Genomic DNA, 72089 nt, shown 5'->3' on the forward strand with positions numbered 1-72089 from the left:
TTGGTTGGAAAAACCTTAGTAAACCGACCCAACCCGACCTGTGAACAGCCCTACCATTCCACAAGAATGGAGATGAGATTCAAATTCTTCTCAACCAAACGATTGGAATCAAAATGGACCATTCCAATTTTGACTTCAGGCCCCATGAAACAAACGGATCCAAATTAAGGGTCCGTTTGGTTCGTGGTCGAAATCGGAATCGGAATCCTTTGGAATCAGAATCGGAATGGTCCATTCCCATAGCCTATTTGGTTCAAATAGGAATAGGAATGAGAATTAAAATCAGCAAGAATGAGATCTCATTCCCAAGAAAAATGCAGGGAATGGCTATTCCCTCAAATGGGGGAGTGCCATTCCAGCAGGAATGAGAATGGAATTTTGATTCCGCCCAACCAAACAGTTGAATTCGGAATAGCCCATTCCGATTCTGATTCCATTCCCCTATTCCCACGAACCAAACGAAGCCTAATAAATCCTTATATTACAACTTAGGGAATGCAAAGAAAAAAAAAATACAAACTTATAAATCAGAATCTTACCTCATGAGGTCTAAGCATGCATGATAGGTTATATCAAAATATAAAAAAGGGTCTCAGACATTGATAGAATGAGTAAAAGACTCATCTCATGGTCATGGTCGTTGTTGGTATAAGGTAATTCACGATAGCACGGAACATAAACAATTTTAGTGGGCCACCTACATATTTCCTTTTCTTAAAACAAATAATTAGAATGATTATTATAATATTGGATGCTAAAAACTATTTAAAATGATTATAATAAATACGGTCCCAACTCGACAATTCGAATGAGTTGTCAATTTTTTACTTTTTTTTTTAACATACCACCAAATTAGTAGCAAAACTAAATAAATAAATAAGTAAATAAAAATAATAGATCACCATCACTGTTATCTATCTCCTTCCTCACATCTCCAAAGTTTATTTGTTATTTTATTAATTTATATTATCCAAAATAGCACCTTCGCATTAATCAAATTATGCGCTAAAACCCATCATTGACATACGCGCAGCTGTCATATTATTATTAATAATAGGGAAAATGTCTAATTAGTATAAGTCCTTTGGTCTTAGTGCAACTTTGACCCCCTAAACTTTATAATGTGACAATTCAGTACTCAAATTTTAAAAATATGTTAATTTAGCATCTGTCGTTGAGTGTCATCTAATTCTCTTTATCAATCATTTAAATATTGACAAAAAAATGAACAGTTTCAAATCATTGCCTATTCTATTCAATAAAATTGGAATCACATCTCAATGGGCATTCTGGTGGATCCCAACTTTCTTGAATAGAAGAGGTAAGGATTTGAGACTATTTATTTTTACAACATTTGAATAATTGATAAAAAAAATTAAATGACAATCGAAGAACATTTATATCTTTTCAAATACCACTTAACAACTAGTTGATAGACTGGTTATGATTAACCAAAGGTATTGGATTGGCACATTTTTAAAATTCGAAAATTAAAGTGGCACTAGGCCCAAATACAGGGTACTAATCAGAAATTTTCCCTTAATAATAATAACACTAATAATTCAACTTTTATAAATCAAAATTTAAATAAAAGAATCCAGTCGTGATTGATTGATATTGGTCTTCAACGGCGCCCTTTGAAAAAGTATGTACATGTGCATTAGAGGAGAGCTTTTGCTTTTCTTTAAACAAACATAAACTAGTTAAACAGATATTAGAAAAGGGAAGTACATGATTTTGCTAGCATAGGGGGTGGGCCAGAGGTCTCACACTTGGTTAGTCTGCTCTTCTGCCTTTCACCGGGTCAACCGGATATCGGTCCACAGGTTTGTGGTTTACTTTAAATTTGACTCAATAGTGGTTTAGCAGCCGTCCTCTTTAATTATCTGCTTTGATGGTTGGTTCGAGTGGTCGTCCTTTCGCTTTCAGTAATTCAATTAAAAGGGGTGCATGGTGCATCGTATGACTCCGGTTCCAAAATGTCCACATGGTTCAGCGGTGGTCATGACTCATGATGCCGTTGAATTGAATTTCAAGTGTGAAGCAGATTTTCAGTTCCAGGCCCAACAAATCACCGATATGCTTGTATGCATATCTACTGATGACTGTAGTCTGTAGTTATCATCATTGATTTCTTTCTGGCCTCTTCTGCGTTTCAATCCTTCGAATGTATGTTGGTTGGTTCTAAATTGGTTGGGTCCTCTCGTTACGTCTCTAGACAGTAGCCAGTAGGGACTAGGGATGGAGGAGAGAAGTAATCGGGCAACCACAGCTCCAGAGTGCACGTGTGCAGGGAGACCAACCAGAAGCCAGAAGAGGTGATGAGTTGAAAAAACAAAAAAAAAAAAAAAAAAATCCCCAGAGGATGCTTCCCCACATGCAAACCAAAATCCTATCAATGGAAAACAACAATTGATGATTCCCCCATTCCCATTCCTATTCCTCCACTTTATACACAGACTCTGCCTTTATCAAAACCCATGGAGTACAGTTTTGGCCCCAGCAATGATTCCATGTCTGGACCACATGGTTGCACGTGCAATCCGGATTCGATGCAGATGTTTGACGCAACACAACCCAACGCTACCATTAGCAACAACCTCACCTATATGTCTAGATGTCTCATCCTACAAGTCTACAACCGCAACCAGAAAGGACTGTGTGGAAATTAAAAGAAAAGAAAAAGATTATCTGGACGGGGGGGGGGGCCGTGCAGTGAACTGAAATTGTAGAATGTATATACTATATACGTTGGCGAACGGCGACGCTTACCGTCCACGTTGCAACTTATGGGAAACTGGATCTCTTTTAATTAATTTGCCACGTCATTGGGGCTAACAGTTGTTATGATTAGCATTAAGTATAATTAATTAATTAATTGCGTTTAATTAACAAGGTACGTAGCCAAGCCACATATAGATATAGGTATTAGCTAGCATGAATGCAACAAGCTAACAAGTCTGAGTCAAGTGTGGTGGGTACGTGGGTGGTCCATGGCATAGTCCCTTCCCTACTACATGATGTCGCAGCTTGCAGATGCAGGGTCCCCACTCCTCAGTCCTCACCAAAATGGCCATATCTACTGAAAAATAATGTTGGAATCCCGAGCGCCTCTCACTTTACTGCAATTGAAGGTCAAAGGCTGAAGAAAACTAACTGGGGATGAGAGCTGAGCTGAATATATACCTGCCAAGTTATCCTGCTGATATCGATCGTATAGCTAGCTTGTTAGCTTCCACAGTCCACAGACCACAGACCACAGTTGTGCAGCATCGTTGGTTCACATCGTGCGTGGTACCTGCAGCTAGCGCCATTATGGTTGGTGGTTGCGACGGCCGACGGGTGGCTTCGTTTGGTTTCCTTGCTGGGAGCCTCAGCCGCACGCTCACTCTCATCGTCGTCGTCACCTGTTGCTGCTGCTTCTGTTTATGTTTATAAACTCGATCATAAAATTGCACACCACATGCTTAATGAATTCTCCCTTATATGGAGATAAATACTCTATTACAGTATAAGCACATTATGGCTAGGCTATGATTCCACTAGGGTTATGTTCAATGCCTGCAGTGGTCCAAAAACAAGTGATTGAGTTGATAATTGATGAGATGTCTAATATTAGTATAACCCACCATAATATGCGCTGTTGAACTGCCTTTTTCATGTCAAAGTACCAGACCCATCATGTAACTACACTTCATCCATTTATATTGTTATAATTATTACGATACAGTTTTTTTTTTTTTGGGTACTGAGAAATGAGAATCACTTGCCTTTTTCCCAATAAGAGAAACTCAGACGAGCTAGGCATAATATTAGGAAATAGGACACTACTGAAGGAAGGAGTAATATTACATGTATTTATGCATGAGTAGGCCGGGGACTGGAGTGCTACAATGGGCACTCACACACCTAACCCACTGAAATGAAATCTCTACAAAGTCGATGTTGAGACAAAGAAAGCACCTTGACTGACTGACATCGAAATTTTAGAGTTAATTAAGTATGCATTTGGTATAGTTACATTTGTATTTGATTTGTTTTCAAAAACGGAAAAAAGTATTTGATAAACTAGTCATTAGTGGAAAAGTGAATAAAAGTTCAATCGTTGGGATAAATATGATGGAAAAGATACTGATTTGATAATGATATGATGGCGTTTTGATAAATGCCCATAGAACAAAACACATGCTAAGAAATTAAGGGCCCATTGCTTTATGAGAACAGAATTGGAATTGGAATGAACCCTTTTGATTCCAACTAGGTTGGGCAGAATTAGAATCCCATTTCCATTCCTCATGGAATGGTATTCCCACATTTGAAGGAATGTTCATTCCCTCTCTTCCCTTAAGAATGAAATTCCATTCCTACTTATTCCAATTCCCTTCTTGTCTGAATCAAAGAGTATGAAAATAAATCATTCCAATTCCAATTTTAACTGCAAACCAAACAATAATTAAGAAAAATATACTTTTATATAGTGTTTTTCTTTGTTTTGAGGTTGCAGCATGGTCATCATTGATTTGTCCAAAGGCTTGATTGAGTAGAAGTCTATCCATCCACAAGATCGTTATAAATTAATTTCATCCGAATCCATTAATGAAGGGTGATTTCACCCGACTTAGCAAGGGGGACACATGGATACGATCCGCTAGCAAAGCCACAACTCAACAAGGAGAGACTCGTCAAGAGGTCGGGAGCTCGGTGATCGGTCACCTCGGCGCAAAGCTACCTCAGTATGTAGCCACCTTGGATTCAGGTCACCTCGGTGTCCTAACCAGTTCGTGACATGGGAGCCGAAGTGACACGTAATCGGCCCTAGGCGACTCTGAACCCCACGGGATCACGTCGCACAACGATAGGCCTTATCCTCTCTCCGTCCAGATTGGGCGGAAACGATAAGGATCGTAAACCGGCACGATACCCTCCGGATAAAATGGGAATGGACCTCATCCATCCAAGCCGAAGATCCCGGAACTGTTTTGTAAGGTTCACGACAGCTTTGTATATAAAGGCAGCAACCCCTTCGGGGCCCAGGTACGCATAATATCATCTGCACACTAGCACTCTAGCTCATTTTCAGCTCGTAGTCTACTGCAAGAATACTAACTTAAGCATCGGAGCGACCTCGCCGGGTTAGCCACCCCGGGTCTGAGCTCACTATTTTGTAGAACAACCAACTCGTCACACAGTGAAACTCTAGGTCATCCTCCAGAAGAGAGCATCCAATTCGTGCTCCATCAATTGGCGTCGTCTATGGGAACCCGAACGAAATGTCATCTTAATACCTCAATGGATTCCTCCAGCAACACCGGGAAAGGTATTGACATGAACATCGCCGAGGGGCAAGATCAGCCATCAACTCTCCCTCAGGGTCCCACGGTGTCTATCGGTCAGTTTACCATCCCTCTCACAGTTTCGGGGTTCCCATCACTGTATGTACCACAGACCACTTCGTAAGTGAGTGCCCCACTCCCCCTGTTGGTCACCTCTTTTTCATAACCAAATGTGATTCCCTCTGGGGTTGGGCACTCCCAATTCGACGACCTGGTGCAGTGTGTCCAAACCATGCAAACTCAAATGTTGTTAGACAGTGTATGCCCTTAGCTCCAATCAGATTGATGTGCTTATTTCCATTTATTGTAAATAAATAAAGTGCATAATTGATTCATGTTATTATGGTATGTTTTTGTGTAATACCCTTAAACCGGACACTTATGAGACTCGTGTTAGTTTAGAATCTTTACTGCCGTTGGATAGATCTGGGAAGATTTATCATGCCAAGACTGACACTGATGTGCTGCCAAGTTGGTTGGGGTGGCTTGTCTCAGCTGCCAGGGTGAGAGTTGAGGTACATGCAGTGTGGGTTTTCTTGAAACCCTGAACTAGACCAAATTCCAGTATTGCCCTATACCTTGGAGATAGATGGGCAAAACTGGACTGTTACACTTGACCCTTAAACTCGATTATGGTACTGCACTAGGTGTCGAATTGGGTTGTTTTTGATATGCCGATCAGTGATATCTTTTACTAGGTCAAAACCTGGGTATGTTGGGATAGTTCGAGAATTCACTTGAGTGGGTGATCATAGTGACAGGATCAGCCCCTTTGTCTGACAAAGTGAACGATCGGGGAAATGCACTCTCTCTGATGGAAACCTAAACTACCGGCAGTGGATTTCAAATGTGTTTGAAATTTGATTTTGCAAAATATATTTATATAAAGATATACTTATATATTATGGTTTCAAATTGGTTTGCAAATGGTTTCAATTCCCAAGATCCATGTGAGTAGAGAGTGCAGCACTATACTTTGCAGTCGAGGGAGAGGTCCTCTCTTGTTGAGTAGTGTTTGATCATTATGGGCTGAGAGTTTAAGTGTAAGACCATTGAGGGTAATACCTAATGGGCTAATCTTGCATCTGCCCACAGTTCTTAGGTTTTCATAAGGTGGCTGGATTCAATAACCATTTAGTGTAAATGTTGGGCCCATTAAGAGCCCATGGTGATGGACTTAGGGGTTCACTGTCTCTTACAGTAAATTTGGTCAGGTCTTGTAACAAAGGTTGGGCTGAACCCATGTGGCTGATGTGTAAATCAATGTTAAGGTCTCACGTCATACAAAGAGAACCAACTAGGCAGTAGGTTAAGGAGTAAGTGAGCACATAAGCTTAATGGGCGTAAAGCCCAATTCGAATTGGGCTTAAGTTAGTTAATTAAAAGGGGAAATATTTTATTTATAATCTTATTAAGATTAGTTGAAGGATAAGATAAGTCTTATCCATTTAAGAATCTAGATTCATATATCAGAATCGAATCAAGAAACTCTCTCCTACTTAGATAGGAGGCTGATCCAAAGAAGACTATAAATAGGGGGCTAATTCCTCAGTTTTATACACAACAATCTACAAAATTCTCTCCTGTTCTTGCCATCCCTACCTAGTTTGATTTCAGCTTGTGGATCTGATCAATAAAGGTTCTTGATATTGTTTCTTGGCTAAAGAAACAATCTGAAGTCGTGCTCACCAGCCCTTGTTTCATTCTTGCTGAAAAATTTTGGTTTTTGCTGAAGAGTCGTCCTGTTGATCCTGCTTCACCACACATTATGTCATTTTCAGTGGAGGCGGGTTTTGGTCTTCTCCTTGGGCATGAACACCTTCATTGGGAGTTCTTGTTACTTCATATCAGGTATTTCCCTCTCCCTTCCTTTGGTTTCAGATCTAGTCTAGTTTTGTTTTAAGAATGATTCTTGAAAATGCAGTTTTCTAAAATAGGGAATGCGATTCCGAGATGGGAGAGAGAAATTTTTGAAATTTCGCCCAAACTTCCTGCATGGTTTGGCCATCCATATGATGGATCTCTCATCCCTCCAATGGTATCAGAGCCAACTTCACACTCTTGAACTAAAATCAGATCTGATCTGAACTTGCACAAATAGGCAGAATTGGTTCTACCTGATTTGCGTAGATTAGGTTTTTTCTGAGAATTCGGTTCTCAACTATGGGCGATTGATATGAAATTTAATTCTTTATTTTCAACAATATATTTAGAACTGTTCTATTTATATTTCTTGAAATCTGGGTTGTTCGTATGGTGGAGGTCGAATTTCTTTAGGCACTGTGTATCTGCACATCTGCTGCTTTATTTTATTCATTTTGGGTTTGTAAATAATTAATTTTTTTTTATTTTCTAGATAGAATGTATAGGAATTTGATTCTGATGTAATTAATAGAGAAATTAGGTATTTTTTTTTTATTTTTCATCGCAAGAAATTGCTGGAAGCGCGAAGGAGAAATTTTGCAGATTTGGGTTCGACAATCTGTGATTTGCAGTTTTGGAAACTGCAAATTGCGAACTAACTTTTGTTTTGCAGGGTTGCAGCCTTACGAACAACCCTCTTGCTATTGTTTACTGATTCTTGATTGTCATGTATCAGTTTTTAATTTCAGATCATGTTTTAAGAATTGGATCTAAAATTGAACATCAAACCCTAGACCTATTCGACACAGATTGGACCAAATTGGTGGGATTGAATTTGTGGTTCGATTAGGGCTGTTAATAGTCCTGAAATTCCATATATGGACCAAGGGTTTGATAGCTAATTGCAAGATGCAATTCGGCCCACATCTGTAAAACCCAGTTTTAATTTGTTAAAACTACATAAGCCCAATACAACATAAAAGCTATATGGGCTGAACTGCTCATATACCTAGATAATATTAATTGGTAATATTATGGGTTTTAAATGGGCTTTAATTGTGGGTTTTACAGTTATTAATTGATTGGATCAATTATGGATGTTCATACTTGTGATGTATGTGATGTGATGTGATGTGATGTGAACATGGACCATAAGCATTTGGCCCATGTAAATATGTTGTGGCTCTTTCACACACCATGGCTGAATGAACATCATTGCCATGGTGTCCATAAGATCATTGAGTGATCTCCTTGCATGATGGGCCCCACATCAGCTTCTTCCCCAAGAGGAACCGTGTGGAACTCTAGCCGTTTAGGGCTCATCTGAATCTGACTCTGAGAAAGTAGGAGCTACTTTGGTTTGACCTAAATAAAACTAGGGCGTAATTATTTGTTCCCTCCTGAAAATATAAGTGCATGTGATAGGGAAATTCATATGATGAACTCTCTAAAGGTCTTCCATCATTAGCATGAAGATAGGTCTTTCACTAATGAGGAGATGCACCATAAAATTTGGCTATCCATTTGTTGTTGGATTGTTTCATAAGATGATTGGGGCGTCATAGACCGATGTGGGAGGGGCCTATCCTAAAATGGAAGACTCTCTCACGGTACCTAGGAGTTTACGAATATGATGGGTAAGCACTTACTGGACAGAAATGTTAAACATAAAATGGCAATGAACCTTGTCTGACAAAGGCCAAAGGGAAAGCTCATTAGATGAGTGGATATGATCCTTCACAGAAGGTGGTGGGGTTATGCAGCTAAAATAGTTGGCTCCATGCACTATATGTGGTTTCCAACATTTCCAAAGACATAATTTCGCAGTCTTCGTCACTGAGATAGGAAGGAAAATCTCAGAGATGAACAAATGGAAATGGAACATAGATTAAAAGTCATATCTATGTAGTAAACATGAATCAATTTAGGTTGTGGACTAATAATCTGCCTTGCCTTTTATCAGAAATGGCAAATAGACAATTCGTCAAGTTGTTGGACGATAACAAACTTAAGGGCCCAAATTATACTTACTGGTTCCGTAACCTTATGCTGGTATTAATGTCCGAGAAATTGGACAAGGTTGCTAAGAACCCTGCTCCGGATGATAGGGCTTCTGAGGCACGTAGGAAAGGGTATCAAGAATGGGAAGATAAGAATTCTCTTGCCTAGTGCTACATCATAGCCTCCCTTGACAATCCGATACAAAGATAATTTGATCAGATCGAAGTGTCCAAGGATATCCTGGATAGTCTAAGGACAATGTATGAAGAGCATAACCATTCTACTCGTCAGAAGGTCTTGAAGCTATTCATTACCACTAAAATGACCGAGAGACAGATGGTTCATGACCATTATCTTAAGATGATGGGTTACATCAATGAACTAGAGGCATTCGGGTCAGGGATAGATCATGTCACCAAGGTTGATGCCATCCTAAATTCCTTGCCTCCCTCCTTCAATCAATTTATCATGAATTATAACATGAATAAGCTAAATGTTAGCCTTCAAGAACTCAACAATATGTTGCAGATGGCTAAAGAACTGGTTAAGAAGGATAAACCGATAGCCATGCTTGTTAAAGGTGGCAATTCTGGTAAGAAGAAGAGGAGGGTAAAGAAAAGCCTCAAAAGAATACTAGCAAACCAAAAGAGCAGAAGAAGGACAAGGCATCAAATGCATGTCACTTTTGCAAACAGATCAGCCACTAGAAGAGGAATTGTCCTCAATATTTGGAGACTAAGAAGCAAGGTAATTTTGAATCTTTTATCATAAAGACCAATTTGTTGGTTACTTCTGCTTCCTAGTGTATTGACTTTAGGGCTTCGACTCATACGTGTAACTCATTGCAGGGGTTCAAGATAAGCAGAAGACTGAGTGACGGAGAAGTAACACTCTACTTGGGGACTTCTGCAACAGTTGTAGCTACAACCATAGGAATTGTAGAACTAGTTTTCAGAGAATGAACAATTGTACTTAAAAATTGTCTTTTCGTACATAATTTAAGAAGAAATTTGATTTCTGTTTCAAAATTGTGTTTGGATGGTTATTCTATCTTATTTAATAATGTGATTATTATTAAACGGAATAACAAATTCCTCGCATACGGAGAGCTTGAGAATGGCCTCTATGTTCTCCATCCTTCTCTGGAAACCAACATTACATTTAGTCCCACGTGCCTGTGGCACTACCGACTTGGCCACATTAACATAGATCGTATCACAAGGTTGGTAAAGGATGGTCCTTTGAATTTTCTAACTGTAGAAGATCTTCCTACCTGTGAACTTTGCCTTCAGGGCAAGATGACGAAACAACCATTTAATGGTAAGCCTGAAAGATCTATAGGCACACTTGACCTAATACATACTAATGTATGTGGTCCCCTGAATGTTAGGACACGTAATCAGCACGTTTATTTTATAACTTTTGCTGATGACTATTCTCGGTATGGTTACGTGTACCTAATGAGACATAAGTCTAAATCCTTTAAAAAGTTCAAAGAGTTCAGATAAGAAGTCGAGAAACAGTTAGGGAGAGAAATTAAGACCCTTCGATCAGATCGAGGCAGCGAGTATCTCTTTGATGAATTCAGGGACTACTTAAAGGAAAATGGGATTGTGTCACAATTGGCTCCTTCTGCTACACCGCAGTGGAACGGTGTGTTAGAGAGGAGAAATCAGACTCTATTAGATATGGTTCGTTCACTTCTCGTCCACTCAGAGTTACCCACATCTTTTTGGGGTTTCGCATTAAACTGTGATTTACGAGCTGAACCGGGTTCCAACCAAATCCGTTCCTAAGACTCCATATGAACTATGGACCGGTAAGAAACCAAGTGTGAGACATTTGAAGATTTGGGGTTGTCTGGCACATGTTAAAAGAACTAGTGCTGACAAATTAGAATCCAATACCAGTCGTTGCCTATTTGTAGGTTACCCGAAAGGCTCTGTAGGTTATTTGTTCTATGATCCAAAAGAGGAAATAGTGTTTTGCAATCGAAATGCCTACTTCCTAGAGGAAGATTACATCTTGGATAATCTTCATCAGGAAGTTGTTCTTGATGAGGAGAGCCCAGGGGTAGTAGGAGATGTCCCACCTGCTCTAGAAAATAACCAACCTAGAAGATCTACCTGGGTTTCTAGACCTCCAGTTCATTACGGCTATGACTAAAAAAGTTACTTCGTGGAAGCCACGACCAGTGAGGAGGATCCCATGACTTATGCAGAAGCTATGTTGGACATAGATTCCTTTAAGTGGGTAGATGCCATGAGAGTTGAGATGGACTCAATAGAGACCAATGGAGTCTAGACTCTAGTAGATCCGCCCCCTAGGGTAAAAGCAATTGGTTGCAAATGGATCTATAAGAAGAAGAAGGGCCCCGATGGTAAGGTTAAGACCTACAAGGCTCATCTTGTGGCGAAAGGGTATACTTAGAAAGAGGGAATCAACTATGAGAAAACCTTTTCGCCCGTGGCCATGCTTAAATCCATTAGGATCCTTCTAACTGTAGTAGCATACCACAACTATGAGATTTGGCAAATGGATGTCAAAACCGCATTCCTGAATGGAGATCTTACTGAAGATATCTATATGCAACAACTACAAGGATTCATTGTTGCAGGTCAGGAACACATGGTATGTAAACTTAATCGATCCATATATGGACTTAAGCAAGCTTCTAGGAGCTGGAACATCCGGTTTGACTTTGAATAGAATCCATATGAGCCCTGTGTTTACAGGAAGACACTGGGAGATAAGGTTACGTTCCTGGTTCTTTATGTAGATGACATCCTATTCATTGGGAATGATGTAGGGATGTTAAGTACGGTGAAAGTGTGGCTTTCACAGCAATTCTCCATAAAAGATCTTGGAGAAGCCTCCTACATCTTAGGTCTTCGACTCTATTAGAGATAGATTGAAGAGGATAATAGGATTATCCCAATCTACTTACATTGACAAGATAGTCAAAAGATATAGTATGGAGAACTCTGAGAAAGGAAAGTGGGAGCTGTTAGACAGTGTATGCCCTTAGCTCCAATCAGATTGATGTGCTTATTGTCATTTATTGTAAATTAATAAAGTGCATAATTGATTCATGTTATTATGGTACGTTTCTATGTAATACCCTTAAACTGGACACTTATGAGACTCGTGTTAGTTTAGAATCTTTAGAGCTGTTGGATAGATCTGGGGAGATTTATCCTGCCAAGGCTGACACTGATGTGCCACCAAATTGGTAGGGGTGGATTGTCTCAGCTGCTAGGGTGAGACCTGAGGTACATGTATTGTGGGTTTTCTTGAAACCCTAAACCGGACCAAATTCCAATATTGCCCTAGACCTTGGAGATAGATTGACAAAACCGAAATGTTAGACTTGACCCCTAGACTCGATTATGGTACTGCACTAGGTGTCCGATTAGGCTGTCTTTGATATGCCAATTAGTGAGATCTTTTACCGGGTCAAAACCTAGGTATGTTGGGACAGTCCGGGAATTCACCTGAGTGGGTGATCATAGTGACAAAATCAGCCCCTTTGTCGGATAAAGTGAATGATCGGGGAAATGCACTTTCTCTGATGAAAACCTAAACTACCGGTAGTGGATTTCAAATGTCTTTGAAATTTGGTTTTGCAAAATATATTTATATAAAGATATACTTATATATTATGGTTTCAAATTGGTTTGCAAATGGTTTCAATTCCCGGGATCCAAGTGAGTAGAGAGTGCAGCACTGTACCTTGCAACTGAGGGAGAGGTCCTCTTTTGTCGAGTAGTATTTGATCATTATGGGCTGGTTGAGAGGTTAAGTGTAAGACCATTGAGGGTAATACCTAATAGGCTAATCTTGCATCTACCCACAGTTCTTAGGTTTTTATAAGGTGGTTGGATCCAAGAACCATTTAGTGTAAATGTTGGGCCCATTAAGAGCCCATGGTGATGGACTCAGGGGTTCACTGTCTCTTAGAGTGAATTCGGTCAGGCCTTGTAACAAAGGCTGGACTGAACCCATGTGGCTGATGTATAGATCAATGTTAGGGTCCCACGCCATACAAAGAGAGCCAACTCGGCAGCAAGTTAAAGAGTAAGTGGGCACATAAGCTTAATGGGCCTAAAGCCTAATTCGAACTGGGCTTAAGATAGTTAATTAAAAGGGACAAGATCTTATTTATAATCTAATTAGGATTAGCTGAAGGATAAGATAAGTCTTATCCATTTAAGAGTCCAAATCCAAATATCAGATTTGGATCAAGAAACTCTCTCCTAATTAGATTAGGAGGCTGATCTAAAGAAGACTATAAATACAGGGTGAATTCCTTAGATTTATACATAGCAATCTGCAGAATTCTCTCTTGTTCTTGCCATCCCTACCTAGTTCAATTTCCACTTGTGGATCTGATCAAGAAAGGTTCTTGATATTGTTTCTTGGCTGAAGGGATAATCTGAAGTCGTGCCCACTAGCCCTTGTTTCATTCTTGCTAAAGAGTCATCCTGTTGATCCTACTTCACCACACATTGTGTCATCTTCAGTGGAGGGAGGCGGTTTTTGGTCTTCTCCTTGGGCGTAAACACCTTCATTGGGAGTTACTGTTACTTCGTATTAGGTATTTCCCTCTCCCTTCCTTTGGTTTCAAATCTAGTCTGGTTTTGTTTGAAGAATGATACTTGAAAATGTAGTTTTCTAAAATAGGGAATGCGATTCCCAGATGGGAGAGAGAAATTTTTGAAATTTCCCTTAACCTTCCTGCAAGGTTCGGCCATTCATATGATGGATCTCTCATCCCTTCAAATGCAACAAATGCAACAATTCCAATAGCATCTCCTTTATCAGCAGCAATCGGTTCTGCCTCGTTATGTTGCCCAACAAACATCCGCTGATCTCCCCATCATGGTGAAGGGACATCACAGGTACCAACATTCCCCAGAAACCAAACTCCACCACGAGGCAGGGTGGACAGACTGTGTGCTTCCCCGGTTTCTCAAAGAGGGAACCCAGGCGAGAGGCGTGAAGGCAACCAACTCGATAGAGCTAACCAACCGCAACACCCGTGACCTGAGAACAACAGGTCGCGAAGAGAAGAACATCGATCTGAGGCTTAGGGCGTGGACTCGACGCAGGTCCCCTTTGTGCCTCATCATGATCAATACAGGCCACTCAACCAAGAGGAGTCAGTGAGAAGGAACCTTGACCCACCTCGCGGCAGTGTCCAGGAGCGCGAGAGAACTAGGGTCAAGGCACAGGACCAAACTGAGGTCAGTAGCACTAATGTCGAGCTAGTGAAGAAGCAATAGTGGCGGCGTCACAAGACTCGTCGCTCTTCAGCCAGGAACAGTCTGCCTGCAAAGCCTAGCCAGTAGCCAGTCAAGCGGACCAAAGAAAAGGAAGAGGTAAACTCGATGGCAACGAAGACCACACCTGCCCTTCTGAGTAGGCCATCTCCTCTATCACTTGAGCTCCTAGCGGCCCCGATGCCAAAGGACTTCAAGGTCCCTCCTTTGGAAAAGTATGATGGAACAAATCGAGCTAAAGATATCTAGAGAGAGAGGTTGGTTATACTCGTAGAAGAGTGAGATCGTACCAACAATAGCACGGATGGAGTTTGGGTGAAGTTGATTGATGGTGATGTTAAAGAACTTAATAATCTCTATGATGAAGGGGTGGAGCGGGAAGCGCAACCCGGTTACGAGTTGCTCCTCAAAAACCACAACCTCATAATGGTCATGATCCCAAGGGTACCGACCCAAGGGAATACTGAAGACAAGAGTGTCGGGGAGACAGTAACGAGCTATTAAGGACAATAACTTGTCCGAGGTCATCGTGGAAGGACCGAAGTTGTCCGGATCCCGATCTCGAGTAGAAGACAATACCCCCTCTCCGGAAGTTAGTTGCTCTGCTTGAGAGGTTCAAGGAGGAGCTCTCCGGCGAAGAGCTAGCCTCACCAGCGGGTGTTGAGGACCGCACCTCGGACCCAGTGTGACGTCCGCGTGTAGCCAACACGCAGTCTTAGTCATTTCCTGGTCGAATCGGGCGGTCCCATAGAACCAACCAAGAGAACCACCCCCTTGTCACTTGGTCCTCGTGCCAAATCCACCTGGTCTTGTCATGAACTCCCTGCACCATGTCGAGACCCTTGGCACGGGGAGTGGGGGGCAATTGATGAAGGGTGATTTGACCCGACCTTGCAAGGGGGGGGGGGGGGGACATGTGGATACGATCCCGCCAGCAAAGCCACAACTTAGTGAGGACAGACTCGTCGACATGTCGGGATTCGGTGATCGGTCACCTCAGCGCAAAGCTACCTTGGTATGTAGTGACCTTGGAATCAGGTCACCTTGGTGTTCCGACTAGTTTGTGACATAGGAGCCAAAGTGACACGTAATCGGCACTAGGCAACTCCGAACCTCATGGGATCACGCCGCACAACGGTAGGCCTTATCCTCTCTTCATTTGGATTGGGTGATAACGATAAGGATCGTAAACTGGCAGGATACCCTCTGGATAAAACGGGAATGAACCTCATCCTTCCAAGCCGAAGATCCCAGAACTGTTCCGTAAGGTTCACGGTTGCTTTGTATATAAAGGCAACAATCCCTCCAGGGCCTAGATATGCATAATATCATCTACACATTAGCACTCTAACTCATTTTTAACTCACAATGTATCACAAGAATACTAACTTAAAGCATCAGAACGACTTCACTAGATTAACCACCCCAAGTTTTTTGAGCTCACTGTTTTACATAACAACTAACTCATCAGCTCCAAATCATCCTAGAGAAGGGAGCATCCGGTTCGTATTCCATCACCCATTAATTAGAAGTGTCTTCAAATTGATATGATATTCCCCTTTAAGAGAGGGAACTGAGTAATCCATCTAAATAAGTTTAATCACAAGCTTGAAGCTGCGCCCATGCGAGCAATTAAAGCAACAGTTTTTTATTATTTTTGCATCGAATAAAAAGCGGTTTTAATAATATGTATTTGAATGATAAATTGCACTTGTGGATGGACCATTGGTGGTAGTATATGAGTATTATACTCACTCCCACATGCTTCCAACCAGAAAGGAGTCATTCTTTTGATCTTTTATTTATTTTTCCTTTGTTATGACCGTGAACTTCCTCCCCATCTTTTCTTGAGTCAGCTTTTTTCGCTGCCTGTGGCTGTCGGTAAGGAACAAATGCATCAATCAATAAAATAATAAATAAATAAATAAATGCATGGAGACTTGGAATTGATTTGAATGCCGCTCGTGTGTTTCCAATTAATTGAAGCATGGGGCATTGTCCTTTGAGACTTGAGAGGTTGGACTCGAAGCAATCTCTGTGAGGCGCAGCAGCAGAAAGGAAGACACAGATGGACGAGAATAGAGTCAAACCAAAATAAAAACAAACAAAATTCTCGGTCCAACTGACACCTCCTCGTGCCATCTCGATCAACGAGACACACCAGCAGCAGCGAGAAACAATGACCCAAAAGGAAATTTTCAGGTACAACATCTCCTTAAACAATTTCAGAATCGGCATTCCATTTATCTCAAAAATAAGCCACCACGGCACCACCTTTTCGGTTTTTTTTTTTTTTGTTAAGATGTTCTTCGGCTTAACCCGATATAACCCAACAAAACCGACCCAACTTTATAGGGTTGGGATTGGTTTTGGTCGTTTTGAACCGGTTAACACCTCCAGGCTCCAACTAACTAATTAAATAATTGTAGAAAAAAACAAGTAAATTAATAACTTTGAGGAACCCAAGAAGAATGCATTGCACGATGTGCTTTTACTTGGTGGTGTGGTCTCTGGGTGGTGGAATCAACTCTGAGACGAGTAGACTCATTATCATTACCCCCTCACGCACTCACCTTAAACGATCAGGTATTGTTCGTTTTTCGGCAAGTTATTTATTTGGTAAATATAGTTATTTGGGTAAGTTTTTTTATTTTTTTATAAAGTATTTATTTAGGTAAATATATTTATACATGTTTTTTTATTTTCATATAAATAAGTTAATGACTATTTTAGTCATAAAAAATTATTATTAAAAAGGGTATTTTGGTTGTTGACAACTTTCTTCCTAGATGAAAAAATTATTTATCCACGTGAGAGAGATAGGTATCACTTATCCGGATAAGTGATATTTAAGAAAATTAATTTTTTTCTAATCCTTACATAAATCTAAAAAAATAATATAAAATTCTTGATCAATAAAAAAAAGAAAATACCCCCTTAATTTTAAGCCCACAAATTGGCCCAAAATGTTATTTAAATATTGCTTTCTTATGATCATTGAGTCATTGACCGTTCACTATAAGCCCAACCTTATGCCAAATGCAGTGACAAGGTCCACAACCAAACCATGCCAGATACCCACTCAGGATAGGTGCCTTTAAATACAATTCCTTTATAGGAGAGAGCGATGAATTTAATCCCACAAGTTTCAAGAGTTCTGCTTCTGCACTCAATTCCGTGAAGGATAAGATATTAGAAACTAACAGATCTATACCCTTCTGATTGTCACCTTAGTAGATTTTAAAATTCTTAGGAGTTCTAAATTGGCCGGGAGCAGATCAATTCAGTTCCATTTCCACACTGCAATTATTTGCAAAATTTTACAAGATTGTCCACTCCGCAACAAAGGAAAAAAACCCTACTGATGTGGAGTGGTGGGGAGTTTGGATGTTGGCATGCGTCGCGGCAAAGCATTTAAGTAGGGGTATGTTCGGTACGGTACCACTGCCGTTTCCAGCTGAAACCCTGTCACATCAATGCTATAGGCATTTTGAACTAAAATGGAAATTTTTATTTTTGGATTAATTATCTACAGACGGATGCGTAATTTTAAATGAAAACCTCCATAGTCTATTACTAGCCCCTTATAAATTGTATCATCTCTTAGTCAATTTGACATCAATTCATGATTAGGATTCATTCCCTGTACACTGTAATTATAAAATTACCAATCAATTATTCTTCCAAATTTTTTTTATTTGATTGAAATTATTTTAATTCAAAACACTTACCTATCATCCAATGTGGCATGGCGATGAATTGATATGGTACATTAAGTTATCATACAATATTTTGAGCAAAGTTATATAACCTTCCCCTTCTTCAATGTACAAGTTTCAATGTCACTTTTTTTATAAAGCTGCAATAAGTGTTTAATATTAATGTCGTTTTCTAAGAAAATGATGCCACATCAGAAATTTATTTTTTGAGAGAACACTTTTTGTTTGGTAACCTATTTTTCGAAAAAATCATTTTCTCAGACCACACGTTGAAAATTGGAAAAGGTGTGTATATGTAATTTATTGGGCATGGGTAGAACTATAGAAGTAGAAATAAACGACTTAAGAATTTATAACAGAAGAATTATTATCGATCATACATTTGAGAACGCATCAAATGGAGAATCACATAATCAGGAACTCAAACTCTTTATTAGTTTATTAGTAACAGGAAGATTTGTTCTTGCCAATAACGGAGAAGGAGAATGTTGCTTAAACATATGTGTCTTGATCGTCAAGTGATTACTTGACGTCAATGGGCTGGAGTTGAAATAGAAAATTAAACAAAACAAAAGTAAATACAAAAAAAATAAAATAAGGGAAAAAACTGAATATATATCTCTCATCATTCTTTTCTTCATTGTTTTCAAAACCGGACAGGACCGAAAAAACTGGAACTTGACTGGTTCCGTTTTACTTTAGAATCGTCATTTTGGCCAAAAACCGTTGATTTGGTCAACACACCATTGATCCAAGCGATCAAACCATTCAAATCGTTCAAACTGTCCTATGGTTTTTGGCCGTTTTTTAATTTTTTTGTTAGAACGGGCCATCCGTTCAATTCAAATGATCGAACCATTTGACCCGGAAGTCGGACCCTGAACGGTTCGTTGTCCAATTCGGTTTTAAAAACCTTGCTTTTCTTAACTTCAGCGTTGGAGAGTTTTCCATTATTTCAAAGGAATTAAAGAGTAAAAGGAGAAAAAAATGAAAAACTAATGATGAACGCCTAAACCCGATCTTCATCAGTTTCATGTAGAATGTAGTGAAAATCGATGGCAAAGTCTTAAGCCTGGTTATTATGCATGAATACTTAGATTTAATTAGGAGAATCACTTTTATACGGTGATCAAATCGGGATTCCTGGAGAGAGTTGACAATTGACACCAATATTTTCAAAACTAGATTGGACTGGAAAAACTGGGAATCAGTCATCTAACCAGTTCTATTTTACCTCAAAACTATTTTTTGGCCAAAAACCATTGATTTGGTCAGCAAACCTCTGATCCGAACAGTCAAACCATCAAACCATTTGACCTAGGAATATTTTTTAATCGTTTTTTATATTTTTTAATTTTTTTTGTCAGATCAGACCGTCCATTTGAGCCAGATGATCAGGCTGTTCGACCAAGAACCAGACCCAGATGATAATTCCCTGTCGGGTCCAATTTTAAAAACCTTGATTGACAAAACCTCATATATATAAGTGAAACATAGAAAAATTTCAGTTTTCTTTCATCCCGACCCCCTTTCCCCATTGAGAGAGTTATAGAAGAGGAGGAAAGGAATATGTTGGGAGGATTCTCAAATCAGTGAGGGGGATGATGTGGTGTTGAGTTTTTCAAACCCAAAACTCCCCATCAACATTATCAACGTTAAGAAAAGTCTGAGAGAATGCCAAAGGTTAGAATTGTACCGGCTCTGCCCTCCCAGCAGACCTATATATATATATATAGTAAGTTTTTTAAATACGTTAGAATTGGGATCTTTTGCCAATAAAACACGTTTCAATCCTCTCCCAATTTGATCTAACACCACACATCTTACCATGAAATTGGGACCCATCATAAAAGTAGGATCTAACATGTATGAAATGTGTGGCATGAGATCTTGTTGGTAGAGGGTTGGCACATGTTTTATTGCCAGCTGATGTGGACTATGAAAAATGTCCAAAATTTCCCATAAAAGGAGGGTTGAGAAAGCTTCCATCAATGTTGTCATGTGTTTAGGTGTGTGAAGGTACTCCCATAGCAATGTAATGTCTATCTCCTGCTGATTGGAATTTAAATTTGTTTCTTATAGATCGCTGTCTCACACCAATTTCACACCAAGTTGCAGCCATGCATTTATTTGAAATATCTCTCCATATGTGATGAGACCGGATTTGCTCCTCACATAGGGCGTCTCACACCGACCTCACACATGCATTGGGAACATTTTCCACACTTATAAGTTATTATTCATGGGAGATGTTTTCAATGCACGGTGGATGTACGTGTGAGGTGCCCATGTTTGAGGAGCAGATCTCGTTCCATGAATGATACCATACAAGTACCCAAGACATTTCCTAATATAGTTGCAAGTATTGTGAAGTTTGTGTGAAGTGCGCTTTATCAGTATAAAATTTAGGTTCTGCTCATGATTGTAGCGAAAACAGTGATAACTTGGGATTTGTTTATTTGGACCTTTTCTTCAAAGTTCAATTTAAAGGGAGTACAAATACAAAATATATAGAATGCAAAACCTTGTATTTTGTATCTATTTATAGTATACATATTTATATTTGTACTCTTTTTAAACAAAGCTGAAGCAACTTGCTATTGGAATATTGAAATTCCATTATTTATTAAAGTGCATTTTTGTTGGGTGAAATTGAAGAAATCGGATTTAAAACCGATATTGTGAGGTAGTCATTTGGTTTCCGCAAAATGAGAACAAAAATAGAATTGAAATCCTATGCTATGCATGTGTCTTTAGTTTAATATAGTTAGCTTTTTGGCAAAGTAATGACAAATGTTATGCTTTTCTTTTGGTCGTCAAGTTTAGGGGTGGTCAAATGGGTAGGTTCTATCTAGAATCGAATGGAACTGATCTTGAATCAATACTATCCAATCTGTTATAAGGTAAGGTTTGGTTCCAAATTCTTGGAATCGATCCCCAATCAGGTTAGTTCCAGGGTCTAGGCATTTATTTTACCCAAACCAATCCAATGAACCGACCTTAATTGTCCTTGGTGAAACCTGCCTTAGAACCAAACTTGTTTTGAAATAAATCCCAAGCACTCATGGTTACAAAGGCAATGGTCTCACATGACCATTGAGTTGAATTATTTGATAATTTGTTTTCATTTTAATATTTGAATGTGTACAATAATTAATTTAAAAGGTAATATATATTTACAAAATTTAAATTTAAATTATAAATTTTGAACCATATAATGATAATCTATATATTAAGTTACTCAATATAACCAATAAAGATAATAAGTTTTAAACTATATCTTATATTTATTGAAAATTAAGTTTTAAAAAAAAACATGTTTCATGTTTTTTAAGGGAGTGTAAAGAAAAAACAGATTTCACGGATAGACCCTAAAATCACCAAAAATCTTAAAATCGACGTCTACAACGTAAATTCAAAATTTTATCATAGAACCGAACCAAATTAACCCATGCTCCTCGTTTATGTTGACGCTTTGCCGGCCTCTGCAAAGGCTCTTTGGTGTGCATTCGCTCACACCCGGCAGGAAGGTGGATTAATTATTCTGGGTTTCGCTGAATTCCACGGCAATCCAAACAGAGGCATATGAATCCGTGTAAGAAATTGAAGAAATACACAGCCAGCCAGCAGGTCTACTTATTATCCCTTATTGTTATTTAGGATTTATGAAGTGACTGTTGAACATATTTTGACTCTCTCAATATAGTAAAAGACCCCAAAGCATTTTTTAACAGAATAAAAAGGAGATTATTTATTATTTTGTAAAGCCTATAAAATTAATTAATTTAGGAGCACATGTACTGTTTTCTATATTTGGCGAGTTTGCAGAGTGCATGATTAGAATGGAGAGAGAAAGAGAGGGAAAGAGAGAGAGAGAAGTTCTATATTGTGGGAAGCCAAGCAAAAGACATGACTCACTTCTCTATGTTTTAATAGTACACAAATTAAAAGCGTAGGCTGTACTTCCTCTGCTGCAAATCTTGGCCCTACGATCAACCGCTAGGTCCAAACCTGGACCGCGAACATCTCGTTCTCCGCGTCCATCTTACAATCTCACACGTAACGCTTGAAATCTGCCAACCTTTTCCCCTCCCAAACTCCAAAGTTTTTACATTCTTCTTCTTCTTTTTCCTTCTGATTCATCCCTATTCACTTCACCGGTTCGATTTGTTTTCTCTTATTCTTATTCATTTCTTAAAGTAAAATTAATAGAAGGTATGTCCTCCATCCTTTGATCTAATTTAATGGGATGACTAATTTCTTATAAGTTAAGCAACGGACTAGGCAGTTACCACCACCACGGCCCAAATCCACAAAAAAAAAAAGAAAAAGAAAAATTAATACCGAAGCTTAAGAAAAGTTTAGAAAGGGAAGGGCGAGATGCCAGAGTGTCATATTCCGATATTCGGATATATGACGACACGTCCATATATGTTCAATAACATATATACAAATAGATATCAATGAATAACACACCAGAAGAGACAGTCTAGAAAAAGGAAAAGTAAAAGCAGGTTAAAAGAGAGACCCTCACGTGAACAAGGTCAATTCTGTGTGGGTGTGGATAAACTACATCCCTCGTGTATAAGTAATTAATAATTTCTCAAGGATAAATACTTTATTTATTTATTTATAAAATCTAATATTTTTTTTATTGGGGGTAATGGATCCCAATAAATCTTAGTCCTCTTCTGTTTATTAATGTGTTTATGTTTTCGGTCTTATCCATTCTTTAGGAGAGTATCAATTACTTGAATAATCAATATTCTTTAAAAATTAATTTCCATAAAATATATTATGAAAACATAGAAAATGAATTACTCAGTTGACCAAGTTACCCTCATCAGATACCAACAAATCAACAGGATTATGAGAATGGGAGTTGATATTTGTAAAAGCTTAACCGACAAAACCCAATGCAGATCCAAAAAATTTTACAAAAAACAAAAAAGAAAACAAGGCCTAATTTAATTTTTCACGGACGGGCTGTGTTAATAACTGTGAAGGGATTTTAATGGGGGGCGAGGAGAGAATGAACAATAATGAAATGACAAATATGTCCTTTCACTTTGCCACTAAATAGCAATAGTGGCAATTAATGCCAAGAAATAAATCTCCACAAGGACAATTTGGTAAACCACAATGTCCCGGCGCCCTATCATGAAGTAAATGAATCGAGGTTGTAATTAAAGAGGGATTTATGGTCAATAAAATATTAACTCAATTGGCCATGCATATATCCATGAGCATGCGTGATTGTCAAGTTCTCCGTCGTGTATTGAGAATATCTTCCAATGATTATATCATCATCATTTCGTATATTATTGTCAAAAGATATTCTCAATACACGGCGAGATGTACTGTGGAACTTTGTGGGCGGAAGTATTGTGGGGGCTGATTTGAACTCTAAGTTCTCAACTATAGTGTGTGTGTCTTCTTTAACTAGACAAGTAAATGGGTCTGTATGCACGATGGAATGTAGGATGCTTGGTCACATGCAGATGCTTGAGAGTGGGGCCCTACACAGTCAATGTGTATGTGTTCCACCTAGGATATCATATTCATATCTTCTCCAACTATGTTAAGATTTTAGCATGCATCATGACCATGCAATATCAGCCACCCGATTTGTCCATTTCCTTAGCTTGGTCATGAAATTCATGATTATCTAGCCATAGATGACATCTATATTGAATTGAATGGTTGACATCCTGGACCGTACTGGCTTCAAAATTCCCCACGTGGGACCTATTGGATGGTGACATCTGGCTTACTGTTTATGATGAGATGGTATATATATATTTGCTACATGCTAGCTAGCTGGAAGATGGCCTTATCTTTTAGGTTCCATTTAAAGGAACCCTTTGATCTGTATTTCTGAATGTATGTATGGGTGCGCATTCCTGCATGAAATAGTCACTGTTTCATTTAATTTTTATTAATTTTCAGTGAAATGAAACTGAACTCTCAGAAGTCAGATCCCCCATAGAATCATATCAAAATGCTACGACTGTGTATTTCTGGATGAGGTCAAACTTGGTAATAAGAACAACAGGTATGGGCATTTACTGTCGACAAATGGTTGAATAAGAGGGAGCTTGCTTGGTTTTTTAAGTCACAACCTAGGATTTCAGTTCTCATCAAGATTTTAATTAGGTTCTTCTTTGGTTTTATTTATTTATTTTTCATATTTTAATCCCGCTCTCTCTCTCTCTCTCTCTCTCTCTCTCTACTTCCTTCTTCTCCAACCATGGTAGGGGTCTAGATTCTAGAGTAGCTAGGTTGATTTCATTTCCTAGGTCTTCTGATAAAGTGTATTTCACCGACTGTAATTATCTGCAAAAAGCCTGTTTGCTTTCCATCGTGTGTTAATATATACAAGCGCAAGACTCTCTAGTGTCTATATATAGGAATTTGAGGGTGGGAATTGCGATCGTTGTGGCTGTGGTCTTTTTAAATTTTCGAAGTGAAACAACGGGAGAGAGACGACAGACATCACACACCAGTGAGTCGATCACCAGGGAGAGAGAGAGAGAGAGTAGACATCGGCCATGGTTGAAGGTGTTTGTTTTGTCGTTTTAGTTGGTCTGCTTGGAGCGGCTTTGGGTCTCGTCTTCAACCATTTCCTTCCGTTGTTGTTGAAGCTCGGTGTTGCTCCAAGGGGCACTTTTGGGTGGCCTTTATTTGGTGAAACCCTTAGTTTCTTGAAGCCGCATGCTTCAAATGCTCTGGGAACCTTTCTTCTGGACCACTGTTCTAGGTGATGAAATACTCCAGTTTTCAGTGTTTTCTACAACAGCAACTGATGAATTATATTTCTAGCTAGCATCTAATTCAATTTGGTGAATGGGTTTAATTTCAAAATCATATTGATCAGTGTTTTCTTCCTAGCTTCTACTTTTTTTTTTTATGTTCTTCTGGTAATTAATATATGGGATTTTAATTTTGTTCTTCAAAAAGAAGAAATCGATGATGGAGGAAAGCACCATGGGAATCTAATAGGAGGAAGGTTATGGATTTGCAGGTATGGGAAAGTATTCAAATCCCATTTGTTCTTCTCTCCTACAGTGGTGTCATGTGATCAGGAGCTGAACTACTTCATTCTTCAAAATGAAGACAAGCTGTTCCAATGTAGCTACCCAAAGCCCATACATGGAGTACTTGGGAAATCTTCCTTGCTTGTGGTGGTGGGCGACACACACAAGAGGCTGAGGAACGTAGCTCTGACACTGGTCAGCACAACAAAATCGAATCCCGAGTATCTCAACGACATCGAGAGGACAGCCATTCATATATTAGATTCATGGAAAGGCAAACAAGTAGTCAGCTTCTGCGAAGAGGCTAGAAAGGTAATCCAGATTCCAGAATATATATATATATATATATGTATATAATATATAATACGAAGCCAACGAGAAAGAATTGGAACCATTTCTATCTCATATGAAGTTGGTGAACTCGACAAATAACTAATTAAAACTGCTAACTTCGATGCGTGATTGTTAATTACCGATTGAGACAAGGAATTCACGGACCTAACGTTGTGTCTTGTGTGATTTTTGTGTACACTGCAGTTTACATTTAACGTGATAGTAAAGCAGGTCCTTGGGTTAACACCCGATGAGCCACGAACAGCAGAAATCCTGGGAGATTTCCTTGCTTTCATGAGAGGACTCATCTCTTTTCCGCTCTACATCCCTGGAACGCCATATGCAAGAGCTGTTCAGGTAATTAAACCCAATTAACCTCCTCCGTCTTTTATTTATTTTTCTTTTTTCCTTATATTTTTATTTCATGATCAGCCTTCATTTCCAGTTCCAGATCTTGGCATAATGCTGCTTTGCATTATAGCAATTTTGGGGTGTTAATTTTTGCCACCAGTACGCTTTTTCAGCCTTTCTTTTTTTGACAAAAGGGAAGTTGTGACCAACTTTTGGTCTCCCTTTACAGGCTAGAACTAGAATATCCTCCACTATCAAAGCAATCGTTGAAGAAAGAAGAAGAAACGGTGGTAACTCTAACAAAAATGGTGATTTCCTTGAGATACTCTTATCGGTGAATAACTTATCAGAGGATGAGAAAGTGAGCTTTGTTCTGGATTCTCTGCTGGGTGGCTACGAAACTACTTCTCTTTTGATGGCCATGGCAGTGCAGTTTCTAGCTCATTCACCAGCTGCACTGGAACAATTAAAGGTAACATCCTTTCCATCTTATCATCTTGTACTGAGAAATATTCCATCACGGATAAGGACACCATAGTATTCAAGTTTGACTCGTCTAATAAATTAAACCAAAAATAAATAAATAAAAACTTGTGTTGAATATATGAATGCAATGCAGCTAGAGCAACAAAACATCAGAAGCATCAAGAAGCATGGAGACGAGTATTTGAACTGGGAAGATTATAAGAAGATGGAATTTACCCAGAATGTAAATGAATCCTTCTTGCTTTTTCTAATTCCATTCCTACTTTCACTGGTCTATTTCCAATGATGGGTATACTTCGTATTTCTGTGTTTCCTTTTTCTTTTATAATTATTGCAGGTTATTAATGAGGCTCTCAGATGCGGGAACATTGTCAAATTTGTCCACCGAAAGGCTCTCAAGGATGTCAGATTTAAAGGTTTTTTCTCCACCTTTGGACGATTTATATTTAGATACACATGCTCTCTCTATGCTTTATAGTTTTTGCACTTTGCGTACAATCATGAATGCCTGAGGGTATTATATACTTTATTTGCTGTGTGTTCTGTGTATTACTTATTATCTATTAAAAGGAAACCAAATAAATAAAATAAATTTTGGTGGTTTTTCCTTCATGAGTTTCATCAGATTATGTAATTCCGTCCGGTTGGAAGGTCCTACCAATCTTCAGTGCAGTACATTTAGACCCATCTCTTCACGGAAGTGCCCTTCAATTCGATCCTTGGAGATGGGAGGTATTAACTCTTCTCTGCAACACTGCAACTTTTCTTTTTCTCCTTCCACATTATTTTCATTCATTCAAAGATTTTACAATCTCTCTCTCTCATAGAACGCTGGCCAAACATGCAAGAAATTTATGCCCTTTGGCGGAGGGCCAAGGTTCTGCCCAGGATCTGAGCTTGCTAAAGTAGAAACTGCATTTTTCCTCCATCACCTCGTACTCACTTACAGGTAATTAAGTTGTTATCTTCAGTGGTTTAGACTTTAGATAGAGAAGCTTCAGCTCAGAATGATATTTGTCGTGTATTTTTGGCTACTTGTAGATGGAGGACCGAAGGCGATGACCAACCAATGGCGTATCCATACGTTGAGTTTCAAAGTGGGTTGCAACTAAGAGTGGACCCAATTTTATCGAATCGTCAGGTTAACTAGTCTTCTCATGTAATAAGAGTGTCCGAGTGTGGTTGACTGGTTGGGGGGTTGGGCTTGAAAGTTGAGACCTGACACACAAAACTCCCTGACCTTGTGGGTTGTAGCATATCTTTACCTCTTCTTTAGTAAGTAGAAATAGGGATCATAGAAAGAGAAAGACAAGACCACTCTCGTCTCGTGTCGACTGTCCGTCTACTGTCTGTCATGACTCGAGATATGTAATCAAAATGCTTTCCATAATATATATAAATATAAAATAGGTATAGAAATAAATTTCTTTTTCTTATATAAAAGCAGATTTCATCTATATGCCACGTGCCTCTTGAGTTGTTGTTTGGTATGTCTCGATTACGAGTACGTTGACCTGCTGATGTAAAATCCCGAAAAAACTCAACACTCCCCCGGCTGTGCCCTTCTGTGCGTGGCTCGAGAAATAGCATAAATTTTCTCTGACCTATGATTTTGACGCCATTCCGCCAAGAGGTGAAAAGATTTGTTCAACCGCCGGTAATCCACTAATCCAATCGTGGTCTGAGTCTGACGTGGCTAATTGTACGCCTCCTGCAAGATCATAAACCATTGAGATGCGATGAAGGCCACGATTTGTGAACAAGTCACCTCAAAATTTTGGGATGGTGGGCCCACCATGAGATCTTTTAAATCATCCAAAATTTACAGATATTTTAACGAAAATGTTGTTAAGTGTGAAACCACGTGGCTAACAAGATGTGCCAATCCACTTGACGAACAGTCGTCCATCCTTCCAAACCAAGCCACGCGCAGCTCATGTTCCAACGGCGTCGGCGGAGGGTCTTTCGCTTCGCCCTCCTGACCAATCAGATGTTGCCACGCGGTCAACTGTTTGGCCACATCACTACATCAGACCATGGAGAGCTCACTGATACTTCTCTCGCCGTTGAGTTTGCATGTCTCCTATTTTTGTCCTTGCGAGTAATTACCATTTACAATCCTGATGTGAAAGGACAACAACAACCTTGACATGGACTACGATTATAGATGGGGCACAAACACAATCAGAATCCGTCCCACACTCCCACTAATGTCATGAAAGCGCAAACGGATTTTATTCAAGGTTTTTAAAACCGATCCGGGTACCGAACCGGTCAGGGGTTCAGTTACCGGGTCAAATGGTTCGATCGTTCGGTTTTGACAAAAAAATAAAAAACGGTTAAAACTGTTGAATGGTTCAATCGCCCGGGTCAGCAGTTTGCTGACCAAATCAATGGTCTTTTGCAAAAATCCGGTTTTGGGGAAAAACATTACCGATCACTGGTTCCCAGTTTTTTCGGTCCGATTTTAAAAACTATGATTTTATTTGCTCATATTCAAAGGTGTATCGGAAAGACAATTTTAATAGACGTATTGGGATATATTTTGGATACGCATGAATACAGATGAAAAATCAAGATATGCATAAATATGTTAGGAAATTCAAATAAATCATCAAAAATATATATTATTAACAATACTTACAAGTTTTATATGATTGTAAATAAGTCATTTAAATGTAAAAAACCATAATTTAATGTTTATATAAAATGTGACATATTGAGATATAATTAGTAACCGTTGAAAAATGATGGAATAACTGAAATGTGAAAAAAAAAACAAAAAAAGAACTAAAATGTGAATGTATATACATCAATTTTCAAATAACCAATATAATTATCTTAATTTTTATTAGTATATAGATTTTAATAATTGATTTCAGCATTTATTAATAAGTACCAATAAGAAAAGAGAAAATTGACTTAAAACTAAAAATGCATATAATTACAACAAACTAATTGGAGTGGTTTGGTGGCAAAATCATAGGCATTAAAATTTAGTGACTAGGTTTCAAGTTTTGCTATTGTTAATATTTGTATTTTTTTATACTAACAAAATGTCTCTAACGAGAGAGAATCATTAATTAATGAGAGAATTGTAATTAGGCGCTAAAATTCAAACTTAAATTTAAATTTTTCTTAAATATAGGAGTAATTAACTAATTAATGAAGAGGTTAGACTTAAATATAGGAGTAATAAAGGACATTAATGAGAGAGATTCAGTATTAAATATAAATTAATGAATTTAATGGAATAAGGGGAATCCAAACAATTCGGTTTATATTGGCCTGTTTCGGGCTTGTATCGATCTGTACAGATCCCTAATAGCTCGATATGGGCCCATATTGGCCAATACATACGAAAAAAAATGGAACACATGATTTTTACACGTTTTGTGTATCGCTTTCTTATCGGAACGATACGACCTGATACAATGTGATATTTTAAGCCTTGTCCCATTCATCCGGTGAATTAGATGAAGGTTTGTACACTCAAAGTCAATGGGGTTTGTCAAGTTGGGATGGAAAATTATTATCAACAAAGGAAACCTTTGGGGTGAAAGTGGTGAGTTGCAAATACTTACCTAAATGTAAATTTTGGGATGTCGAGACAAAAAAAGGGTATCTTTTTGGTCATGAAGAGGTATTCTTGCATCAAAGGAACTTATTAGAGTAGGAGTGGGTTGGAAGATTGGTAATGGAAATTTGGTCAAATTCTGTTAAGACATGTGAGGCAGGATATTCCCCTATTTTGGATGATGTTAAACCCTAAAAGTATCTCAAATTTAGAAATGTTGGTTAGCAATGTGATTGATCATGATAGAAATGTTTGGAAGGAAGACCTTATTCGATCTTTGGTGCCTGATCTTGTATGGCATCATATTAAACCTATAATAATTCCCTTGAATAATATCAAGGATGAAACAATTTGGAAGTTGTCTTCAGATAGGAAGTTCTCTATTATTTCAACCTATAATGAGGAGTGTCGAATTAATGGAGGCTTTGGAAATTTGTATGGAAGTCTGAAAAGTATTTGAAAATTGAAAGTCCCTCCAAATATTAAAGGTTTTTTCTTCCTTCTTTTTAGTGGCAAACCACTCACAAAGGATACGTTTATTGTGAGAGGTCTCAATATTAAGTTATTAACCCTAATTGTAGATTTTGTGGTGAGGATGAAAATATTGATCATCTGTTCATTAAATGCAACTTCTCTAAGCAAATATGGATGATTGTTAAAGCCATGCTTCTATTGCCTATTGAGAGCGATACCTTATTTAGGCAGTGTTTGGTATGACTTTTGTTTATTTGACAAATGGTTCCATGTCATCATCATGTGGGTATTTGTCTCATCATGCTACTTCGTACGCCTATTTTTATCTTATAAATGTGTGCCTTGGTTTACGTGCAATTTAACTATTGGGGGAAGATTCATTTTAACGTTTCCATCAATACAAAGGTGTTTATTTCCTGTTCCGCTTATGTGGCGCCTAATGGTGCCTAGTGGCATCTAACTGTCAACAAATACCAGGAAAACGTTTATCAACTACTTTTTCTTGGTTTTGAAGATAAATCAAGTACAAACGTTTATTTAATAAACAGAAGTAATATCAAACATATACTTAATTTATGGTGGACCAGAATTGCTAGAGATCAAGGTGGAAATAATGATCAGTTGTTTAGAGAGAAATTTGCAATTATTCTTTGGTTTATCTGGAAAAATAGAAATGAGAAATGGTTTAGCAATAAGGCCTCTCACCCTCAAATTATTATGGATAGAGCTTTGAACTATTTGATTGAGATCAAGAATTATACTCTTGCTGAAGTCAAGGATTGTTCTAAAGAATGGAAGACAATTGTATGGTCTCCCCCTAACCCTAAGACGATTAAAGTCAATTTTGATGCTTTCCATAGATAGGACAGTTGGTGCTCCATTGCATGTAGTGCTAGGAATCACTTAGTAGCTATTCTCGATCTTAAGGCTTATTTCATTGGTTATACATTGATTAATTTAGCTGAAGCTTGGGCGGCGTTAGGGGTGTCCACGGTTTGGTTAATCAAACCATGGGCAACTTTTGTAAACTGAAACTGAACTGGTACCACCAATTAATCGGTCAGTCGGTTTTAGTTTTTGACCAATTCGGTTCTTCGGTTTTTTAGTTTTTTATATTTATAATATATATTATCTAAATATATGTATAATATTATATTATAAACAAGAAATGATATATAATATATTATAAAAATATATAATATATTTATAAATATAATATATATTTATATATATATATATATATAATGAATATATATTTATATATAATATAAAGAAAATATGTGACATATATTAAAAATGTATATATAATATACATATAAATATATATACTAGTCGGTTCGGTTAACCGCCGGTTTTTTTGTAGGTTAACTGAAAACTAAACCGGTCCTTGTTTTTCAAAAATACCGAACTGAAACCAAACTGATCAGTTCTGATGGAGGGTGATTTGGCCCAACCTCATAATAAAGGGACACGTGGACATTACTTGACATAGGTGACAACTTGGCTTAGCCAGCTCACTACAAAGTGATACTCCACTACCCCGAACTAAGGGTTCTTCCAACTGAAATCATCCTAAGCTAAGGGCACCTTGGTACCAGGTCGCGACACCAGTACATAATTCAGTTCGAGGTGTACGGGCATTAGCTCGAGAACATCAATTCGAGGTAGAAACCAGCTCGGGTATACCGATCTGCCCTCAATATAACCCCAAAAGTCACTCTAATGGTTCCTGAAGTTTGTAGGATCACGCCTCATAACAACTAAGCATTATCTCCCCATCTGATTCGGGCGGACGTGATTAACCTTATCAACTGATAATGTTATCTCCAGTTAACGCAGAAACAAATTCTATCATGGCAATGATCTCGGAACTACTCCGCGAAGCCCGCGAGGACTCCATTATATAAAGGCCTCCCTCCAGGGGCACAAGGTACGCACGCAATTACTGCTTACTAGCTCTCTTGCTTTCTAATCACTTTCATCTCACACATATTGACTTAAGCATCAGAGCGACCTCACCGGGTAAGCACCCTCGGTTTCTCTGATTCTTTCTATGAAGATTCTCCATGTCCGTCGTTTACTAGGAGCCAAGTCACCTCCAACTAGGAGCAGCTAGATTGCGTTGCATCAATTGGCGCCGCCTGTGGGAACCGCTTCAAAAAGCCCTTTTTCACAAAACATCTCATATCCAACTTCCATGACATCTTCTAGTAACGCCAGACGCAACACTGACATGAACATCTCCAAGAGCCAACACCAGGTCCCAACCGTGTGCATTGGATAATTCACCGTACCCCTCTCTATAGACGGGGTCCCCACACTGAACGTGCCTCAAGTCATTGCATCGGTGAACGCGCCACTCCCTCGTACAATGAGTACGACCTTCGCAGAGCCCTCTGTTATTCCCCCGGTGGTAGGACAGAATCAACTCGATGACCTGGTTCACTACATGCGGGCCATGCAGGCCCAAATGCAACAGGTCTTGCAGTTTCAGTTGTATCAGCAGCAAGACCTCCACCATGTTTATCAGCAGTAGTACCAGCAACAGTTCCCTCCACTGCCATAGAATCAACAGCCGGTTCTACCTTGGCATCTGGCCACGCAGCAAACCAAGCCTCGCCGCAAGAGCGAATGCCCTCCTCGCTGGGGAGAGACCTTCCAAATCCAGAACCTTCTGGGGAGTCAAGTTTCGTCCCATGGCAGGAGGGAGAGACAGATTACTCCTCTGACCTCGTAGCAAGTAAATAGGTCGGGAGACACCAAGCCCACCAGGCCCACTTTACCTCGGCCTTCACAGTTTGAAGTTCCACTCATGGAAAACCGGTTTGGGGCTCTGGCCGCAGACTCTAGACAAGGCCCTTCAGTCCATAGCAGCCGCCACCAGCAGTCCGAGCAGCTGCTAGTGGGAACAGTGCCTGACAACACTGAAGCTAGTAGCACTAATGCGGAGCCGGTAAAGAAGCAGCAAAGGCGACGCTGCAGAGCTCGCAGAGCAACAATCCAGAACTTCCCCGAACTGCCTAAAGGAAAAGAAGAGGCGAGCTCGGGGATTGTGAAGACCACTCCGCTCCTTTCTGTGCCGTCTCCTCTATCTCCCGAACTCGTTCGATCCAAACGACCATGTAGATTCATTTCAATCTCAGATGCACCTGGCCGGAGCAGATGAATCCTGCATGTGCATTGCTTTTTCCACAACTTTTAAGGGGGTAGCTCGCACATGGTATAGAAACCTTGTGCTCGGGACAATCAAGAGTTGGGCGCAGTTTGTGCAGATCTTCACCTCACACTCCATCACTAGTAAGAGGTGCCCGAGGTCACAGGAAAGCTTGCTCGGAATAGTCCAGAGAGAGGGAGAATCTATCCGGAGCTACATCAAGAGATTCAATGATGCACCCCTGTAGATTCCCGATCTAGATCCCGCTGTAAGACTTACAACTGCAAAGAGAGGAATCACCCACAAGGAATTCAAGTGGCACGTGGTCGCCAACAAACCCAAAGACGTTACTGAGTTCCTCAAGCTCGTCGACCAGTTCATCAGAACAGAGGAAGAAATGAACCAGAAGAGCGAGAATCCACCAGAGAAGAGGAAAAGAGAAGGTGAGACCTCAACCAATAAGGACAACAAGAGAAAGAAGGATGAACCAGTTCGAGAAGGAAAACCGAATTAGCCTTTCCGAGCTCCTTAAGCTGAAAGAACAAATTACACTACCTTGAACGCGGAGTGAGCAAAAATCCTCATGGCGATCAAGGACGCTTCTTACGTGAAGTGGCCACCTCGGGTGAGAGGAGACCCAAACAAACTTTGTATTAAATGATAATAAAAATCAAACAAGTCAGCAGGGGGAGCAAGGCAGAGATGCTCCTGAATCCAGCAATAGGCAAAACGAGCAGCCGCAGAGACAGCTGCCCGAAGAGAGGCCAGTTCAGCCGCAGCGAAAGCGTCAGCTCGTGAGATAGAAAGAGAAGAACAAAACCTTCCGAAGCAACCGAGGTTAGAAGAGCCTATTTTCTTCACCGAGGATGACACACGCGGAGTCCAGTATCCCCACGATAACGCGCTCGTCATAAAGATTAGAATTAATGATTTCGAGGTGAAGCGCGTCCTGGTCGACTCCGGCAGCTCGGCAGACATACTCTTTAAGGACACATTCGACAAGCTGCAGATCTAGGAAAGTGACATCAAGCCCGTGAACACTCCCTTGGTAGGTTTCAGCAGAGAGGAAGTCAGGCCCCTAGGAAGAGTTACAGTACCTGTGGAGGTCGGTACCTGGCCTAGCATAGTGAGATTCGACCACACTTTCTTAGTGGTCGCAACTCCCTCCCCGTACAACGCCATAATAGGTCGGCCTATCACCCATGGTCTACGTGTAGTGGTGTCCACCTATTACTTGGCCATGAAGTTCCCCATGGACTTCGGAGTTGGGGTAGTGTGAGGTGACTAGCTCGAGTCTCGCAAATGCTACGTCGCCGCCCTCAAAGGGAAATCCAAGGCAGCAAACGACCTCGAGTTGGAGCGACCTACGGAGTACCATGAGGAGCGAGCTTCGCCAATAGAAGAGACGACCTCTATACCCGTTTCAGTAGAAGATCCAACCAGGACTCTCCAAATCGGCACTTCGATTGAGGAGCCTCTACGTTCTCAGCTGGTAAGCTTCTTACTTCAAAACTTAGATGTTTTCTCATGGTCCGCGGCGGAGATGCCCAGCATAGACCCTAGAATAATCACTCACAAGTTGAACACTGATCCTGTAGTTAGGCCCATTAGACAGAAGAAATGCAACTTAGCCCCAGAGCACTGGAGAATATTTGACGAAGAGGTCGAGAAACTCCTTGTAGCCAATTTCATCAGGGAGGTCCATTGCCCGAGCTGGGTGGCTAACCCCGTTCTGGTAAAAAAGGCCCATGGTAAGTGGTGCATGTGCATCGACTATACCAACCTGAATCGAACTTGCCCAAAGGACTGCTTTCCACTTCCTAAAGTCGACCGTTTGGTGGATGCAACTTCAAGGCACGAGCTGCTAAGTTTCCTAGATGCTTATTCGGGCTACAACTAGATCAGGATGGACCTTGCCGATGAGGAAAAAATGGACTTTATAACCGAGCTCGGCTTGTACTGTTACAAGGTCATGCCCTTTGGACTAAAAAATACCGGGGCAACATTCCAAAGACATGTAAACCGACTGTTTGAGCCGTTGATCGGCAAAAAAGTAGTGTTATGTAGATGACATGGTTGTCAAAACTCAATTTTTAAATGATTTAATAAAAGACTTATATTGTGTTTTTCAAATTTCGCACAAGTACAATATGAAATTGAATCCCAATAAATGCGTCTTCGATGTCACTTCGGGTAAGTTCCTGGGTTACATCGTTAACTGACGTGGTATCGAGGCCAACCCTGAGAAGATTAATGCAATCCTAGACATGAGACCGCCCTGTAATTTGAAAGAGGTTCAGAGGTTGAACGGTCGTATAGCCGCTCTAAGCCATTTCATGTCTAAATCGGCAGATCGCTGCCTGCCTTTCTTCAAGGCAATCAAAAGAAGCAAGGACTTCGAATGGACCGAAGTGTGTCAGCTCGCTTTTGACAATCTCAAAAGGTACCTCGCCAGCATCCCAGTTTTGACCCAACCCGAGGAGGGAGATATTTTGAAGCTGTACCTCTCCGTGAGTGACGAGGTAGTCAGCTCGGTAGTGATAAAAGAAGTAGATCGGGTTCAACGACCCATCTACTATGTTAGCAAAGTTTTGCAGGATGCAGAAACGAGATATCCAGAAATCAAAAAGTTGGCGTACGTGCTAGTCATTGCAACTTGGAAGCTTCAGCCATACTTCCAGGCTCATACCATCGTCGTCCTCACCAACAATCCTCTGAGGCAAGTCTTGCTCAAGCCCGAGGTTTCCGGTAGATTGACGAAGTGGACCATTGAACTTAGCGAGTATGACATCTAGTACAAGCCCTGAACTGCTATCAAGGCCCAAGCCTTAGCCTACTTTGTCGCGGAATGTACCTTCAGCTTTGTAGTCCCTGAGTTGATCGAGCCCAAGCACAAAGAAGAAGCTTCAACCAGTGCGGCACCTCTCATGGTTGGAACAAACCCGACCTAGGATGAGGAGCCCTGGATCCTCCATGTGGATAGATCATCAAATCAGCAAGGTAGCGGAGCTGGAATAATTCTGTATGGGCCAAGCGGGGTGAAACTAGAGTACGCGCTTCGGTTCGAGTTCACTGCATCCAACAATGAAGCAGAGTACGAAGCATTGATAGGTGGGCTCGCATTAGCAAACGAAGTACGAGCTAAACACTTCACTATCTACAGCGATTCCCAGCTCGTGGTCAACCAGGTCACCGGTGATTATGAAGCCCGTGAACCGACCATGGTCGCCTACCTATCCAAAGTCAGAGAAGCTTTGCGTGATTTCCAGTCCTACTTCATCAGGTAGATCCCGAGGTCCGAGAACATTGAGGCTAATGCCCTATCCCAATTAGCCAGCGCAAGCGACAACACCATGAGAACCTTGTACATAGAGAACTTACCTCGGCCTAGCATTCTGGGGGGGGGGGGGGGGGGGCAGAGGAGGTCGCTCCTGTTGCACAAGCAGACCTGAGCTGGATTGATCCACTCGCGAGCTACCTGCTTCACGAGACCCTCCCTGCAGATCGTAATGCCGCTAGAAGGGTAGAACGTCAGGCAGCCAAATACGTCATGATAGACGGATGGCTGTTCCGAAGATCCTACTCGCTCCCTTATCTGCACTGTTTACGACCTTTCGGAGCTGAGCTTGTACTCTGCGACACTCATGAGGGTTTGTGCGGCGGACACCTAGGGGGCAGGGCTCTCGCCCAAAAAGTGCTACGACAGGGTTACTACTGGCCAATGATGAAGGAAGATGTGATTGAGTTCATCAAAAGATGCGACAAATGTCAAAGGCATGCCTACATCCACCACCAGCCCGCGGTCGACCTAAAGTACCTCACCAGCCCATGGCCCTTCGCACAGTGGGGAATCGACATACTTGGACCATTCCCGCCAGCGACAGGATAGAGGAGATTCCTAGTGATAGCAGCGGACTACTTCACGAAGTGGGTGGAGGCTGAACTTCTCGCGACGATCACAGCACGAAGCGTACAAAACTTCTTTTGGAGGAATATAGTTTGTCGTTTCGGACTACCTCGAGTGCTTATCTCTAAGAATGGCAAGTAGTTCAAAGACATAAAGTTCTAGAACTGGTGCAAAGACATGGGGATACAACAGAATTTCACCTCGGTGGCGCACCCTCAAGCCAATGGCCAAGCGGAAGTCACGAATAGGGCCATCCTCCGCAGACTGAAGGCACGCTTAGCTCGAGCTAAAGGATTGTGGGTTGACGAGCTGCCCAACGTACTTTGGGCTTATCGGACCACTGTGAAGACCGCCATAGGTGAGACTCCCTTCAACCTCACCTATGGCACGGAGGTAGTGATCCCAGCCAAGATCGAGGTGCCTACGTTACGCCTGGAGGCACACGACAAAGAAGCAAATGAGAGCGAGCTACGCACCAACCTCGACCTACTTGAAGAGGTACGGGACCTCGCATACATTAGGACCGCAACCTTCCAGTAGAGAGTAGCTCGGTACTATAACGCCAGAGTTAAGAAGCAGAATTTCCACGTTGGAGACCTAGTTCTTCACAAAGTCATGGTGCCTGAGCCCGGTATTGGTAAGCTCTGACCGAATAGGGAAGGACCATACCGAGTAAAGCGGGTGCTCGGGGAAGGTACGTACAAGCTCGAAACCTTAGAAGAGGAACAGGTACCTCGGGCATGGAACATCGTCAACCTAAGGCAATACTATCTATAATTGCTGAACTAGGGAGTGGACTGTGAGTCGCCCCCCCAAGGCCCAAGGGCCAAGACGCCGAGCTAACAAAAAGACCTCGGCACCATATAAGTCCCAGTCGCCTCCTCGGCATGGGCATATAAGACCTAGTCGCCTCCTCGGCATGGGCGAACTCCAAAGGAGAGTGGACTATGAGTCGCTCCCTCAGCCTAAGGGCTAAAAGCGCTGAAACTCACAAAAGACCTCAGCACCATATAAGACCTAGTCGCCTCATCGACATAGGTGAAATACTTTTAATGCCCAAGGCGTAGGCAGCTCGGGTATGAGCCCTATGATGCGTAGCCCGCTCCAGAATACAACAGGGTGCACCCATCAGGGGCAATCAACGTCTATTTAAGTAGCCCGTGTGCAGACAGGTCGGGTATATACTCTACTACGTCGCTCACCTCGGTGTACATCATGAAATTGGCCCTAAGTACTGGGTGACAGTTCGGGGTGACGACAATTGAGAAACCGCCCACTACGGTTGTCTAGCTCGATAGCTCAACCGTTTGGGGAAAAACCACTACGGTCAGAAAAGGTTAATTGCACGACACTTAGCAAAAAAATGTATTTCATTATAAAGAGTTCATTACAAAAAAAAAAATACCGAACTCGTAGGCTCGAAGTACAAAGAACTATTAGGGGCACTCATCGCCCTCGCCCGAAGCCTCAACAGAAGAACCAGCCTTGTCGTTGGCACCAACTTTGTCGTCGGCACCGGCCTCTTCAATGTCAAGTAGCTCACCATCACTCTCCGCCTCGAAGTCCGGGTCTCCAGCGGCCTCAAGGGCCATCTCTTTTGTGACCCGTGAAGTAGTGATGGCACTCATATCGAGCTGTGGGAACTCGCGCTTGGTCAGCCATCTACTAAGCTTGAAGCTTTTACGGTAGACCTCTGATCCAGCCTCGATCAACTCTCCCTCGAACTCCGTTGAGCTCTTATAATCCTCGATGGCCTTGACCTTTGTTTCCTCTATGGCCTTGAGAAGAATCTCAGTTCGCTCCTTGACGTCGGCCTCGAGGTTCTCCACCCGGTGCTTCGGATCCGCCTTCTCCGACATGAGCCTCGTAGGACGAACTCTCAGAAGCTAGAGCCTGCTTCAAGTGCTGCTCGGATTGGTAAGTCAAGGCGTGCATGCAGTGTTCACCTACCAAGAGTGTAAATTAGTACCAGGAAAGCTACAAATACAAAAATCAAAATAGAACAAGACTTACCACCATGCAGTGGGTAGCCGCCCGAGCCCCAAGCTGAGCAGGCGTTAGTTTAGCCCAGCTTGAAACTTCCTCAGCATACACAACTCCTTTGCTCTTACGGAGGCTGCATTGCGGGGTCAAGATACTCTGAACTGTTTCTTCGCTCCCTAAAGAAGCAATAGTGGTCGTAGGGGCAGGTCCCGAAGATGTCTCGGGCGCACGAGGTGGGGCCTTCTCCGACTCCTCCAAGTTAATCACCGGAGGCGCACTGGAAGGCTGTTCGGGCTCAGGAATGGCAGGTTGTGGAGACTCAGTACGAGCTCTTTTAGTAGCTCACTTCTTCTTTCCTTTCATTCGCCCAAAAAGCTTGTCCGCACTGAGCTTCATGGGAGCTGCAACAAAACTTGGCGTTAGTGACGTCGACAAGAATAGAGTACCAGCTATCAAAATAAGATACCAACTTTAAACTAAGACAACCTACCAGGACTCAAGCCGGCCTGCACGAGCTTATCTTCTGCGATGTAGTCCGCGAAGTTGAGGCTGAGCTCCGCCCAAGACTGGAGCATCTCCCTTGTCTCCAGGTCCATTCTAATATCGGAATCCTGAACGGCCGCCATCCAATGGGTTGGAAAGGGCCATCCCCCGGAACTGCGGACCACAAAGTAATCTCGCTTCCAGGCTGGGATCCTATTGGGTAGATCGTGTAAAAGTTTATAGCCTGGGCGAGGGGATAGATAGTAGGTCCGCCTATGCTCGGGGAGAACACAAGAAGCATTCTTCTTGATGAACAAAATAGAGGAAAAGGTATCGAGGTCGAGAGGCAGGGCATAATCATAGAAGAGTGAAATGGTCCCGACTACGTTACGGATAGAGTTCGGGTGAAGCTGGTTTATGGTTACGTTAAAGAACTTTGAGACCTCTACTATTAAAGGGTGTAAAGGAAGATGGAGACCAGCCGCGAGCTGCACTCCAAAAATCACGATCTCATCGTGACCGTGCTCCCAAGGGAAGTTTCCTGAGGGAAGACTATAGGTGTACTCACCTGGGAGGTTGTACTGATACATTAAAGCCCTAAGTTTGTCCACAGTCATCGTCGAGGGACCGAACTTGTCCGGCACCCGACCTCGATGAGAAGTGGACGCCGGTTTATCCGTGGTCTCTCGCAACTCCCAAGATGATTGCACCTCGGGAGGACCGACCTGAGCCGAGGTACCTTCCTCGGGCTCATCTAAAAGACTATCGAAACTAAGATTGGACATAACTACGAATTGAACTAAATTGAAAAGAAAGGCTAGGAAAGACTCACCCAGAAAAATGACCGAACTAGGAAAATGGCGAATTGGGAAACCCGAGCTAAAGAGTCTAAGCACGACCTCTGAGTGAAGGCTAGTGAACTTATGGCGAAGAAAAATGTCTCGGGTCCCCCTATTTATTGCCGCTATGTCTGAGAATCAATGATCAAGATCAAAGCAATCCAATGACTCTCAAGAAAACTGGTTGTGCGACCCCCGAGGTTGAAATCGGTTTAGCGCGTTTTTTGGCATCCGCGGAATTTATAGATCACGTGACATCCGCGCGTAAACCGTACATAACCAGGGTTATCCTTGATTGAGTCGAGCAGCGAACTGGTCCTACCGACGAATTATCCGACTGGATGGCCTAGACTTTGAGCCAAATCTACCCGTCATGTCGTGAACTCCCCACACCAGGTCAGGACCCCTGGCTCGGGGAGTGGGGGGCAATTGATGGAGGGTGATTTGGCCCGACCTCATAATAAGGGGACACATGGACATGACTCGACATAGGTGACAACTTGGCATAGCTAGCTCGCTACAAAGTGATACTCCACTACCCCGAACTAAGGGTTCTTCGAGTTGAAATCATCCCGAGCTAAGGGCACCTCGGTACCAGGTCGTGGCACCAGTACATAATTCAGTTCGACGTGTACGGGCCTTAGCTTGAGAACATCAATTCGAGGTAGAAACCAGCTCGGGTATTCCGATCTGCCCTCAATATAACCCTGAAAGTCACTCCAACAGTTCCCGAATTTTGCGAGATCACACCTCGTAACAACTAAGCATTATCTCCCCGTCCGATTCGAGCGGAAGTGATTAACTTATCAACTGATAATGCTATCTCCAGTTAACGTGAAAACAGATTCTATCATGGAAATGATCTCGGAACTACTCCGCGAAGCCCACAAGGACTCCACTATATACAGGCCTCCCTCCAGGGGCCCAAGGTACACACGCAATTACTGCTAACTAGCTCTCTTGCTTTCTAATCACTTTCAACTCGCACATATTGACTTAAGCATCAGAGCGACCTCGTCGAGTAAGCACCCTCGGGTTCTCTGATTCTTTCTGTGCAGATTCTCCACGTCCGTCGTCTACTGGGAGCCAAGTCACCTCTAGCTAGGAACAACCAGATTGCGTCGCATCAAGTTCAATTAACTGCATTTTCCAATTCAGTTTTTCGGTTTTTCGATTTTTCATTGACACCCCTAGGTGGCGTGGGAAGTGGTTAACATGGCCATTAACTACAAGGATTCCCCAATCATCATAGAAGGAGACTCAAAGCTCGTAGTTAATTGTCTTAGAAAGAAGGTGCAGTCCCCGTGGAATCTGGATAACATCATCAAAGAGTGCCTCAATGTAACAGTGTGGATCAATGCAAGCATCTCATTCAGACATGTGTATCATGAAGGAAATCAAGCTGCGGACTGGCTCGCTAGGAATTTCTCAATCTATCACTCCAGTTAATGCTAATTGTATCCCATATGATCTTAGTGTAATTTGTTTTCCTGATTCTTGTGGAAGAATTACCCCCATCTTGTGTAACTCATATTTTGCCTATAAAAAAAGGGAGAATAACGGTTCAGCCCAATGTCAGAATCATAGGTTCAAAGTACAGTTGGGGTAGGTGCCAGTTCAGAATTAATGCCAATTCACGAGCAGGCATTGCGCATAAAGTGGGGATAATTGACCTTTCGAAATATTGTAGATCTGCAGTGGAAATCAGAATTCTGCAATGGGTTTCGGCCAATCCAGCCTTGGCGGTACGACGGACTGGGCTTGTTTCGGGCTAGGGTGTCTTCGTCTCTTAACGAGTCAAACAACAGAATACAGTTCAACATTCTCGATGGCAAAATAGTTAATAGTGAAGGCTAGACAAACCTGGGGGCAGGAACACCCCACGAACATTTGTTTCACCAAAAAAAGAGTATGAAACCTTGTAAATCTGTAAAATTTCAGTGATATTTTTGCCTCTTAAGGGTCCAAAAAAATTGTTTTCCAACCTTTTACACTGAAATTAATGCAGCATAAGGGGGGGCGGACAAATAAAGCAATGTACATATGGAGTACTTGACACAATACATATAGTTAGGCTTTTCAAAGCAGCTAAGCTAAATTTTGGTTTCTCTCCAAATAGAAATGTAATGGTATGACCTTCAATAACCATTATGGGCAAAGTTTTGGTATATGGATGGCCCATGAATCATAAAGTGGATATTTGTTTTAGGTTTCGTAATAGGCCATAAAAGTTAAATCCAAATATCATATATCATATTTGGTTAATACTTATTTGCACATATGCATTACCACGTGATCCTAATAACCTTTGGAAATCAGATGAGATGAATTCCCTTCACTCTTACGTTTTCCCACCAAACTATACCAATGTCTTTGGACGGAGATCCAACCTGCTACACTCATAGTGGCTACTAGGAGAACTCTAACATGGCCACCTCCATCCTCTTTTACATTTAAAGCTGGTAAGTGTTAGTTAGCCCAATAAATTTTAGTACTCCCAATATCAAACTTCAACTCCTCAATGACAAATGCTAATTCTCCATTTATGTTTATTTTTTCTTTCCCAACTCAAGTTTATGCAAAACTTGAAAGAAATTTTAGAATAATTTGCTGTTAGAATTATAATTAGGTTCAGTGATCAAAATTACACAACTTGAAATTGAAGAGAGATGGCATGCATCTCAAAGAAGCAACCTCTTTTACATATAATGAGTTTTTGAAAAAACAATATCCTCCCAATGAAAGCACTAATGTAGGCCACTATAACTGAAATGCAAAAGGAGGCTTTTTCCAAAAAAAAAAAATCAAGAGTCAAAAGTAAATAGCCATATCCCAACAATTGATTCCAGAAGGAACCGTTATTGTCAAAAAATTATCTTCACTTTTGAACTGAAATTCTTCTTTCTTACCGTTCATAGTGCAAAATTTGGGTCTTACACTACAATATGCCCCAAAACGACCTGGCCCTCTCCCCTTTATATTTATACCACATTGAGATGAGTCAGAGAAGAATTCCATTTCTTCAATAGCCCCTCCAGAATTGTACATTTCTGTTAATCCAATTGGTGCAAACTGAACCCTTTGATCGTAAAGCTGCATAAATGACAATGTTAGAAGTTTCAATATCAAAAAGGGAAAAAGTGGATAATAAAATGAATTGATTTATTGGAAAAGACGAAGAGTTTGTTAAGTAATGGGGGCATTTACCAATCACTTGGAATGAAATGATTTATTGGATCTTCCAGTGTATTTGAGAATGTAAATTAATAATCTAAAGCAGTAGGGGTAAATTAAAATGCAATGGACATTCAGGTAGTGACTCTGCTTCTTAGGCTGAACTTACGGATTCAAATACAATGGATAACTAAAATGAAGTGAATTTTTTCTACCTTAGTTTTTATACTTATTGACTAACCTTGATTGGAGATATAGTAAACACATCACATTGCAAGACTTTCAATGATACATCCAAGAATCCTTTCTTTGGCAATCTAGACAGAGATCCTGAAGTTGCATAAAGAAAAACATAAATGTCATAGATCTGTCAATAAATTGATGAATGAAGAACCCGGCAAGATAATTCATTTAAATCTTGAAAACCAGATGCATCTCCAAGACAATTCAATAAAAATGGAAAGCAAACTTCATATATTCCATGGGTGCAAAATTCATAAGACAAAACTGTACCTGAATTAAAAGAAAAGACTGCACAATCTCCTGTCCATGTGTCTCCACAAATCTCTTCAAAATACTCAATATCAGCAGGGCTAACATGTCCAGATAGCTCGGGATCGCTACTGTTCTGAACATTCTTATCCAAACATGGCCAGATTCCTGCACCTTGGCAATTGAAAATGCCTAGAATTCCAGAAAACTTGTTCAGATTCCAAATCTTCAGAAGACTGCAATGTAGATGCCAGAGAAGCACATGAGGATAGATAAAAGAAATAGATTCATCATCCATTACACCAAGTAAAAAAAAATAAAATAAAAAAGCTACCTCTTCCCATCTGTAACTGGATCATTAAATAAGCAGTCTCGTGATGGCCTCCCAGGGTATTTAGCTCTAAGAACTGATCCATCGGGAAGTACAAGCCTTTTAAGTATCTCGAAATCATGATGGCCAGGTTTGTCACTAATACAAAGAGCAAGTGTATGTTGTTATCAAGTAAATTCTTCAAAGGCATCATTATCATTATTTGGATGTCACAAAACAAAGTTGGCAATGGTCTAGTAAACGCTATGTATTAGGAAACAAAATCAACGGACTGCGCAGAATCTAAGTATTGAAACCCATGTCCTTTTTGGCCTCAATTATTCTCCATCAACTTGCATCAGATAATTCTTATTGTTGAAGGGGTTGGTCGTTTATGTTTCTACCCAAATCATCTTACTCTACTTTCCCTCATTTTATCTCCTGTTGGGACAACTCCTAAAATCCAATGAGTGCAATCATCTTTGAATCTATACCTTATAGTCATGTCACTCTTTCATTTCAAATAGCTATGCCATTTCTTTTGGTATTTTATATTGCCTAATTTTTTCTCCATTTTTCTAGGCCTTACTCTAAAAAAAAAAATCAGCATGACATCCAATATAAATTCAATGCATGGCAGTTTCTAGGCCAATCTGATCCCACTTAATAACATTATTCTATGACAAAAATTGTTTACCTAACATAAACACCACAGCCTCCCACAGCTCGAGCGACTGCATGAAACTCAGCTGCATAGTGGCGGCTCTGAAAATTTAGGAAAAGTTAATACTTGAGATAAACATAAAGAAGTAGAATTTTGTGATGGGTAAATCTGAATCTTACATAGAACATGTCCCAATCTGGGACTACAATTTCACCAAGAAATATGCTGTTAAAAGCCACTGCAGCTATGTGCAATGTCTGTGATGCTTGGTTTTTTGGCCAGTAATCATCAGATGCTCTGGTGATAGAACTTTTTTTTGAACTGAAATGGAAAATGTAAGCAGAAATTAAGGTATGATATGAAACTTTAGAAGGAAGTAGCGATGATAAAAACCTCAGGAAGCCCCATCCAATGAAATCTTTAGAGCTTAGTTGGTGAAATTAGAAGATAAATCAGTTTATAGTTTTATACTAGTACATAACATAAGAATGTATTTCTATATGAAAAGGAATACATGGTTCCCATGAAAGTCATTTCAGCCCATGGAAGGAATGGAAACTGCAATTTGATTGATTGGCAATAATTCTTGATAGCAAACAGGATGCATGTAGCCAACCCCATATATTTGGGATAAGACATGGATGATTATGATGATGAACATAAGAAAATGCTTCATGTATATGAGCGTCGTGCATGGGATCTGAAATAGTTAACCTATCTCTAACACGTATTTGAATTTATATATCGATGATATCCTATGAGAATAAGAAAACGGTTCAAACATCAAATTATTATTTTTCCAAAAAAGAGTTTCAGCTTATGTCCAACATGCACTCACTCTCACGAATAAAATGATGCATATGATTACATGGGATATTGGGTATTAGTAAAATATATTTGCATGCTGCCCCCCCCCCCCCCCCCCCTCTTTCTCCCTCTCTCCTCGTATGTGTGTGTACAAGTGAGAGTGCATGCACGTGTGTGTAGACACATGAAAACAAACTAAAGACATGCAATGATGCATGTAATTGAATGGTATTAGTTCCATTACTTATAAATAGAATCTGTACTTTGAGCCATGCAGCAGATTATGCTGTTATCCTTGAAGTTTGCAGCTATTGACTTCTCGAGTGCCTGCTGGAACTTTTGGGTGAGTGATACTCGACCTCCCAAATCAGTTGCTATTGTTTCCAGAATGTTTTGTACATCTACCTTAACCCCATCCACATCTTGAGAAACCAGATATCTGTGTAGATCATCATAAAATTCAAAAATTTTATCTGGATCAATGGTACCAACACCATATTTCTCCATGCAATCCATGGATATATCCCTCATATTAGCTAAATTTCCAGGTGACTGTACTGGGTATCTCAATTTCGACTTATATTTCTTAGTTCCAGGGGCATCTGGATGAACTCCCCCCCAGTACCCCATCAGTGCATGCCATACATAGACGTACCTGAAAATTTTAAGAAAAATACAAGTTACCATCAGTAAACCTCCTACATATTATTAGCAGTTAGAAAATATAAATTGCTCATGAGTAGGAGGACATTGAAGGATAGTCACTATATAGCGTAACTCTAACTCTATATATGGTGCATGTACAAGGGGATTTCCTAGTTGCAAAAGTGAGTGTCAAATTCCTATGCATCTAAATTTTTGCAAGCTTCAGTTGGTTAGAATTATTTGATGATCAGGTTAAATTTGGAGCAGGAAAATCTCCCAACAGGAGCAACGGAATGGTAGGTCTTTGGGGTGCATACCAGCATGGTATGGCACCCTTATGGTGTACTCCATGGTTATCTTTGACTTACATCATGATGAAAGAAAAGCTCAAAAGAGTCAGTACTGAAACCATACTTCAAACCAAACTCCTTTTTAATTTCAGACACAAAATCCTTTAGGTCTGTTGCTGCTTCATTTTTCCGAAATTTGGTGTTTTCCTTGATGCTGACTAATCTGGCCCCAAATCTGCAATTGACAAAAATGGGATTAGATAATATGTTGGTAGTATCTAAATTAAATGATTACAAGAAAAAGGTGGTGGATAATCATACTGTGATCCTTCAGGAAAGGGCTCTCCATCTTTCTGGAATTCATTAGTTGTATCTTGCCACCCATCATCTATTATTAGGAATCTTGCTGGAGTGCCCCCTTCAGATAAGCTGAACTAGACAAAAGAAAATAAGAAAATATGAAAAGTCATAACATGTCGTTCGGTGAAGATATAGGAAGAAAAAAAGAATATGCATGAAGAATGACAATAAGCACAGTGGAACACTTCCACAGATTCACCTCTTTAAGCCATCTTTGATTCCCTGAGGATTAACTTCTGTATAAAAAGCATCCCAGGTGCACCAACCAAACCAATCCAGCATTCCAGGCATCTGTTTCAGTAAACAACAAAAAGTCCATTTTTCTTGGGATCTGTTAATTTTACAACATGACTAAATTGAACGTCTAAATAAACAAAATGGAATGATTTAAGTGAGATATCTACTTGCCTTCTTGGATTCACGAAGTGAAAAGGTCCCTTTGTGCTTCTCCAACATCCTGATTATGATCAAAAGTCCATGGTCAATTGATGTGAGGAAAAAAGCCAATGATCTCCCTAGTTCCCACACCACCACTAACATTAAATCAATCCATCTCTTGGGGACGATGACAAAATTGTCAACTAATCCCACAGTTTGGACTCCTCTTGTATGATAACTACAATAATATAATGGCCATGATCAGCGTTCCACCTGCAGCCTGCAGGAAGGTTTTGACTCTAGAAATTTTTGAAATGTTTAAGAAATTCGAATATTTCTGTAAAAGGTTGCCAACCTACTTCATGGACTCCTTCATGAGATCAAATGGATTGTCTCCACTATTCACAAAAACTGCTTTTAAAGACTGAGATGCAATAATAGTTGGATCACCTACAGAATATAAAAGAGACCCATGTAGTTAGACCATGAATGAGACGTAGTGTACAACAAAGACTAGAAAAAAATTGAGAGGAAGATAGGTTTAAAGAATTTATTCTGCTATAAATATGTTTTACACTTGTCACATGTAGTGAGGTTGGGACCCTCCACTCCATCCAATCCATTGAGCAGAATACCCATCTCAAAACTGAACCAGAATATAAGCCATCCAAGATTTTTTTTTCTTAATGTTTGTGCAACAATGGCCAGTGTCATCCCATCAATTGACATCATGCTTATCAGATCCCCTCAGAGAGATCTGATGGTGGATTCCAATTTCTCTGCACTGTTCCACATATCATAAATAATTAGAACCAGAACCCATAAACAGCTTACCACTCTCAACACACAACTCAAGCTCTTTTGCAGAATTCCCCTGCAAACTGCTTCTAAATTCTCCATCTAGCACAGGCAAGAAGAGAATATAGGATGTAGATCTATCAGAAGCAGCAATAGTTTCTTCTTCCTTTGCTTCCATGAGCAACATCTGTGTCTCAATGGGAACATCACTTCCAGAGGTCCCCATCCTAGGTATCATCCACCAAATCTTAAATCGAAACAAGCAAAGCAATCTGACATCCCTGTATCACAAATACAAAGTTTATTCCATCAACTGTTCCTCCAGTTCTCCTATAAATTCTCTTCCAATAACAGCAGTATATGGTAGTATATTTTTCTGTAATTTATTTTTCAAATAATGAAACTGAATAACAAATTAAACTGATTAAAGTTTGCCTTGCAAATTTTGACATAGCATGACAAAACATTGAGAAAAAAGTACAAGGTATTAAATTACTAATTAGGATCATGCAGGAAACTTGGTAATGGGTGGGGAAGATTAACGGCTAAGAAGGGCCATTACCCTCCCGGCTATCCAGGGTCTTGGGAGGGGTAGACTGGATATGGACCTACTTTTGGTTTTTTTTTTCCACAAAGTGGCCACTCTCAGGCCCAAACTCTCATTTTCATGCAGAGGTCTGCAAATGGTATCCATTTCTCCAAATTCAAATTCAAAATTGATCCATTTAAAGGTGATGATATGGTTCCACCTCTATCTGATCCAATTTAAATGCACAGACATTCAATATCTGATTAAAATCCAAATTCAAATTCAGTCTGATATTAATCCTGTAGAGAAGACCAATTTGAATCCAAAAATTAATAAATTACATTTGGGTCCTGATATATTTCACCGGATACAATCCGTTTGCAGCCCTACTTGCATGTCGGCCCAAGATTTTACCATTGCACCAAGTAATGATCCCTGGGGACAATCCACAGCTAATGTTGAAAATGAGAGCAACTCAAAGCTCTTTTTAGTTTGGATGGTCAGAGAGAACATACTAAAAGCAAATCCATAAACACAAAGGGTAAAACAACAAAATTAGGGCTAGATAGGTGAGTTTATATGGTCAACCTGACCTTTCATGGTTAAGCCCATTTGAGAACAAGCGATCAAATGGTGGGTCCTCTCTTCTTGTACACATGTACATCTATGTTTTCCCCCAAAACAGAGCAATGCATCTAAAAAGGCGGACCATATATCATCTCCTGGAAAGTAAGAAAGGCATATCTACATATCTATATAATCTGAAAGTGGACCTAATTTCCCGGCAGCAAATCTTTCAGTGTAGACCTATATCTTTAATGAAAATCGGGTTTCATTGTAAAGCTCATTACATAAAAATAACCAGGATAATGAAAGGCCTTTCTACTCCAACATACATGTACATCTGTTAAATGAGCAAAAACGTAAATAGTAGCGATAGAAAACACTGAATACCAAAAGAAGCAGATCCGGAAGTCTAACAGATACCGAAACACAGGATATTCCATTCACCAATTAATAAAAGGGAAAAATGGCCAAAAATTCTGATAGAAAAATGTCGGTACCAAAGAAGCAGTTCTCAATTGCCCTGTCAGCCGTCACCAAATGAAGGATCTATTACTGAATAAATAGAAAATATCATATTCCTAAAACATCTTGAGAAGATCTGCGATAGTACACTCTTACCGATAAAGAAACCTATGGAAGCTGAATCTCAAAATGGACATAAAACGGAAGTAGTGAAGAGGAAAAATAAAAGATAACTTACTGAATCACTCCCAGCTTGAAAACATGCCGGCAACTCTTATGAGTTGAAGTTGCACCGACAAAAGCTGAAGCATTTTCCCATGGAGTAACAATGACATTGTCTGGAACGCAAGTGAGCGCATTTTTTCCGTTAATCCTCAAAATCCCATCGTTGATGGCGGGCATTTCGCTTAAACTCATAGAGTGCTTCCATGTCTTGTGCAAATGAAGACTTGCTTTGGATAAAATCCTATTATGATTTGGGGACAGAAAGTGCGAAAAGCGGGCATTGAGGGGCAGAGATCTAAGAGATGGAGAAATCATGGTGTTTCTTCTCAGCAAACTGGTCTGGTGAGTGTTGAAACTTCGACCGTTGGAAAACAGTTAGGATAATCCCGGGAACATAAGAAAAGAAACAGGAGGCAATTAGTAGCGGAAAAGGTTTGTGACGGGAATCGGCAATTGTTCCCCAATGGAGAGATGACTCGTGCACTTTCTTTCTTTTTTTTTTAATTATTTATTGTTATTATTAATTTTCTTCCTTCCACAGTCCACATATGTAGTTCTCATATTTTTTATCCACATTTTCTTTATGGATCAAGGGCAAGACATAACAAGAGGAGACCGTATCTGCTCCTCACACCGACCTCACACGCATATCCCGGGAGATGTTCCCAATGCATGGTAGGATATGCGTGTGAGGCACCCTCTGTGAGGAGTAGAACTGGTCTCTAACAAAAATAGGGCGAGTATACTGCTGTTGGGCCAAATTAGATTTTCTGCCCACTATTCTCTACCCACACTCCACCTGCCTTGAATGGTTATGTTGTGAGATGCGTGGCTGCAGTGTGCTGTGAGTAGCGTACAGGTAGAGAAAATGAATAAGAAATCTAGGTAGGCAGGTCAGGAATTAGGATGGACTCCTTACAGAGCATGCCACACTTAGGGTCTGTTCGGTTCGAGGGAATAGGACCCTGGAATCAGAATCGGAATGACCCATTCCGATTCCGGATGTTTGGTTGAATAGAATGGAAATGAGGAATCAGAATGCCATTCTCCCATCTCGACCCCCTCCCCCGAAATGTGATTCCCATTCCGCTATTAGTTTTCATTTTTTTTTTCTTTTTGGACAAAAAACCCCTCCAATCCAATCTACGATTGAGTTGCGGTGAGAAGGAAGAATCTCATGCCGTTGTCGTTACTGTCATCAACCCCATCTCCGGTGAGGAGGTCGATCTCTTCTCTCTTTCCTCTCTCTTCTTCTTCTTCTTCTTCTTCTTCTTCTCACATTCCCTCCCTCTATCCTGTCCTTGTTGATGCAATGGTCATTGTAGCAATAGATTGAACCGAAATCCCTCTCTTCTGATCTCTCTTCCCCCATTTTCCTTTCTCATTCTCCCATTTCCCCTATTTTTTCCTGATTTCCTTTATCATTCCTATCACTCTTTTGGCGAGCAAAGCACAACATTTATGGATACTTGTTCATCGTGTTCCTCGATGAGACGACAATCTAGTAGCGACGCGAATCCAACTTTCCTACATATATTCATCAATTTTTTGTCGTTTCTGGGTCTACTCTCGTCTACCATCGGTTTCGTCAGTTTTCCAAGGACTCCCCTGTTATTGTTCTTTGTCGCATGTTAAGAAAAACCATCTATAACGAAAATCGCTTGAGAGAATCCATCTTTCTTCCAGATTTCAAGCAGAGTCCATGTCAGTGAGGTTGTCTTCTCCTGTGAATTGCCCCCGTCCACACCCTGATTGTCATTGTGGCTCACAACAAACAACCTAAGGTGAAAAATCAACTAAAACCCATCTTTATTGCATCGATCAAGTCTAGGCCAAATCCCAACTCAGGTAAATACGACTTTCACTACGTTTTACTTTGATTTTTTCTAAATTTGCTGAATTTGTTGCTTTTTTCTGAATTTTGAGTATTTTAATGCTTTTTTTTTAATTTGTTGCAAAATTATTGTAATTTTTGCACTTTTTCTGCAAAATTTCTGCATTTTTGGTATTTTCATCCGTTTTTTGCTTTTTTATTTTTATTAGGGGCAAAATTGGAAATCATGGTTGGTTCCGATTCTAGCCTCTTGATAAACCAAACAGCATCAATCGAAATCCAATTCGATTCTTGTTTGAACCAAACAGGTAGGGAGAATAAGCCATTCCGATTCCGATTCTGATTCCAAGGGATTCTCATTCCAATTCTGATTCCGATTCTGATAACGAACCAAATAGACCCTTAGTTTTCCAATAGTTTTGCTATATTTGGTCTTGTACAATTCATTAAGTAAGAAAAATCCAATTATACTTACATACTCCTTTTGTGAAATGGGTTCTCCTACATTTTTCCTTAAATGAATATTGTAAGTGGTGTGGTAAAGCTAAGTGTGGTGGTCCCCTTGAAGGACAAAGGAAGGCTAAGAGAAATGGTAGGTTGCAAACTTCTATCAATAGAGTCATGTGTTCGTTATGAGTCATGCCACCTTTTTATAGGGAGAGATCTCGAGGTCTTGAAGGGAAGGAGCCAAAAAGGATTTGACTCCTGTTTGGAAAGGGGATCTTTGGTTCAGTATCGGTTGTCAGAGGGGCACTGCTAAGGGTTCGCTACGCGTCTTATGAAATCTCTCCAGGATAAGGTTTCCCTTTCGTCTGAGGATTCTCATAATACACATGTGCCACTTCCTTTTGCGGGTTGCCTATATTAACGTGGCGTGGGTGGCATCATGACTAGTCTGACGTATCCTACTTAATCCTACCAGATGTCTTGTTACGAGCGATTTTGGCTGATCTTTGTATTTTTGTTCATCTCCAGTCCGTGATGGCTTTAAGCTCATTGGAGGTTCATGATGGCTTTGAGCTTATTGCAGGTTCATGGTGGCTTTGAGCTCATTGCAGGTTCGTAGCGGGTTGTGAACTCGTCGTGTGTGTTTGTTGGCTTGTGTGTCACCGTGGGTGTTTTTGTGGCTTTGGTTTGGTACCTTCATTGCCATTGTAGTCATGGTGAGAAACATGTACTTACAAATACTTGAAGCAAGTAGTGTCTTGATTGGTTTACATTCATAATGTTCATACTTTCTGAGTATATTTTTTACATAATGGGATTGTGATAGGATAATATTTCCTTGTTGTTTGTGGATTTTAAATCCTAAGATAACATCAATTTCACCCTTGTCCTTAGTGTCAAATTTAGACATTAGAAACTACTTTGTTTCATTTACTTTATCAAGACATGTTCCCATTATTAATATATCATCAATAAGAAAATGATAACTCCTTTATCATCTGTAAACTTGTTGTGGACACAACTATTGGAATCATTTCTACTATACCCATTTGTCATTAACACATTGTCAAACTTTTCATGCCATTGCTTGAGGGCTTGGTTTAAACTATACAAAGACTTAATTAATTTACACACTTCGTTTTCTTGTCCTGTAACTATGAATCCTTTAAATTTCTTAATATAAACTTCTTCATCTAATTCTCCATTTAAGAAAACCATTTTTGCATCCATTTGGTGAACTACAAAATGGTATATGGATGCTATAGCAAACAAGACTAATTGTAGTTGTAAGTGGGGTGGTAAGGCAACAAGAGATGGTCTCCTTGAAAGAAAAAGGATGACCAAAAGTTTGTGAGAGGAAAAGGATGTAAGGGAGTGGGAAGCAAAAGGTTGCAAGGAGGCAAGAGGTAGGGGAACTCAGGAGAAGCTAAGGATCTTGAGACAAATCTATTCTTTATACCTCTGAGTCTTCCTTTTTTATAGAGAAGATCCCGAAGCTATAACGAGAAATATACAAATAAGGACTTTTCTCGTTAGGAAAGAGGATAATAATTCTCTAGTCTTTAATAGGTAAACTCTTCTAGGGTTTCACCACATGTCTAGTGAAGATCTTCTAGGACTAGGATTCTCTTTTCCCTTAGGATTTTCATGTGGAACGTCTTGGCTACAATCCTTTTGAAGTTTTCCCGTGGTCACGTGCTAAGGATAAAGTTCTTTTAGGATGATGATGCATCTGGATGACTTGGTTGTTGCGATGAAGCAAGTCATCGTGGCTCATTGTAGAGGACATGAAGGCATACTCCATTTGTTGGGGTTACAATTGGTCGTGGGTGATGTATATGGCCTATCGCAAGTGTAAACAACCACATTTACTATTTTGGATCAATCCTCAATTATCATTGGGGTCCACAATGGTGTTTGGCCATCAAAACCATGAATTAGTATAATGCCTATCACAAATGTTTTAGTAACCTCTTTCGTATCACCACAACTCTTATCGCAAGGTCAATCCACTATATGCTCATGGTTCAAGGTCCTCATCATAATCTTTGCGACGTCAAGCTACATGTACTTACAATTAGCCCCCTACTTATTGATAGGAGTATATTTTGTCAATAAGAAAAATTGTTGGCTCCTTTGGCTTTTGCGTTGTATCACCCTACTTTCATTAAAAATGGGTTTAGTAGTTCTAATATGTCTTTTGGAATTAGGATTGAAATTGTTTGTTTGCACTAGGCTTTCTACGAGGACTAGTATGTAAGTAGAAGGAAAAGGGAAATATGTATGTTAGTCTGGAATAGATGATCACTTTTGAGTCCAAGCGTAGTGGCTCTCCATAGGTTGTTGGTTTCGTTATTGGGTATATGTTAAATGACACCGGGTGAATGAATTTCATGTATTATAAATTGTTTTTGCCTCTTGTACTGATTAGCCTCCTGCTTACTAATAGAAGTAATTATGTCAATAAACAAATAAACTTGTAGTTCCCAAAATGTTTGTGGGTAATCGATGGCCTCCGTGGTATGTGATTAATCTAGACAATGTTTCAACTATGGGATGAACTGGTTGGGGTTACGCCATTGTTAACACCCGATTTTTGCTCGGTCTATACCCATAATTCATCCCAAACACCTGATTAGACCATTACGATCTCTCTAAAATACAAAAAAAAAACACCCAAAGAACCTGAATTTCAACCTAGAAAAGCTCAAATCCACCATTAAATCTACCTGATACCTATCTGATGGTCTCGATTAACCCCCATTTACACCTTGACCATTATATCAGACTCCACCACCAAACTTAGGACCTCCTAAAATACCTACCCATGAAATTTCAACATGAGATTCCTTCGTTTACTCCTCTATCACACCAATATTCCCTTTGAGCCCTCTCATTGACCTAAACACTCGTAATCCAGATCCCCTTGATCAAAATACATATAGACCAATTAAACCATATCATTGAACCCTAGACACACCAAAACATCTACCCTCAAAGTTCTAATCAAAATTTCCATAATTTACCCGTTCACTAAACCAAGGTTCTTTTTCAGATCCTCTTATTGACCCAAATTTCCATTATCTTGATCCTCTGAAACCAATAAGAATTACTATCAGATTCCAAACATCCTAAAGTCCCTACCTACCAAATTTTATCTTGAAATACCCATATATATCTCTTCATCATCGAAGTAGCATCGACAGTGACTTTGTGGGCCTTCAATGCTTCATCATCTCTTCATAAATGTTGATAACCTTATGCAAGAGCGATTCACCATGATGAAGTTGAGCAGGAGATAGTACACCAACAACAAGCAATGTAAGCAAAGGGGAAACATCCTCCACTGAAATACCAAATTCTCCAAAAGCCCCAACAAATGTATGGGTACGACAACACCAATGAGAAATCAAAGGCCCCATAAAATCTAGACTTTCACAGCTAGGAAGGTGCATGAAACAGTCAACCAACCGTAATAAATAGTTGTGTGAAGTATTCAACACCAGTGAAACTATACACCCCCCTTCGCAATGTTAGTCTTTAGCTTCGGATAATGGTAGACAATCACCCTCTTTGGTCGACCATAGTAGCAAAGCAGCTCTTGACGCTTGATGTTGTTGTATGTTTCGCCATCACCTAGTGTTATTGACATAGAGAGCTAGAAACCCCTTGCCATTGTCCTTCACCCGAGCCTCTTCAAATTGGGATAATATTTGCATAGTATCCAGACACTACACAAACATAATGAAAGGAGAGTAAGGCAAAATAGTTACCTTTTGCTTGCGGAGAGCCATGGTGTTTAGAAACAAAAACATTAAACCCAAGAAGATGAAGGAGACAATGGAGCATTTCTTATGCACCTAGTCACCAAAAATGAAGTAGGGGAGCTATCGCCCTGCCTCCCCTTTCAATAGCACTCACACATGCCAAGTGCCATTTAGAAAACCATGTAACGATTTGTTTCTTGCTGAATATCGAAAAGCAATCGATGAGGTAAGACAAATCTTATTACCAAAATTATGAAAATACCCTTAACAATGTTACAATAGCATCAAAAGAAGATTCAAAAAAAAGCTACAAAAAAATCCACCAATCAAATTGATCACCCTAAGCGACCAACAACACCAAAGAAGTAATTGATACCTACTTACAAACACAAAACAACTACCAACACCAATGGCATTCAAACCGACTCTTTTGCTTCTTCTCGATAGAGTTACCCTTGTCGAGAAGCAAGGGACTATAATACAAGGAATATGAAAGTACTACTTTAAGAAAAATCTATTTACCAAACAAACAAACCCATAGCCAGAAATCAAATCTGAAAGCAAGGGACCTCCCATACCCTCCATGACAAGCCACCACACATAACCTCAATGACAAGGGCAGACACAAAATCACCAAACCCATTTCATCAAAATCGAGTATCAACTCACAAAGTATGAATGAACTGAAAATCTTAGTTCTTAACAAAAATACTTCTATCAATAAGAAGGGGGCTAATTGTAAGTACATGTATCTCGGTATCGTCGAGATTGCAATGGGAACCTTGAACTGTAAACATACAAGAAACCAAGTTGCGATGGCATAAAACACAATGATAAAACATCTACGATAAGCAGCACCCTGGCCAACAATTTGATAATATTGAGTCATTGTAGGCCCTTTAAGTGACCGGCGAATGATCTAGGAAACTAACACAAATCACCCACACCTACGATAAGTTGAATACATCACTCATAGCTAGATAAAGCTAGGGGAACGATATATACTCTCCTACTCTTTGCGATAAGCTACAAATGACTCACTTCTCCATGTCTTCCAAGCCACCTAGACAAGCCAGCTTTACTAAAGGACTTCCTCCTTGTCACATAACTATAAAAAAAACTCAAGGAGGGCTATAGCCAAAACGTACCACATGAGAATCATAAGGGAAGAGGAAATCCTAGTCCTTGAAGAAAAGTCCTTATTTGGATACTTCCCTTTATGGCTTCGAGATCTCCTTTATAAAGGGATATTTCCCAACCTCCAGACTTCCCTAGCATGTCTGCTCCCCACTTTCCAACATTCTCCATTCTCTCCCATACTGATCCTCAACCACCTTCTCCTTTCGAGGAGCCTATCCCCTTTTTACCTTAACACCCCGCTTATGGTTGGTTCTCATTTGTCTGATGGTCAGATTGGTCTAGAGGAGGTATTACAATTTGGTTCTCGTTTGTCTGATGGTTAGATGGAAGGAATTCTAATCTTTTTACTATGTTGTTTTACAATTTGGTAGATAATATGTATGTTGTTATAATGCGCAAGCAACTCTGCTTCGTCCACCAAATGTTGTTGTGTTGCCTGACATCCTTGGTCGGTTAATGGCTGATCTGAGGCAACTTAGGAAATTGGAATGCACAAGGGGTGAGGCAACATAGTGGAAGGGGTGGGCAATAGGGCTAGTGGTGCAATGAACTAAGACTGTGGGAAGGGATTTTAGAAGGATGACACGGAGGGGAAAGGTAGTGGCAAGCTCAGGGGTGTTGCTATGGGCATTGAGACAGAATTAATGGGCTCGCCTCATGTCCGTCGTGATGCACAGGATGCGCCCATAAATATCATTGGGGTGTGGTTGCTATCATTCCTCGCCATATTTTTGTGTTGTTTTCTAGAGGAGGAAGGAGGAATGATGATGGTGTTAGGGAAGGCGATGTGTCATCTGTAGACACCAAATACTTGGCGGTAAAGAAGTTGGAGGAATATTACAAAAAGGAGGAGCTGATTGCCATATGTATTCTAGTAGAAAATCATGTTGAGGTTCAAGATTTGAGAAGGTGGGAACACTATATTATGTTGAATGCGCTATCAAAGAATGTGACACTCATCATTTTAGTAAAAGTGGACTCCCACAATCAAATCCCCGTAGGCGTAATGACTTCGACCATAAATACACATGTAGGGTTAATGAAAATGGTGCTAGCACAACCTATCAAAGAGCTACCATGGTCGACCTTTGCTTAATGGTTGAAAACCTGTGCAGTCTTTGACAAGATAGGGTTCGAAGTGGCAGACATAAAGCTTAGAGTTATTGAGCTATCACATGTCTTCTAGAAGGAAGGGTGCAAGAAAGTTGCCTCTCTATCATAATCTAGGGGTAATCATGGGCTGGGCTGGGCTTTGCCTTCATAACAATGGGCTTAGGCTAGGCCCAGGCCCGGCCCTACATGGGCCCGGGCCAGGCTAAGCCAAGATTCCGGGCCTAACATAAAAGGTAAAAGCTTTTAACATAAAAGATTATGGGCTTGTAAGAAACTTTAAACTTAATATCAAAATAAAAGCTTCTAACATAAAAAGAAATTAAATAATTATACCTTGTAATTTATAAGTTTCAATTGGCTATTATTATGTTAAAAATGATAATTTTAACCAACCAATTCTTCCATCAACAAAAAATCAACCTATAACCTATAATATCTATAAAAAAATAACCATCCATTGTCATGAAATATCTACAAAACAACTTTAAACATCTCTATAAGGGGCTCCATCTTCCATTCAACTCCTACAAATAAAAAGTGAAATAAAAAAGATATTAGCAAATTAAGAAAAAGTAGTTCAAATTAATGTAAATAAACAAGTAATAAAATATTGAAAATGGTTTCAATTTTACCCAAAACTTGCAACCACTCTAAACTTCATATTTATCTTCACAAATGGAGTCTTCATCACTAGAAGATTCGTCTTTTTCTTCATGAACATCTACAAAAGATAATAATTAAAACTAAATACTAATTAATGCATTAAAAGAAAATAAATACTTATTAAAAAATTTAAAATTTAATTACCTTGAGATTGTTGTTCGCATAGCCAATCTTGGAGACAAATCAATGCTTGAACAGTTTTTGGTTTAAGTGAATCCCGATATTGTTCCACCACTCTTCCTCTAGTACTAAATACAAACTCCGAAACTACAGTTGTAATTAGAATAGGCAAAACATCGTGTGCCAATATTGCAAGTTCTTGATATCTTAATGTACTCGCCTTCCACCATTCCAAAACATCCATTTCTTCTATCATATTATGCATTGGATCCTCCAAGTAAATATCCAAGATGGATTTCTTTGATTACACTCTAAACCTATGACTCTCAAAATTCAAGTACTCTTCTTCATCTACAATCCCCATCCTTCTTTCACCACCATCACTAGTTCCAATATTTACTACTTTCAGTGACATTAGGGGCTGAACTTGTGAGAGTTGTATATTCTCTAAACAAAGTATACAAAGCATCCATAACCTCATCCAAATGTATATCAACACTTGAACCATAAATTTTGTGAAAGCAATACTCTACCAATTTTACTTTGAAACGGGGATCCAAAATAACAACAATTAACAAGATCAAACTATAATTATCCCAATACTTCTCAACTTTTTTTAACATTGGTTTGACCATGTCAGCCAAGAATGAATGTGATCTAGAAGTCTTCCTCAAACACATGTGTCTGTTATATATAGACTGAAAATATAAATTAGCAATTGGGTATTTAGATCCAAAAAAGACATTGGTAGAATCATTTAATACTTTAACTTCAGATGGAGCAAACTAAAAGTTTGAGTCACGAGATACCATGTAAGAAAATGCTTGTTTAAAATACATAGCAAATTGAAGCATGTTGTAAGTTGAGTTCCATCTTTGTAGAACAATCCAAGTGGATATGTCTTTTTGAATCTAAATGCAACTGTGCAATAATGTCATCAAATTTCTTTTTTTTTGGACCTGAAATCTTCACATATCTAATGTTATCTCTTATCTTGGGAACAAGATCCATCAACTCATTCACTCTAGTTTGAACAATCAAATTTAATATATGTGCACAACAATGAACAAGAAAGAATTTACCATCACACACAAGATCATATTTATTCAACAAATGACACTTCAAAGTGTTTTTCATGACATCATTCACACTACAATTATCCAAAGTAATGGAAAAGACTTTATTTTCAATCTCCCATTCAAACAAACAAGATATAATAGCATTAGAAATTGCTAAACCCGTATGTGGAGGAGGGATACAATGAAAACACAAAATCCTTTTTTGCAACTTCCAAGAACTAACAACAAAATGTGTTGTGACAATTCAATACTCATCACCTACCCTAGATTGCCACATATTTGCTGTCAAACATACTCTTCCAGGGATTGATTGTAATAAATAATGCAAATTCTTCTTTTCTATGTTGTATTGGTCCATAACATCTTGCTTGATGGTATGTCTAGATGGCACTTTAAACTCTAGGCGAACAATTTGCATGGTTAATTTAAAATATGGTGAATTAACAAAACTAAATGGTAGCTCCACCATCACCAACATATTACCAATTACTTTTTGTTGCAAAGTTGGATTGAATATAAAATTTGATAACTTCTTTGATCCTTGAGTTTGCAAGCATCATTTGTTTTACATCTTGATTTTTGTGTTTATTGCATAACTTCAGATGCTTATGCATATGACTAGTCCCACTTTTATAATCAGCTGACATGACTAGATTACAAGCCTTACATCTAGTCATTTGCTTAGAACTTGTCGTTGCTGGAAGTTTTTCAAATTCTTCCCAAATAATTAATTTACTCCTTTTCTATGTTCTATTAGTAATTGCATCAACATCCATATCTACATCTTCAACAACAGGATTAATATTGTCACCATTGTTTTGATTGGCCATTGGTATAACTATATGCAAATAAATTATAATTAATATGAGAATAAAAAATGCATCATAATCACTATAGTTAAAATTAAAAAAAAAAACATAAAACATGAAAACATTCAAATTCGAATATGAATTCGATTAAAAAATTTGATATTCGACGGATATTGAAAATTAATATTTGAATTTGAATCCGATTAAATATTCAAATATTCAATTCGATTCGAATTTGACTAATTAATTATTTTAGGTAATTAATAAATATATAAAATAAACATTTTATTTATATAAAGTATATAAGTATATAAGTTATTTATATAATTTAATTATTGTATATATATATATAAATCATACGAAACATTTAAAATTTTTATATATTATACATAAGAATTAAATAATCGATTGAATTTGGATATTCATTGAATCGAATTATGCCATATCCGAATTCAAATCCGATTAGCTATTTGGTATGAATAGGATATCTAAATTCAACCGATTAGATATTTGAATTATCTAAATTCGATTCAATTATATCGAATCTCAATTCAAACTCCAATTTTCGAATACCATTGACACCCTAAATGAAGATTCATTCATGTGATAAAGATGTTCGATGATAAGGAAGTCTAGACTCTAGAGTTGTCGTAGGCTACTAGTTAACATTGTATAATTTTAGACTTTGATCTTTTTGTAAAATTATTTGAGATTTCCAAATTATTGTTAAGAATTTTGAGTAAAAAAAATAATGTCCACAACCTTTTTTAATATTGCCAAATCATTCAAAACAAAAATTAGTTTGATTCCCATTGTCGTATCTTTTTAAATCTTTTATTACGTACAGAAGAAAAAGGCATAGTTTATTCACTTATTGTTTTATTTAACATTGGCACATTGGTGAGATTTACATTGATACATTTTTTTAAGATTTTTTATTATTTTATTATTTTTTAATCAATTAACAAAAACCAAAAGCAACATAATAGATTAAAAAAAAAGAAACTCAACATTAATAGGCATGAAGTTTTCTAACATAATAGATTAAAAAAAAGAAATATGGAATTTTCAAGTGTTCCTTGTTGTCTTAGCATTAATAGGCATGCAGTTTTCCAACATAATAGATTAAAAAAAAAAGAAATCTGAAGTTTTCAAACGTCCCTTGTTGTCTCAACATTAATAGGTATGCAGTTTTCCAACATAATTCATTAAAAAAAGAATTCTGAAATTCTGAAAACGTACCTTATTGAATGTTGTCTTGCAGGAAGATTGTGCAAAAAAAGTATTGCATTGTTTTAGTCTTTTTTTGACAAGTGAAGAACTGAAGACGGTTTGCCCTTGGTCTCTTGCAGTAAGCGGCACTTTTCAATTCAGTAAAGGACTGAAGAGTGAAGATGATGGAGTGATGGTCTAATGGACTCTTGCAGTATGCATCCACTTTTCAAGCAGGGTAAGTGGGTTTTGAGTTAAGATCCGAGAATGGGAAGATTACTATATTAGGGTTTAGTTATTTTGGTAAGATTTATGAGACTAGGACCCTAGCCTGACCCTAAATTTTGTGGGCCCAGGCCTTAAAAAAAAACATAGGCCCAAGCCCAGATTTTCAAAGCCAAGTTAGGCTGAAATGGTCACCCCTATCATATTTTGCCTTGGAAATTCATTTGATGGAGGTGGAGATTGTGGTCGCCTCAAAAGAGGTTTTATTGGCGACTTTTACTACGGAGTTGACTTAACTCTGAGAAGAACAAATCCAATTTGTGAGATTATGGGATGAGAGATGTTGCTTGAATAGAGTTATGTGGATTTGTTTGTCATGGAAGTAATTGGTGGAAAATTATACAAAGAAGTTCAGTGAAATTGTGTTTGGTTATGTTTATTTTGTATTGCCCATCTTTTGTGTACAACACAGTGTCCATACTTAATGTTTTTCCATGTGATGAATGTGTTTACAATGATGACATGGGAATAATATTGCTTTACTATGTTTTGTTGTTTTATTGGTATTGGACATCAGTTCTTGTGCACTTAGCCACCTTGTCGTTGTGGCTATGTTGTTTAACTGTAATGTAGTGACATGAAGATTAGTTATGAAGGGGTGCCATCACAACATGCTTGTAGGCTTAAAGTATTGCACTCTGTCTATATTTGGTAATGTTTGAAGTTTATTATTATGGTCAAGTTGTTTGTGATTGGTATAATTTTCCATCGTAGTAATGGAGAATGTATCGTGTGGCATTGTCTTTGTAGAAATGCTTGTTGTTTCTTTAGGCATTATTATTTGAGAAGTCACATACTAATTGCTATAGTAATTGCATATTTCATGGTGAAACTATATGCATTGTTTATGTTTGTGTGTTGTCAATCCTTTGTCATGGTGATGTAAAATCTAGTGGATTGTTAATACTTTAGATTGGGTACGCAAAGCATTGTGAATTGTGTGTAATGCCTGTAGTTGAGAAGCCAGAAGATGTATGAATGGTGAGTGATGCATGGGACTAGTCACCCATGGCTTTTGAGTGCTTAGGACTAGTTACCCAAAGCTTTTGAGTGCTTAGAATTGGTTACCTAGGGCTTTTGAGTGCATAGGACTACTTACCTAGGGCTTTTAGGTGCATGGGACTAGTTACCTAGGCCTTTTAGGTGCTTGGGACTCATTACCTAGGGCTTTTGGGTCCCTGGAATTGGTTACCCAAGGCTTTTGAATGCATGGAACTAGTTATCACAGGCTTTTGGGTGCCTATGATTGGTTACTTGGGGCTTTTGAGGCTGTCTATTTTGACATGGTCACCTGTGGAGTTAATAGGGCTGATACAATGAACACGTACATTGTACGATGCAATGTATCTCATGTAAGTCAATAGTCTTTTCAGTGTGTGAATGGGGCCGATATGGCATATGTGGTGTGTGAATCGCATAAAGAATCCATGCATAAATCTATTAAGCACAACTATGTATGTCAGTATAGTTGCAATGATTTTATATTAAGGTTACAGGGGCAAGCATGGTAAGATTTTGCGAGGGAAAGATATATTGTGCAAAGCAATTAACTATCATCACAGTGTTTGACTTTTGGTTTCAAAAGAGTAGAGGCATATACAATCAAAATATAGAAAATTGTTTGAACAAAAAAGAATAATTGTAGTAATTGTATCCAAATTTTATTGATATGTTATTTACATTTTGCTTGTTATTCATTATACAACTTTAGCCAATGCCAATTCATGGTTTCATCGTGTCCATTGCTCTAAGTATCCCATAGAACATAGTATCCTATGGGGTGGACTTCTTTTGTCAAGTAGGGTCTGATCTAATTTAGAGAAAATTTTCCTACTGATTTACCCTGATACATGCAAAGTTGTCTTCAATACCTTGTCTCCCTTTTGAACATCCTAGGTTTAACCATCTTGTTGAAATTGGATGCCATTATCTGCTTGTACTTCACTTGCTTTTGGAGACATTTTTCTCTCACCTCATTCACAATTTTAAGATTATCGCACAACATTTGGTTCATCTCTTCTATTTGGAAGTTTTTTCCCATCACGTACTAGCAGGCACGATTTGTATTTCTGTAGGTAGGACAACCTCTTGTCCATAAACTAATGAATATGGTCTCGTTCACTTTCAAATAGATGTTCTATAGACCTAGAGAGAAGAGGACAATTTATTAGCCCAATCCTTTTGGTTTCCAAACACAATTTTATTTAGCATTTTGAGGAGTGTCTTATTGGTCATCTCCACCTATCCATTGCCCTGAGGGTAATAAGTTGTGGATGTTCCTAAGCATGCTCCATACTGGCCTAGCAGGTCTTAAACTTCTTGATTTTTGATGGATAGGTTGTTATCAATTAGGATTTGCATGGGTGCCCCAAAATGGTGGATGATGTATTGTCTAATGAAATTAGCTACATTTGTCTCACCCACTCACTTCAAGGGGATGGCTTCTACCCACTTAGTGATATAGTCCATGGAAACTATGATGAAACAATATCCTCCTGATGTTGGGTTGATCTTGCCTATCAGGTCTATCCCTCATGTTTGGAAAGGCCAAGGTGCGATGATGGGATGGAGTGCATTGCAAGTTGTCGGATGCGGTGGCCATGTATTTGGCAAGTGTGACACTTCCTTACATGCTTATGGGTGTCGTCTAACATTGTTAGTTAGTAAAATACTAGATGTTGTATATGATTCTACTAGGCCTTTTGTCCTTGATGGGTGGCTGGCTCTATAGTATGGGCTGCCTCCAATACCTCGTCTATCTCATCTTCCACGACACATTGCAAAGGCTACCCAGAATAGGACTTGCAATAGAGTAACCCATCTTGTAAAGAAAATCTTTTGATCTAGGAGAGCAACATCTTTATAAGGATGTTGTCCATGGGTAGTGTCCCATCTTTGAGGTAGGCAATGTATGCATCTCGCCAGTCAACTTCGTTCACAATGAAGCATTTAAATTTATCTATTTCAGGTATGCACTTGTCGCAGCTATGTTGTAGCTTAGTAGCATCACTTTTCATTTCAGGTTAGTAATACCCTAATTGTTGCAATCTTTTGTAGAGAGACATCATTATGTTTCCATAGTGGTCCTCAAGAGTCCCCTTTAGTACTATTTTTTCCATCGTTGGTCTTAAACATCACGCTCTCACTCTGTTTGACTTCTTATGGTACAAAACTTCATGCACTAATTGGTATCGCATAAGTATTTTGTTATATTAAGTTAAGATGTGAGGTTCTAGAGTTTTTGAACTATAGGCAAGTGCCAATCATCCTCTTGGATCTAATATTTTGTTTCTACCTAGTGAGTCATCCTTTTTGTTGAAGGTTGGCCTCTTATGTTGATAGATATAGTGGCGGGGCCTTCACTTGATTGGATTTTAGACCCTAAGGTGGATAGGGCATCAGTGTATTTATTTTTGGCTCTATTCCAATGATGGTATGTCACTTCCAAGTCTTGGTTGGATTTTAGAGGCTCTAAATGAGGGTGCTATAAGGAAGATCCAACCACTCGAACCTTCTTTACCCTTAGATCTCTTGCAATGGTTAGGCTTAGTACAAGAGTTTTGTACTCTGCGATGTTATGGGAATAGGGGAACTAAAGTTTGAAGGAATAAGAGGTAATGTCGCCTGAAGGGTATGTCAATGTCACTCCTACATCAGTTGAGGAGTTAATACAACTACCATTGAATGTCAATTCACACTTGGCATCAACTACTATTGTGATAAGGGAAATGTCTTTGGGAATCTCCTCAGATATGTCAAACTAATCGTTAGTGGGGAAAGTAGCTAAGAGATCTGCTACCTTTTGGTACCTAATGGCTTTGGGTTGGGTGTACTCTATGTTGTACTCACTGAGCTGCATCATCCATTTTACCAACCTTCCTGATAGTGGTGGTATGTCTATAAAGTACTAAACGATGTCATTCTTTGCGATGAGCATTATCCTTTTTCCTAGGATGTAATGCATAAATTTCTGGGTAGCAATGGCCAAAGCTAATCATTGTTGCTCCATGTGGGAGTAGTTCTTTTCTATTGGCTTACCTACTGTGACAATAAATTGGGAATTCTTGTCCTATTTCATTCTCTTGAGCTATCAGACACCCTATGGCATCTAGGTTGGATGCAATGAAGAGTCTAAACTCTTTACCACTTTGTAGAGGGGACATAGTGGGAGCCTTGGCTAGGGCCTATTTTAATTATTCAAATGACTTCTCATATTGCTCGAACCATTGAAACTAACTAGATTTCTTGGTGAGCTTAAGGAGGGGTGACACGACTAGTGAAAGCCCTAGAATGAGCCTTCTGAGATATGAAACCTTTCCTAGAAAATTTGCTTTAACATTGGCTTCATCAAGGTGGATCCCGAATGATCAACTCTGTATTCTAGAGATTTGCTTAACTGAACTCCAAATGCACATTTTTGGCTTCACCAATGTGGTTTTCCTTTCTAGCTTTGACAACTATGTCATCCATGTAGAGTTTGATTTTTTTGTTTCCATATCATGGAAGATACAAGTCATGGCTCTCTGATATGTGGCTTTAGCATTCTTAAGTTTGAAAGGCATCATCTTGTAGTAAAAATTTTCTATCGGGATTTGTAAGGTTGTGTGTGGGGCATCTACGAGATCCATGTAAATCTGATTATACCCATTGCAGGCATCTAGGAAGGAGAACAATTCATTTCTAGTTGTGGCATCGATCAGAATCTCCATGTTCGGTAAGGGAAATTCATCCTTTGGGCAAGATTTAATAAGGTCTCAAAAGTTAACGTGACACCTAAAATATGGTAGAGATTGAGTATTAGCTAAATTATATCATGTAATGAACACTTAGAGGAAGGATTTGGGAACTAACCTTTGTTAGCCATTTTTCTTCTTGATTGGTACTACATTTGATAGCCACTTTGGATGTGTGATGGGTTTAATGAACCCGACTTTAAGGAGCCTTTCATTTTCTTCCTTTATCTTTAGGGTTACTTCTGGCTTAAAAACCCTTTATGGTTGCTTGATGGGCTTGTATTTGGGGTTGATGTACATGGAATTTTTCAATGTGATTGGGTCTAGTCCTAGCATCTGATTATATGACCTAGCGAAAACATCCAGGAATTGTACGATTTGAACAAAGGAAGGATGCAAGAATCAAGGTAGATGAACTTTATTTTCAAGGTAAAAGGTTATGCACCTTTTAAAAGTGTGAGTGTATTCAACCTACTAGTTACCAATATCCTGGCTGAGATGAATAGGGGACGTTTGTCCACTTGTCCATATGCAATATTGATTTCCTCCAACGGTTCTTCAACGGTGCTGTTGGAATCCTCTAAATGCTTGGAAGGGTATGAATTTTCGTTGTAGTATTTGACAATGTCGATGTTTTTGTCCTGTAAATGTTTGTTTTTGTTAGTTATGTACTATTTTGTTGATTAATTTATAACTTTGTGAATTATGTACCTTAGATTCTGTAAATTGAAATTGTGGCAGCATATGACTCGTAATGTTTTGTTGTGATGGGAGTATCACAGGTTGGATTTTGTTTTTCTGGAGAGTGATTAGAAAAGAGAATGATATTTGTATTATATGAATTTGTAGTAGACACAAAACAATGTTTTGTAGGATATGTTATATATAATTTAGAAACCATAAATCTTTTACCTTTAGTGCAACTTTCTTTGTGATTGGTGTGTCAGCCTCTTTATCATCCTCCACGATTGTGTAGTAGATACTACCATCTGATGTTATTACCTATTGTTCCAGGAACTAAGCTGACTAAAGATGTTAATGGCACAAAAGTTGACAGTACATATTTCAAGCAAATCGTAAGAAACTTAATGTACCTAACTGCCACACTACCTGATTTAATGTTTGTGGTAAGCTTGATTACCAGATTTATGGAGTCACCTACGGAGCTTCATTTTCAGGCAGCAAAAAGGGTTTTGAGGTACATAAAAGGAACCGTAGATTATGGTCTGTTTTATCAGAAAAAATCAGAATCAAGTCTAATGGGATTTAGTGACAGTGATTTTGGTGGAGATTTGGAGGACAGGAAAAGCACTTCTTTTTTTTTTTATTTTCATTATTCATCTCTTCTTCTTTTATTCCTGTTAGCTGTCTTATAGCTGGGTTGTTTTTGAGATTTAATGTTATGTGAGCCCATGGCGAATATGTCATATCGTTGTGCTTCTCTCTGTTGATTTGGATTAGGCTGTTCTTGAGGGCCAACAACATAAATGGAGTCCTCTGTAGTTCATCGGTTGTTTTATCTGTTATGCTCACGAGGATTATATGGATAGGAATAAATAATAATAATAAAGGTGGTTGAGCCAGTAATGCTTTGCATTGGTATTATTTGGGTAAGGTCTGAAATTTAGATTGAATGTTGTGTGTTGCTGATCGATTGAATGTAAAGAGCTTGAACGCCTGTTAATTTTTTATTTCATGATGTTCTGTCAAGAGACTTTGGACATACTGATTTGTCTTTGTCACCGGAGTTGAAAAATCTGATTTTCATAAAAAATGAAGGAAAATAAATAAAATATGAGAAAAGGAGAGGAGGAGAGTAGTCGGCAGTAGGGAACAAGTGGGCAGTACTGATCTGTTAATATTTCAAGACTAAAGTGAGAAGATCGATTGCCCGAGGGGACAAATTCGCCAATAAAAATAAATAGCAATAAAAAATGGAGGATAAAGAAAATAATAAATGCACAAGGAAAAGGGAGAAATGGGAAGGTTCAGTTAATAAACTCGGCATAGTAGTACGATAGGGAAGGATTAGGCTACACGAAGGAAAACAATAATAGAAGCAAAGAAAGAAAAATATGAAAATTAAAAAATATAAATAACATAAAAATAAAAAAAAAATTGCGTTGAGATAGCAGATTCCCATATGGTGCTATGTTCATGTTTGCTATGCTTTATGAAGTATTTGTGCACTTGTATTTGAGTGTTTGTGATTGCTTGTGCTTGAAGTCCCATGCGGGTCCCAACTATTTGGACCCGGAAGAGGGGTTCCTAATCCCTTTCCTCTCCCATCCGAATCTTATCCGGACTGGTTTGGACCGGTGCCTTGGGTTTTGGAGTCACTATTAAAATAATGCATTTTCAAAATCATTATCGGATGTCCTATCACCTCCATTTTCTAATTTGATAGGTGGCGATTCCATTTCCAACCCAAGTGGCAAGTGAGCCGGTTTTTCTGATGCTCATAGTGGAGTGGAGATAAAATGAAGAGGAAATGACAGTGGGAGTGGAGATAAAATGAAGAGGAAATGACACTGCTATTGTCAGTTATGTTTGAACACACCGTTGCAACCTACATCAGCAGGAAAGATGCCTAAGGGGTGGTCAGGGATGACATATGGAAAGGGGTAGAGAGAGAGAAGTGAGGCAGAGATAGATAGGAATGAAAAAGAAAGGAAGCAACCAGAGGGAGAGAAGAAGAGGAGGGGAGGCAGAGTTATTGTGGAGTTTAGGTCTGCCTTTGCAATTGGGAAAGAGGGAATGAAGGGGAGAGAAGAATAGGGTCAAGGAGAGAGAGAGAGAGAGAGAGAAGACCAAAAAAGGAAGAAAATCACCGACCGGTTTATCTACTGCCGCCTCAATGTCGAGTTAAAATGGATAATGAATAGTGCTTTGATCAATTTTTTGGATTAGGTTTCATAAACATATGTTTAAATTTATATGAAGGGGGAAGGGAATTTTTGTAATTTTTGGTTATTTGGGTCAAACAAGATCTAAGGGGGGTCAAACTGGGATTCTGGTTTAATGGTGGGGATTTTGGGTCGAGAAATCGAGGGTGGAGATGGGTTTGAGCATATACAGAGGTTTTGTGTGTGTAGGGCCATAAGATTGATTGAAATAGAATCTTTTGGATAAGAGGGTAAACAGGGGTATTTTTGGTTAAAATTTGGTAGAGTGGGGTGCATGAACATTCTAAGTTGACTGGTCGGGTTAGATTGGCCCAACTAGGCCCAGATCAAGTAGATTTGAAAGGGGTTTGATTCGGTAAATCTAAAGCTTCGAAACAGAATCTTAGTGCGATAAAAGGGTAAACAAAGGTAGTTTTGGATAAAAAATCATAGGTAGTGGTTTTAGGATGTCCGAGATCTTGTGGTGTTGTTTGATTGGTTCTGGATGGTCAAGATCGTAGAAAAGTGGGTCAACGAGAGGATCCAAAATGGAATCTCGGTTTGATGGAGGACTAAATAGGGAAATTTTGAGTTTAAACTTTACAGATAGATGTTTTGGTATGTCTAGAATTCAATGGTGTGGTATCCGAGACCAGTGATGAGCATAGTGTGCTATCCGAGACCAACATCCTACGATGAACATCGAATGGTAGCTCATGATGTGATGAACGATAAACAAAGCCAAAGCTGGCAATATATGTTTGCATGCAACTCGCGCTCCGCACAGATGCGGTAAGCCGCAACGGAAAGCTTCAGAGATTACTTATAGAAACATCCAAACACATTAGTTGATCAAAATTCCCAACATGTGTCTACAAGAAAACCCATGAAAGGGTGTAACCCACACATGTGTTGTGAGAATCCTTAGGGAAAGGAAACTCTATCCCTAGAGAGTTACGTTAGACACGTGGTGAAACCTTAGTGGAGTTTGCTTGATAGCTGACATGAGGATAAAAATCCCCTTTCCTAATAAGGGAATGTCTCCTTTGGGATCTTCTCCTAATAGCCTCAAGATCCCATTTTTATAAAGGGAGACAACTGACCCCCTAGGTCAGACACTACCATATAACCCTCACCCTAGGGTTTCTTAGTGAATCTCTCTCTCTCTCTCTCTCTCTTCCCTCTGCTCTTCTCCCACGTCTTCTACAACAATCATTCTCTCCCTTCTTCTCTCTTCCTTTTCGTCCTCTCTAGACTTTCGGAGACTTGACCATTTTCCGATTAGAGCCCATGGTACTTACAGTGTTCATTGCAATCTTTGTGATGCTAAGTTATATATGCTTACACCTCCTTTTGTGATTGTTGATATGGTGGGTTAGGTTCAGGTTGTTGAGACCATGCCGTAGCGATGGTCCTTACAGTTCCTTCAACGCAACACCAGAGTTGGTTAAAGCTTTCTAACTCTATATTTTTTATCCC

At 39.4% G+C, this 72089-nt stretch overlaps 2 protein-coding genes across 3 annotated transcripts; one reads left to right on the forward strand and one right to left on the reverse strand.

The window, feature by feature from the left end:
* Window positions 1-24571: 24571 nt before the first annotated feature.
* Window positions 24572-27848, forward strand: LOC104608289 (cytochrome P450 724B1-like). The gene is made up of 9 exons (XM_010274230.3): window positions 24572-24958; window positions 25223-25547; window positions 25773-25925; window positions 26149-26391; window positions 26539-26628; window positions 26743-26821; window positions 27031-27137; window positions 27233-27354; window positions 27447-27848. Exons 1-9 carry the CDS (start codon window positions 24750-24752, stop codon window positions 27553-27555), a joined length of 1437 nt encoding a protein of 478 aa, XP_010272532.1. The 5' UTR covers window positions 24572-24749; the 3' UTR covers window positions 27556-27848.
* Window positions 27849-43407: 15559 nt separating this feature from the next.
* LOC104608290 (putative galactinol--sucrose galactosyltransferase 2) lies at window positions 43408-50997 on the reverse strand. Of its 2 annotated transcripts, none has more exons than XM_010274231.2 (14): window positions 50537-50997; window positions 48777-49021; window positions 48302-48392; window positions 47973-48021; window positions 47764-47855; window positions 47526-47633; window positions 47329-47439; window positions 46514-46924; window positions 45642-45783; window positions 45496-45563; window positions 44823-44957; window positions 44510-44724; window positions 44238-44326; window positions 43408-43915 (listed from the first exon to the last, which is right to left on the reverse strand). In XM_010274231.2, exons 1-14 carry the CDS (start codon window positions 50836-50838, stop codon window positions 43634-43636), a joined length of 2340 nt encoding a protein of 779 aa, XP_010272533.1. In that variant the 5' UTR covers window positions 50839-50997; the 3' UTR covers window positions 43408-43633. The 2 variants fall into 2 exon arrangements, with proteins under 2 accessions (XP_010272533.1, XP_088760495.1); XM_088904369.1 differs by lacking the exon at window positions 50537-50997 and adding an exon at window positions 49863-50511.
* Window positions 50998-72089: the final 21092 nt, after the last annotated feature.

This window comes from Nelumbo nucifera, chromosome 1, assembly GCF_055504915.1.
Source record: "Nelumbo nucifera cultivar China Antique chromosome 1, China Antique-T2T, whole genome shotgun sequence".
NCBI classification, from domain to species: Eukaryota; Viridiplantae; Streptophyta; class Magnoliopsida; order Proteales; family Nelumbonaceae; genus Nelumbo; species Nelumbo nucifera.

Coding starts and splice junctions, on each gene's coding strand:
- LOC104608289 (XM_010274230.3), top strand. CDS start 24,750: ATGGTTGAAGGTGTTTGTTTTGTCGTTTTAGTTGGTCTGCTTGGAGCG. Junction 25,548..25,772: donor TCTGCGAAGAGGCTAGAAAG/GTAATCCAGATT, acceptor TGTACACTGCAG/TTTACATTTAACGTGATAGT. Junction 27,355..27,446: donor CACCTCGTACTCACTTACAG/GTAATTAAGTTG, acceptor GGCTACTTGTAG/ATGGAGGACCGAAGGCGATG.
- LOC104608290 (XM_010274231.2), bottom strand. CDS start 50,838: ATGATTTCTCCATCTCTTAGATCTCTGCCCCTCAATGCCCGCTTTTCG. Junction 48,022..48,301: donor CTCATGAAGGAGTCCATGAA/GTAGGTTGGCAA, acceptor GATCATAATCAG/GATGTTGGAGAAGCACAAAG. Junction 47,856..47,972: donor CACTTCGTGAATCCAAGAAG/GCAAGTAGATAT, acceptor TTACTGAAACAG/ATGCCTGGAATGCTGGATTG.